This window comes from Dipodomys spectabilis, unplaced genomic scaffold (genome assembly GCF_019054845.1).
Source record: "Dipodomys spectabilis isolate Male_0828 unplaced genomic scaffold, ASM1905484v1 ptg000092l, whole genome shotgun sequence".
In the NCBI taxonomy this organism is placed as follows: domain Eukaryota; kingdom Metazoa; phylum Chordata; class Mammalia; order Rodentia; family Heteromyidae; genus Dipodomys; species Dipodomys spectabilis.
This window is the reverse complement of record NW_024870769.1, coordinates 14,779,647-14,844,919: the sequence shown is the minus strand read 5'-3', so window position 1 is coordinate 14,844,919 and position 65,273 is coordinate 14,779,647. Positions and strand designations below refer to the sequence as shown.

General features: G+C 44.3%; 1 protein-coding gene and 1 non-coding gene across 2 annotated transcripts; one reads left to right on the top strand and one right to left on the bottom strand.

The window, feature by feature from the left end:
* The first annotated feature begins 11,064 nt into the window (after positions 1-11,064).
* Positions 11,065-11,183, top strand: LOC122112233. The gene has a single exon (XR_006148129.1). It is a non-coding gene; the product is annotated as a 5S ribosomal RNA (ribosomal RNA).
* A 10,422-nt stretch (positions 11,184-21,605) lies between these two features.
* LOC122112123 (zinc finger protein 268-like) lies at positions 21,606-54,258 on the bottom strand. Its single transcript, XM_042684967.1, has 6 exons — positions 54,241-54,258; positions 53,796-53,937; positions 49,995-50,054; positions 30,948-31,006; positions 23,840-23,976; positions 21,606-21,682 (listed from the first exon to the last, which is right to left on the bottom strand). The coding sequence occupies exons 1-6, from the start codon at positions 54,256-54,258 to the stop codon at positions 21,667-21,669; spliced, it is 432 nt and encodes a 143-aa protein (XP_042540901.1). The 3' UTR covers positions 21,606-21,666.
* Between the last annotated feature and the right edge of the window lie 11,015 nt (positions 54,259-65,273).

The window sequence follows — 65,273 nt, the reverse complement described above, 5'->3', positions numbered from 1 at the left end:
AGGCACTTGTACACGGGGTGACATTTAAACCGGAACAAGGGGTCGGGTGTGAACTCAGTAAGTGTTTCCTCATAACCACAACATGAACTGGACAGAGAACAATTGGTTGTGGTTGTGGAGTGTATCTAGTTTGGCTCCTGACTTGCCATTTGGCCCAGCCAGCACCCAGGGGACATTTGCAGAGGTCTGGTCTGAGGCTGAGTTCAGAAGAGGGGACTTCCCGCCATTGATGATGTCCTCTCCAGAGATGATGTCACAAAGGGCCAGGCAGGAGTTGGTGCTGGTTACCAGCACCAATAAAGCTGTGCGGCTGAGCCAGCTGAGTTGTATGCAAAGCTTAGGGGCAGCAGGATGTTCTCCTGCTGTTGCCGGCTTTTCCGCAGAACAACCACACAAAACGAGTTTGATATAGTACAAAGGCGCTGGGTCATCCCTTGTCCCAGTCGCCAGAGCAGAACACCACCATGCAACCCACAGGTGAATCAAGGAGGAGGGAGGGTGTGGAGGGGGGAGGGAGAGTCCCCTCACCCACTACCTTCTGGCAGCCTCAGACCCCATATGTGTTGACATTCGAGTGGGGTGTAAATACGTGATTGTGTGTGTGTGTGTGCGTGGCCTCAGGTTATTTTCATTGTATGGCCCTGAGCCTTTTCCCAATGTGCTGCTGTTTCATGTTTGATTTGTGTATCATTTCTTCACCCAGTTTGGGTGGGTTTTAGCCCCAACCCTTCCTGATCCCTGCATGGCTGGATACCTGCAGGGAGGCAAAGTGGAGAAGCTAGTAGACCACTTAGTGCCTTCCCTGCTCTTCGGAGATGCTGTGTTTATCCCAGTGTTTCTGGGGACATACCGCACTTTCACGACTGCCCATCACGTATTGAACCTGCTGTTCAATAGGTAAGTGCCACCTCTGATCCTAGGGATGGGCCCATTGGCTAGGCCTTGACATGTGCTGCACCAGTGAGGATCTGCTCGGATCCTGACTACTGGCATCCTAGGACCAACATCCTCACTGCCTGAGGCTGGAGCGTGGGATGGGTCCTGAACAGGCCTGGCCACATCATGACCTTACACACCAGGGAGCGCAGAGCTGTGGGCAGAGCTGGGAGATGCCCCTTCTCTCATGAAGGCCCCCTTCTCTACATCAAGGGCTCCTATGAATAAGACCTCAAGAAAAGCATTTTCCAAATTGACAGTGATTGATGTTCCATCTGGGCATCTTGACCTACCTGAACCTCACTAGGAAGCCTAAGGGAAACACTGAGAGATCCCATGCCCATTGACGTGTGTGTGGGGGAAGAAGCTAGTGGGCTCTTCATCTTGTGTGGGGATGCATTTCCAGACACTTGGCACCACTCAGTGAAAGAACAGGGAAATCCTTGTCATCCTGAGCTCGATTCTCTGCTCAGAGAGACCATTGGGACTGTAGAGGTCACATATAGACAGTGTGTGTGACATTCTTACGGTGTCTCCTAGATATTGCCGGTTTGATGCTTATGAGGAGGAGAAGGCAGGCGCACAGGAGCACCTGCAGCAGTGAGTGTGCCTGGGGGAGGAAGGAGGGCATGTGTTGAGGGTGGGTGCATTGGAGAGCTGCCTTTGGGGAGGCCTGGACCAAGGGAAATGGCAGTCACTTGGCTTGAGATTCCTGAGGGAGGGCTTGAGTCCAGGTAGAAATGTGTGCATGCAGAGAGCCAGTTTGGCTTGTTCTGTGCCTGAGCAGGGTGGGAGAAGCTTCTGGCACCATGACCAGCCAGTCCCATTTGCCTGCCCTGGGATACCTCAAGGCTACACAGAACAGGGAGGCCCACTCTTCCCCATCATGGACAATCCCCTGAGATTCCAGGGGCCTCAGGGAGTGCTCAAGGGCCAGGATGTGCTGTTTGGGTTCAGTCAGGACAAGACTGTTCACACCTGGCTCAAGACATAGAGGCCACTAGAGGCTGCCCAAGTGAGGAGATTCTGGGTTCTGGAGATAACAAGCAACAGGACAAAGCACTCCAAAGATGACTCGGGAGCATGCCCAGGGACACCATGAGGTGGGTGTGGGTGGGGTGGTTTCATCTGTGATGTAGGTCTTGTCGCATCGCTCGTGTAGACAATGTGTGTAGTGCAGCCAGGTGACCAGGCCCGTTATGGGCTATGGGCATGGGCAGGCCCAGGAGCCCAATTCATACACCTGTGTTTGAGGGGGTCTGAAAGGAGGATAGGCCCAGCCTCTGACTCTGCTGCTTCTCCCTCTGCACCTAGAGCCTTCTCCTTCATACTGGGCTCCTGGATGAGGGAGTACCCAGAAGACTTCACTGGAGCACCGGACACGTCCTGCCTGCAACACCTGGTAACGTATCTACACCTCAATATGCCTGGCTCTGTTGAGGAGCAGCAGGCCCGCCTTCTGCTCAGCCAGCTGGAGCACATGCTTCTCAAGAAGCCAGAGCTGGAGGGTGAGTAGCATGGGCTGGCAAAGGAGAGAACAGGTGTGGGATTCCAAGCTTTGTCCACCTGAAGGCAGCTCCCATGCTACCATGGGGCCATCAACAGGACAGCCAGGGAACCTGGATGCCTTGGCATGAAACCTGTCCTGGCAGGGCTTCCTGGGGTGGAGTCCAGGGACTAGGGCTTCTCAGCAGGCAGGGGTCTCGTGGCCGTAGGAATGACTAAGGGGAAGGCAGTGCTGTAGGGGATCTTTTCTTGCAGCTGTTCCACCAACTGCCAGGCTTTATGAGAAAACCACTGTACACCCACTGGATCCAACACCCTGCGTAGAAGCAGTACTACCATGTCAGTCAGAGCTGGAACTAGCTGTAGCCTCAGAGGCCCCCTCAGCTCCAGGAGCTGCAGTGGAGCTCCAACAAGAACCCCATGCAGACGGATGTTCTGACTCACCTCCGTCAACTGTGACCGAAGAGATCAATCCACCTGCAGGTCAGCCAATGGCCCACAGCCTTGCACCATCTCCAGTACCAAGTCTGGATCTTGACCTGCAATACTCAAGTCTTGTTCTAGTTGTATCAAATGAAGAAAGAGTGGCTGATCCTTCAGTGCCAGGGGCACTTAGCCCAGTGGTAGCAATGGCTCTAGAGTCAGCCATTGATGCACCAATACATGCCAGTGATGAGGGTATGCCAGTGCCCACTCCAGAAGCCCAGCTGCCTGAAGGCCAGTGTGACCCAATTCTGCAACCCGCCCAAGAAGGAGACGCATCTGCAGTTCAACCAGAGCCCTCCAAACCTATTGTAGTGAGCAGCTCAGGGCCAGAGCTAGAGGCTCCAGGAGATGAAAGCCTGGAGTCTGTTCTCGGTCCATCTGGGGAGCAAGTGGAGTCTCTCGGTCCATCTGGGGAGCAAGGGGAGTCTCTCGGTCCATCTGGGGAGCAAGGGGAGTCTCTGGGTCCATCTGGGGAGCAAGGGGAGTCTCTCGGTCCATCTGGGGAGCAAGTGGAGACTCTCAGTCCAGCTGGGGAGCAAGTGGAGTCTCTCGGTCCATCTGGGGACCCAGCTCCCTGGGAGTGCGTGGAGATGGAGGATGTGCAGATTTCCTCCAGGGGGCCAGCCCGGATTTCCATGCTGGAGTTAGACAGTGATGAGGAGACAGCTCAAGTGCTAGATTGGCTGCCCGAAGAGAAGGCGGATCAGTTCTCCATCATGGCCGTCGTAAGTAGCTTGGCAGGGCTGGGCGTGCGGGCTTTCCTTTGCACCTCTACTGCCACACTTGCCTCAGGGCAGAGTCATGCTGACCATTTATTTCTTCTTTTCAGAAACTGTTCAAAAGACTCATCCCTTACCACCTTTTGAGTTACGTGTATGTACAAGCTGACCAGCAGGAGTGTCTGGAGCGCCTGGCACCCACTCTGCTTCCCATACTGGAGCACTGTGAGCAGGTCTCCAGTTGTGTGATCACCACGTGCCTCGGGGACCACAGCATGGAGGCAGCAGAGAGAGCCCAAGTGGTGCAGCACTGGATAGAGGTGGCTCTGGTATGAGCAGGAGGGGCCCAGGGACCCTTCTTCCCTTTCCCACTCCCACCAAGTGGCTGCCTGCTCACTCACAGCCACTGCCTAGCCTTAAAGCCCTCCTCCTACTCTGCCCTCACTTGGGCTGTGTGCATTCCTGCCCTGCTTCCACTGCCATTCCCCTCCCCCAAGCTGTCCCAGTTCAGCCTAGTAACAAAGGTCCAGCCCCAGGCCAAGCAGGAGCCCAGGAGTTTCCTCCACAGCTCTCTTCACCCATTCTTCACTCCTAGGAGTGCCACCTACGAAAAAATATCTGTACCTTCTTTGGAATTGTGTGTGCTCTGCAGAGCAGCCAGCTCCAAGGCCTGAAGAAGACGTGGAGATTGGTTTGCAGGTGGGTGCACCTTTCTCCTGGGCAACCCTTGCTTCCTCAGCTTAGCGTCCATCTTCTGGGAGCCCAATGGCAGTGCCCCATGGCAGAGACCACAGCTCTATGGCCTTGCCTAGGATTTGCCTGCTAAGTTGGGATTCCTCTTCTGCCATACATTGCACAAGGCCCTTGGGGACGTTTTCCTTCAGAGACATCACAGCTACACCAGTCTGTGCAGTGCTCTTCCAAGCAAAACCACTCTGGGAATTGGGGTGGAGCTGGAGGTTTCCCCTCAAGACTTTGCTCCTAACCATGTGACCTAAGGGTCTCAGTGGCTCTCCCTGCACAGCTCTGTTCCCATTAGCATAAAGTCCTGCCTCAAAATGGGAAATCCATTCACACTCCTCCTCTCCCTCCCTCTCCCATCTGTCACCTTGTCTCTGCCCATCGTCCAGGGAGAGAGTAGCTGTCTATCAGGAGCTGAGGAGGATACACTGCCAGGAGCAAGTGTACAAGGTTGTATGAGCCCCGGAATAAGTTTTGACCCCCAGAGGGAGGTGAGGGAAATTGTCTCTCATGGAATTCAAGGAGCATATCCAACATAGCTAGGAGAAGCGTCGGTCGTGGACTTGGGTTTGGGACAGATTGTATGGGGAACAGGAGGTCCCTGGGGACCCCGTGGAGTGAGTGGAGGAGGCCACCTGGGTGTCTGAGGAGGGTGGAGAAAGTGACAGGGTTGGGTTGTCAAGGTTGCTGCTGAGATTTCCTGTCAAGCTTCCTCCTGAGTGTGGCCTGTGTTGAGGCTGCCTCTCTACACCCCGCCAGCCTGGCACCCCCAAGCCATGCCCTGGCTCTATTTCTGGGTGGCCTTCCCGTCCCAGGAGGGAAGCCTAGCCAGTCACGTGAGCTCAGGAGGTCCCTTCAGATCAGGCAGCCACAGAAACATCTTTCAGGGGATGCAAATGGCCACATCCACCATGGAGACAGGCCTTGGCATATGCTCTGGCCTGCCCAGGGATACAGTGCTGATGGTCACAGGGAGCCTGAGATCCTAGGGCCCAAGCCATGGCTGTCACACCACCTGGAAAGAGGGGACTCTGGAGGGTTGAATGGTTAGAGAATGAATATGTTCCTCATCCATGCTAACTGCTGCCAGGGGCGAGAGTCCAGATACAAGACCTTCTGGAAGAAACTCAAGAGAGGCCACAAAAAGCCTCAACAATTGGTGAGTGTGCATGTCTGAGGCCAGGGGCTTTCTAGAAGGAGTAATTGAGGGGGGTCCCCCAACCCAACCGACCTGTTGGCCCACTTCCTTAATGCCCCATCACACCTGGCCTCTGCTCAGATGGCATGTTGCAGCAATGAGTTGCAGCCACTGCACTAAGGCCTGCACCAGAGTAGAGGAGCAGGTGGAGGGGGCCACAGACCTTGCCCGTGTGTCAAGTGCCAGCCCTGGAGGGGCCCAGCCCCAGATAGATTTCCCCATTCAGGGCTGTGTCTTTAGTATGGGGTAGAGGGTAGATTATTGAGTAAGGAGCCTGTCTTGCCCCAAGTTCTGCTAGATAGATGGCTCCATGCGGCGGGGGTAAGTCTGGGGTTCTTGGAAAGAGCTTAACAGGACTCTTCTGATCTTTCTGCACCCAATGCCACAGGACTATCCCGAGGGCACAGTCCCTTACCTGGGCACCGTCCTCACACACCTGGCCTCACTGCACAAAGACCAAGATTCCAAGGATGTGAGAACAGGGCCCCAGCCCTGGGAAAGCAGATTGGGGACAAAGAGCCTCTCCCTGCCCCTTGACCTCCAGCAAGAGCCCACGTCCTCCCCAGCCCCAGAGTGCCAAGCACCACAGCAATCCTACTTGTGATGCCCTATGCCCTCAGACCTCAGTGCTGCTGATGACATGGGGCCATCCTTCAGAGGGTGGTGAGCAAGGGTGGCAGTGTGACAGCAGGTGCTCAAGCTGACATAGCATGTGTGAATTGCATGGCCTTGTCACTGGAAGCCTCAAGTCTCTGCCATGTCCACAGAGTTGAGCAGTGAGCTCCCTGTCTTCAGGACCTAGGCCTCCCTGTCCTAGACTGAGAGCAATCCTAGTCCAGCTGTGCACCCAGCCTGCCCTCTGCTGGAAGGACTTGGTAGGGTGGCAAGTGGCAAGGCAGCCTTCAGGGTGGAACCAGCATTTTCTTAACAGATTGATTCTTTGCTTTGCAGGGTTCTTGGCTCAATATGAAAAGACGAAGAGAGGTGAGAAAATGGCACCTTTCACCGCAGGCAGCCAGCTGTGCGGGTCCCTTAGGTCCTTCCTTCCCTCTGAGGATGGTCACATCTCTTGTCCTCCAGAGTACAGGAGATAGGGCCCTGAGCTGGGGATCTAGGGCAGCTTGCTGGGGATGGGCACTGGACCTCAGTAGAGAAAGGCATGTGTGTTCCGGAGAGATAAGGGTGAAGCCAAGTGACGACCCGAAGTAAGCTGCATGGCCCTACCTTGCACTGGTCCAGGTTCATCACCTCTGTGTCGTTTCTCTCAACCAGGAATTCAAGGTGATGGCACTAATGAAGGAACTACAGGGCTCATGTCAGGAGCTCCAGGTGGTTCCTGACATGAACTTCGTGTCTTGGTTTAACAACATGAACCGCCTAAATGAATTGGAAAGGTGAGCTGGGGTAGGCAGTGGGGGCAACAAACATGGGAATCCCCAGCACCAGTCCATGAGAGCCTGTTGTCTGAGTCAGCCTCCCACCAGACCTGTTGAAGGAAGGGTGTATGAGCTCCTGAGTCCCCAGGGCCCCTGGGAGGGAACCCCCAGGGTGGAGCCTGCTGTCCAACCAGCTACTTCTTGTCTTAGTTCCAAGCTATCCAGGGAGCTGGAGCCTCCCCGCTGGGTAGTTGTCCTCACCAGGAAAAAGAGGAGCCCTCCCCTGAGGAAGCCCTCCGGAAAGTAAGTACATTGGCCCAGGGGCCAGGGACTCCCCAGGGTCTGGGTGGTGGGACAGGCAGCCTGATGAGCTGGGGCTGCCATCCCACCACCTGCCACACAAGCCTTTGTCTGGGTGGTGTGGCCTGACCTCTGCCCACCTCACTTCCTTCATTGGGGTCCCACGGTGGTCCTCAGAGGATTGGGCATAGGGCTACTTGGAATTGAGCAGAAATGAAGTCTGCCTCAAGCCCAGGGGGCAGTGGGTGTGGGACAGCCCTGTGTGCTCAGGGAAGCCCTGGAATTAAGGCAGTCCCTCCATTCAGTTGCCAGGCTTCAACAAGAGAGCTCAGTGACAATGGCAGCTCCCAGTTGGAGACAAATGAGCAGCTCAGCGGTGGGAGTGGCAGACATGTACCCAGCGTGCACTTGGGCTGCTCACCCAAGCCTCCCTCACACAGCAAACGATTATATCGGTCTGCCCCAAATATCTGCATGGCAAAGATGACAGAATATGAGGGAATCTTGCCGTTCCTGAGCCCCCAGCCCTCCAGGAAAGCTGGGCATGGGGCTCTCTCCTAGCCTGTCCTTTCTTCAGCCCAGATGCCTGGACTCCAACCACAGAAAATCCTAATCTCCAGTGCATGATGGGAAATGCATTGCACAATGCACAAAGACTCAAATGTCACAGTTTACCCATTGGGAAGGGTGGGTGGGTCATTTAGATTAAAAACCTATGTGGAAACACTAATAGTCTGTTAAAACCATTTCTTTACAAGAGCAAGGTTTTGGTCGGTGCTTTTCTTTGTCTTTGTTAATGGCAGAGACTTCTGCATATCCTATTCTAAGATGAAATCCTTTCGGGCTTTGAGGTAATTTTTTTCTCTGCAGAATGAGCAAGAGCAGGTCCCGCTAGCGGCTAGGCTTTCAGTCAGTCAGGTGTTCTCATGAACTGTTCCACAAGCCTTGAAATCTGAGTGTTGAAAAGTCTCCTTTGTAACAGCCATCATCTGTGTGGGAAGCTGCTGGCTTACTTCCATGCAGGTAGGGAAGCCTCCCTCAACCTGCTGGGAGGGACTGGAGTCGCCATGCACAATTGCAGGACCCTGGGGGAAAAACAACCTGATGCCACACCAGACCCAGGGCAGTGCTCCAGGGAGGGAGACACTGCTGAACTGCCAGAAGTGCTAAACTCAGTCAAACCAAAATCACAATTCTTACAACAAAAGTTCGTTCCTAAACCCATAAACACACTGATGAAGCAAAACACAGGGAAACATGCAAAGGAGAAGATACAGATCACAGAAAGCACATCAGTCAAATGCCAGAGCCACTCACAGATTCCTAAGGGAATATAAACCCTCTTCCCTCATTATTTCATTGTTCAAATAATTCTTGAATAGTTGCCCCCCTGGGCTTTTATGCCTGTTATAGGAAGATATATTTTCTTTTCTCCATTACACAGTTGAAGAAAGCCATGGCAAGAGCACTTCCCCTTTGTGTTTACTTCACAATACCAGAGTTCCAGTGGACAAAATGTCCATCCGGCCAAGCAGACACACATGACCAGGAAGGAAAGTGGGGACGATGCTTCTAGACTCCTCCCCAGCAGTAGCAAAGGAACCCAGCAAGAGATCAATAGAGGATAATGCACAATAGAGGATAATTGTTGTTTCAATCCTCCACTGTAAATTACCTGCCAGGTGCTTTTGACTAACATCTGCAACTTCAGTGTCTCAACAGCCTGAGATCTTCAACCTTATACAACTGAGATACACGCTGTCATTCCAGATATCCTTGTAGACTTTTGAAACCAAACACAAAACGGTCAAAACTTAAAGCTTCATATCCATGGCCATAGAGTGACAGATTACATTTGCCTAGTTTTATTCTGAAGCATTAGTTTTTCCAATTATTTTCATTCCTAGTCTTCATAACTAAAATGTTATTTCATGGAATATCTTACATCCTAGAATATCATCTTTCATCTACTCTCTTTGGAATTGTGGTATGATTACTTTTACTTGGGGGTTGCTTTTTTAAATTTCCATTGCTGCTTTGTCTATCAGCTATGGAACTGCAAGGCTGGTTCATTGCCTTGAGCTTGTGAGTTGAGTGTTTTGATTTACCACCTCTGTCTGTGCTAGACACACTGCCCTGCCATCTTGCCACAACCTAGTTCTTCCTCTAAAGCCATGGCAAATTCTACAACAGAAAGAAAGAGCCTGGGAGACAATAAGACACAGTGGGGAGTCAAGTCAAGCAGGAACATGTTTATTAACACAGAGCAAGCAGTTTTTATAGCAAAAAGGAGAGGGTGCATGGGAGGGGAGGAAAAGGAACCAATCACTGTCAAGGTCACACCCTATCATGCACCTAAGCTTCCAGGGGCTGGTTATGCACTGAAGTTAAAGCAAATCGGGCTCCGCTCACTCAACTCCCTCTCAGCACCATCTTTGTTGCCCATGTGCTCCACAGATTCCCGCTTTTTTGTTTTAATGGCAGACCCACCTCCCAGTTAGTTATCCTTTTTCCTCCATCTTAAAGGTCATTTTAACAGGATTACATTGGTAAGAATAGCCACACAAGGGGTTCGAGGCAAGTCTGGGATGGGAGAGAGAGAGAGAGAAAGACAGAGAGATCACTAGCAAGCAATTGGTTTAGGGAGAGAATCACCCCTCCCTTCGCGCAAACACAGAGTCACAGTGGTTTCAGGAGGCTGGCAAGGCTGGATTGGATGGACAGAAAAAGGACAAGGCACCAGCCTCACGCTCGTGCTTTCCCACACTGGGGACCTCCCATTCCATGTACCGTCCAAGGGAGTCCTGTCCTCCCTGGTTTTCCTTGCTGGGTTGGGGCCCTGGTGGCATCTAGAGACCTGCTGTGCAGGTCTTGATCAGAGGTTGGGCTGAAGGGTCCAATTAGGTGTTAGGGCGGGGGTTCCGTTGGGCTTTAGCTTTTGGCTGTGAATTGGGGTCAGCATTGGCCTTAGGCTTGGGTTAGGTGAGGTTTAGGGAAGAGGTGGGGGACAGGGGTCAGGTGCGATTTCAGTATGGAAGATGGGGTTAGGGTGAGACTTGGGATAGGTTTGAGCTTAGGTGTAGACCTACTCCATGGGGTTGAGGGTTTGGGTGAGGGTTACTGGTGGGGTGAGGAATGGGCCTGTCCTGAGGACAGTTGTGGACCAAGGTTTCTGGGTTAGGTGGTTCTGCACCGGCACTAGAGAGGTGACTTCCAGGATGCTCTGCAAAGCCCAGGCCTCTGCTGAGTGCATGGCCGGTGAGGGCAAAGCGAGGTGAGGGAGGGAGGCAAGCGCAGTGAGATGCAAAGCATCGGGAAGCAGCCAAATGCACAGCCATGCACCGAGAGATGGAAGCGGTCCCTCAGTAGCCTGGCGGCCGGAGAAGACAGGTGGGGAGCCTTGCAAGTGCACTTGCCTTAAGCGCTTGAATGTGCAAGGCTGACGCAGGCAGGCTGTGGGGTAGGAGGGCAGGGCAGTGAGTCGCTGGGAAATCGGCCCGGTCTCCTTCTGGGCATTAGCGCGTGTGTGGGGAAGGTTGGGTGCAAGGGGGGAGAGAGCACTGGGCAGGGAGAGAGCGCTGGGCAGCGAGAGCAGCAGGCCTGGCTTGCTGGCAGAGGCTGCGTTGGTCCGTGCGTTGATGCGAGCATGCTTCGATGCAATTGTACGAGCAAGCAGGTGCAGCAGGTGTGTGTGAGCCGAAAGCCACAGGCAGAGGCAGAGGCAGAGGCTGACAAGACCATGGAGAGCAGAGGCTGCAGAGGTGGCAAGCAGCATTTGGGGCTGTGCGCAGCAGCAGCAGGGGTCTATGGCCATACCACCCTGAACTTGCCAGATCTCGTCTGATCTCGGAAGCTAAGCAGGATCGGGCTTGGTTAGTACTTGGATGGGAGACCGCCTGGGAATACCGGGTGCTGTAGGCTTTTGCCTCCACCGGGCTTCTTCTTCTTCACAACCGCAGCCCGCACCACTCAGCCTGCCTTCTGCACACTTTCCCCACACATGCTCACACACCCTCCTGGCACGCTGACTCCCTCACAGTCACAATCACCTGCTCCACACACACTCAAACCCTAGCTCCACTGTGCTCACAGCCCTGCCTAGGGAGCCCCTGCCCACCCCACACACTCTGACCACACCGCAGGCCCGTGCCACACCCCGCACTTCCGCACGGTGGCGCACTCACACCCACCCCTCACACCCCCACTGCTCTTGCCTAGCTCACTGGTTTCTAGCTTCTGGCTGCAATCACAACTAGCCTGTGGCCTGCAGCTCCCCGGCCAGACCCGTACCCGCCCCTCTACTGCGTGGCATGACTTCCTGTGGGTTACCTGAGGGGCTTCTTTGTGGCTCTGCCCAACCTTCTCTATGTGGGATGCCTACTCCTTCAATAGATGAATTGCAATCACTGAAATGAGGCTTGGCTCAAGTGTTCTTTCATCAAAGCCAGCCCACCTTAGCCTGCTTCTTCACAACTCCAGCCTGCACCGGTCACCCTCCCTTCTCCACACATGCTTACACACCTTCTGACATGCTGAGTCCCTCAGTGACAATCACCTGCTCCACACACACTCAACCTTTATCTCCATTAGGGTCAAAGACCTGTCAAGTGAGTCCTTTCTGTACACTGATGGTAGGTGGGGCACCTTGCAAATCCACTTTAGTGATTATATTTTTAACTCTCAGGCAACACAGTGTTTTAAGATGGAGGAGGATTTGTCAGAAAAACACAGAGCCCTGGGCACTTCTGCTCAAGGCTAGTTTGTTGAGTTCCCAACTTAAATCATATATATGTATATATACACACAGACACACTTATTTCTTTTATTTGGTTGGATAAGCAGAAGCCATGGGTAGCTTCCTGTTTCTGGGTGACACAGTGCTAGCTTGACCTGTGTATCTATGTTAGATCTGGATAGTGCAGGCATTATCCATCAACCGGTTTTTTTTTTTTTTCCAGGTAAGGGGTAGATTTATTCAGTAGACCTCCTGGGACCAGGCAAGGTTGGCACTCTATGTGGCTGGGAAAGACCTGGGAATGAGAGAGAGCTGGGAAAGAGAGGAAAGAGAGAGGAAAGAGCTAGAAAACAGCAGAGAGAGCACAGAGAGAGGGCATCTGGGCCTGGGCTAGGCCTTATCTAGGGTACCAGTGGAGAAAGGTGTGGCCACATCAAATTCATACGCGACCTCTTCCAGGTGTCCCAGTTGCCTAGGTAAGGCAGGTACTGGGTGGAGACTTTGCTGTGAGGAGGGTGGAGTCTGCTAGCCATCCAGGAGCGGACCTTACATTCCAGCCTTTTAATAATCATGAAATAGGGTGTGGATTCGCTCTGGCTACTTCCTGCTGACAAGGGGCGTTGACAATAGGGCTGGAATTTGGTCTCCTCCCAGAGAAGGCAGTGAGCAGCAGCTGTCCGTTGGTGGCGTGAGTCCTTAGATGAAGTCTGGAGAAGTCTCATGAGCATTGAGGGGCTGGAAAAAAAATACTAGAGAGCAAATAAATGGCAAGAGAAGGACTTGGGGCTGAAAATGTTGGTAGAAATGTCCCTAGCTACTTCTGACATCTGGTGACTAGGTAGAGGAGAAGTCAGGTAACAAAGGCAAGAATATAAATTCTTGTCCAGTTAATAGGTAGACAGATATGGACACTAGATGGGCAGGCTTCTTACTTCTACTAATCTCCCAGCTCTGGTTAATTTTGAAAGGGCAGGCACAAAGTGGCTGATGTGACATCATCTCCTCTTACTCCTCTCCATGTTCCCTTCTTCCCCAGACTGGCTGAGTCTACGTGCTCATTGCTGGGATGGCTTGTCCCTCCCAGCTGGTATTCAAGGAGGTTTGAACTCAAGGCCTAGGCAATGTCCCTGAGCACTTCTGCTCAAGGGTAGCACTGAACCACTTTGAGTTATAGTACCACTTGCAGAGTAGAGTCTTGAGCCATTCTTCCAGCCTGGCTCTTTGCAGGTTAGTTGGGAGATGGAGTCTTAGGGATTTTTCGGCCTGGGCTGGCTTTGAACTGCAATCTTTGCCACAAAAGCCCTTTATTATTTCCAATTAAAGCAACAAGGAGATCAAATAGAACAAGTAGAGCTTACCTAGTCCTTATCAAGAATTGCCAACAAATATTCTGAAATGACAAAACTCATTAGATGTAATGAGAATTATAGCACAGATATGCCCAGTATTTTAGAACCATGTAGGCAAAACTCAAAATCTAAAATTTTGACAACAATGTTTAGACATCTTTGCTAACAAACCACATCACATGGTTGGGCCTCAGTTGCCAGGGCCTGTGAAAAGAGCAACTTGTTAGCAAGGCATCTTAGAATAGCTGGATGGCGTAGTAAGTTTGGTGGAAGGTTAAGGGTCAGATGGGGCCAAACCCTTAACCCACCATGTGGCCAAGATGGAGAATTCAAGATGGCGAATTTCTGAAAGAATGCAAAGAAACCCTGAACAAATAGATCAAGCCTACATTGGCTAGCCTTTGAGAGGGAACCTAGAGGGCGGTCCCCAGGACCCAGCCTGCATCGGACCCTTCAGGGCACAAGCCACAATGTAGAAAAGAGAAAGGGAGAGATAGGGAAAGTTGGACATGAATGGCAGAGAGAGCAAAGAGAGCCCGAAAGTAAACAGACTTCTGATCATTTACCATTGCAGTGGCAAAAACTGTGTACATCTGAGAATGGCATAAAAATGAGGCGCTCTGGCTTTCCAGGGAGCCCAAGAGGCATTTCAAAGGGGTTTCACGGCTCAGGCGTGACTCGTAGCACCCCATTAAATGAGTAGTCAGTCTGGTGAATGAAGGAGAGCTGACCAGGCAGAAGCGGCGTACCAACTTCCCCCAGAGCCCTCTAGAGAGAAATGGCCAACCCCCCAAAACCAAGCGTCCTCGGCTTCAGAGGTGACTGGCCTTTCAGCTAAAGGCCGTCGGAGCTCTCTGGCGTGGCGCCACATCTGAACAGAGACTGAGCAACAGAGAGTCATAGAGAGTAGTTTCACTCACCAGAGTAGAGAAATGGTGTGGATGTGGATATGAAGGCAGCAATGGTATCGATGTGCTGTGTCCACAGCAGACAGACGGGTTCGAAAAAGGCCGTCAGAACTGTGGGTATTCCTCAGAGCAAAAAGGGAAAAACAGAAAAAGAAAAAAGAGGAAAAAAAACCAGAGAGGAATCCCACCTACCCTGACTTTAAGCCCTTTATCCGAGTCACGGCACCATTTATGTTAGGTTTTTAAAAAGAGGTAGCCGAGTAAGAACAGCAGCACGCAGGTGGTATTCAGGTAAGGGGTAGGTTTATTCAGTAGACCTGCTGGGACCAGGCAAGGTTGGCACTCCACGTGGCTGGGAAAAGCCTGGGAATGAGAGAGAGCTGGGAAAGAGGGGAAAGAGAGAGGAAAGAGCTAGAAAAGAGCAGAGAGAGCAGAGAGCGCAGAGAGAGGGCGTCTGGGCCTGGGCTAGGCCTTATCTAGGGTCCAACCGGCTTCTTCTGGGCAGCTAAAAGGCACATGTCCTTGTTTTGCTCATGGACTTGTGACCAAACCTTGCCCCCTTTTGAATAGTAAGTCATTAAAAACAAAATCTAAAGAAACAAAGAAGAACCAAGAAAAAAACAACTGTTAGGGTTGTGGCTCATGAACTGAAACGCCTGTCTAGGAAGAATTAGATGTGAGCTTCTAAAAAAAATTTCTGGGACACCTCATGGTTTGGTTGCTAGCTTGAATGTATTGTTGTTGATGCTTTTTAAATTCTTTGTTTAGTTGGATGGATGGGTAGATGGGTCCACTGAGCTATCCACACAGTCTGTGGTGCGTTCTGTTAGCTTAAGTTTGCCCAACGTTGGCAAGGCCCATAATTTTATTCCCAGACTGGGAAAATAGACAAACACTGGCTGCTTCATTATTCTTTTAATTCCACCTATTGCACCACACACCTTTACATGTCTCTAGAACAGTGAAAAAGATGATAGAACAGGGAAAAGGAGGCCAGGGAAACCAGCATTGCCTGCATGTCCGACACCAATGGTGCTAGACTCAGGAATTGTTAGATTCAGAGCACAGACCACCCTTCTTTGTTTGAAGGCCTCTTCATGTTAGAGTGAGGCTTTTGCTTAGGTTAGGCTTATTGGTGGCCTCAGCAGTATAGACAAGGGTTTTGAGTGGTCTTAGGTAATAAGGCTAGGGTTCTGCTTAGAGTTAGGATCACAAGTTGTGCTAGGCTGGGCATTAGCAATGGAATGAGGCTTGATCAGAGGTTCGACTGAACGCTCCAATCAGGTGTGAGGGTTGAGGTTCAGTTAGGGTTTACATTTTGGCTGTGGTTAGGGTCAGAATTGGGTTAGGTTTAGCATTAGGTAGAGTTAAGATGTCATGTCAGTATGATTGTTTGGGCTAAGGTGAGATTTGGGATCCCCTAGAGTAATTACATTCAGATGAGTTAAGGTATTAATAGTAAATATTTCACAACCTTCATTAAAATCCTAGACAATGTAAGATAATATTAAAAAAATGACACATGGTGCCAATTTTATTTGCAGCTATTATCATAGTATTCTAACTCAAGGTCACAAGTTACACTTTGACCCCTGCTCTGGATAAATGTTGAACTACTGTAGAATTCACCTGTGTTAAAATGCTGTTGACAAGCCTAGATGGAGCGTACTCATTGGTTTTGATTTTTTGGTCATGGGGCCTGAACTCTGGGCCTGGGTGCTGTCCCTCAGCTGTTCAGCTTAAGGCTAGCGGTCTACCTCTTGAGCCTCAGCACCAATTCCGGTTTTTTCTGCTTATGTGGTGCTGAGGAATTGGACCCAGGGCCTCAAGCATGCAAGGGAAGCACTCTACCACTCAGCCATCTTCCCAGCCTCACATACTTGCTCTTGAGAGTCATGTTGAAAGCCGCCTTCACCATGAGTATGTCCTTAGCAAGGTGCTGTGTAGTAAGGGGAGATTCCTTAGTGTACAACAGGTAATTCTGAAGAGGTAGTGTCCATTTACCATCATTAGGAACTTCTAGGGCAAAGCAAAAGCTCCTACTGGAATTTGAGGAGGAAAGTGCACCATTTCATAATCTAATATAGACAGTTCCATCAGATAGTTCACCAAAGTATGCTGCTCAACATCAACTTCTCTAATTCTGATGCTCTATGAAGGAGGTACAAGGTTAAAAGGTGGCTCAGAATAAAGTTCAAAACTCTTATAATCCTCATTTCCATCTGTCTGATTTGGTGACTTCTCTCCTGTGCCAACTCTGATGTCTGCTAAGATCTGACTTGTAAGTGAAAGACTTTCCACATTTGCAACATTCATAAGGTTTCTCTCCTGTGTGAATGCTCTGATGCACACTCAGATTAAACTTCTGCTTGAAAGACCTTCCACAATTGTTACATTCATAAGGTTTCTCTCCAGTCTATATTCTCAGATGAACACTGAGGTTTGACTTGTAGTGGACTTTCCACATTTGTTACATTTCTAATATTTCTTTTCTCTGTGTTCTCTGATGCTTGAGATTTGATATGTCTGAAAGGCTTTCCACATGTGTTCGATTAATATGGCGTGTCCCTTATGCCTCTTGAAGGATGAATTGTGCTATTCATATGGCTTTTCTCCTGAGTGTGTTCTCTTATGGGTACTGAGGTGTGACTTGGTAATGAAAGACCCCAGACTCCTGGGATACTTTCGTCTGCGGGAAGGCGCCCCAGAAACCAAGATTCCAAACCAGCAGATGCAACAAGCAAGAGGAATTTATTCCGCATTTGCGCAAATGGTCTCTCTGCCTTGGCATGGGAGAGAGTACCGAGCAGCGGTTACAGGCATTATTAAAGGCAAAAACCACAGGATTAGCATAAGACACCAGGTGCCCCGGGATTGGTCCATCTACAAGTCACTGTGTACTCCAGCAATCATTTTGCTATGCGGGATACTTCGTAACACTCTTCGTAAAATGGTTGGCTCAGGGCAAATCTAGGGGGAGCGGTCACCCTGGAGGGGAGTTCACATAGTTACAGGCTTGTGATTGGTTGACGTTTGACCTAGTTTGCTGGACTCGCCAGATGGTCCTTATCTTGGGTCCCATTTGGGGAATTTTCAAACAAGAGCTTAGAAAAACATACTCTTTTGTTCTTTATCTTTAACCACAGACCTTGTCCCGGGGCCAGCATCTGGACTCTGAAACTTTTTACTTATTTTTAGGGAGGGGAAGGGTCAGTGCTAGCGCAAGCAAGTTTACAGAAGTAAAATCAGCAGTTAGCAATTGTAAAATGTAACTCTAATTTTTAATCTTTCAGTAAGACTTTCCACATGTGTTACATTCATATGGTTTCTTTATGTGTGCTCTGATGAATGCAGAGACAAGACCTCTGGCTGAAAGACTTTCCACATCTGTTACATTTATATGGTTTCTCTCCTGTATGGGTTTTCTGATGCATACTGCAGTATGACTTCATAAGAAAAGACTTTCCACGTCTGTTACATTTATATGGTTTCTCTCCTATGTGTGTTTTCTGGTGTATACTGAGGGATGACTTGTAGACAAAATACTTTCCACATTTGTTACACTCATAAGGCTTCTCTCCTGTATGCATTGGCTGGTGATAATTGAGGATTGCCTTCGTGGTGAAAGACTTTCCACAGATGTTACATTCATATGGTTTTTCTCCTGTGTGTGTTTTCTGATGTGTATTGAGGTGTGACTTTATGAGAAAAGACTTTCCACATGTGTTACATTTATATGGTTTCTCTCCTGTATGTGTTTTCTGATGCTTACTGAAGTATGACTTCGTGAGAAAAGACTTTCCACATCTGTTACATTTATATGGTGTCTCTCCTGTGTGTGTTGTCTGGTGTATACTGAGGGATGACTTGTAGACAAAATACTTTCCACATTTGTTACACTCATAAGGCTTCTCTCCTGTATGAATTGGCTGGTGATAATTAAGGATTGCCTTTGTGGTGAAAGACTTTCCACAGATGTTACATTCATATGGTTTTTCTCCTGTGTGTGTTTTCTGATGTGTATTGAGGTGTGACTTTATGAGAAAAGACTTTCCACATGTGTCACATTCATATGGTTTCTCTCCTGTGTGTATTTTCTGATGGTCAGTGAGGTTTGACTTGTATAAGAAAGACTTTCCACATGTGTTGCAGTTATAAGATTTCTCTGCTGTGTGTTTATTCTGATGCCTACAGAGATGTGACATCCGTCTAAAAGATTTTCCACATGATTTACATTCATATGGTTTCTCCCCTGTGTGTGTTCTCTGATGCCTAGTGAGGTTGGACTTGATGACAAAAGACTTTCCACATGTGTTACATTCATATGGTTTCTCCCCTGTGTGTGTGCTCTGATGCATGCGGAGATGTGAAATCATTATGAAAGACTTCCCACACGTGTTACATTCATAAGGTTTCTCTCCTGTGTGTGTTTTCTGATGTCTGCGGAGATACCACATCTGGGTGAAAGACTTTCCACATGTGTTACATTCATATGGTTTCCCTCTTGTATGTGTAAGCTGATGCTTGAGGAGATAAGACATCTTGCTGAAAGACTTTTCACATGACTCACATTCATATGGTTTCTCCTCTGTGTGTGTGTTCTGATTCCTTTTTAGGTTTGATTTGATGACAAAAGAATTTCCACATGCATTACGTTCAGATTGTTTCTCTCCTGTATGTGTGCTCTGATGTTTGCAGAGATAAGACATCTGGCTGAAAGACCTTCCACACACGTTACATTTATGTGGTTTCTCCCCTGTATGTTCTCTGATGCACCTCGAGCTATGATTTCCTTTTGAAAGACTTTGCACATGGGTTATATTCATAAGATTTCTCTCCTCTGTGTCTTTTCTGATAAACATTGAGGGATGGGTTTTGCTTGAAAGACTTTCCACATGTGTTACACTTATGTGATTTGTTTCCTGCTTGAGTTCTCTGAGGCTTGCTGAGATCTGATTTCTGGTAATTACATTCATTATATTCATAGGGTATCTCTCCTGAGAGAGTTTCTCGCTGTACACTGAGATCTGGTTTGTAGTAAGAAGATTTGTTTCATTTTTTACACCTAAAAAACGAACTCTTTCCTCCACTATGTTGCTACTTTTGATTATGACTTGTAACAGATGTCTGTCTGGACTTTCCTGGCACATTTCACCGAAGCCATCTACTTGCTGGACATCTAAAATGTTTAACAAATAAGTAGATTAAAATCATGATGGCATCCAAGAATTACTTAGAGAATACTCAAGTAAAGGTAAACACATTTCCGCCCATTCTACTTACTAAAGATAATACTACTAGGAATGGAATTATGAGAATTGAATGCATTCCTCCCTAAGGAGTTACTTAACAAATACTAATATAATCATATTCTTCTCTGGTTCTTGAAGTTTTATTGTGTGTTTAAATATCAGAGGAAATATTTGGTCAAAATACTCAATAACTGCTATTGCTTTTAAACTGAAGACAAATAATCTGCCAATTATTTCTCTTCCTTTCTTTTCTTTCCATTTTTTTTTTATTTTTGGTCTGTTGCAGGGCTTGAACTCTAGGTCTGGGCACTGTCCCTGAGGTCTTCAGCTCTACCACTTGAGCCACAGTATCATTTCCAGTTTTCTGGTGGTTAACTGGAGATAAGAGTCTCATGGACTTTCCTGACTGGGCTGGCTTTGAACTGAGATCTTCAGTCTTCAGCATTCTGAGTAGCTAGGATTACAGGCACGAGCCACCAGCACCCGGCTCAATTTTGTTTTGTTTTAGGGAAGTTTTTATATATTTTGCAAAAATTATGTGCTACTTTCCTTCTGAAACCTTTAGATTTGAAGACAACATGTGTTCCAGGTTCAGAGAACCTAAGGATATATAAAAGGGTAAATTACCTGTCACCTAATCAGGAGTGGTTCCTGAAGGGAGGATTCATGCCTATCTTTGAGAAACTCTCCTCCCAGAAAATTCTACCTGGTACCTATGGGGATTTTCAAGTCTCTTTTTTTTTGTATGTTCTAAAAAATATCTTCCACATTCCTATTTTCATAGCATTGCCCAAACACACTAGACCCCCAAACTTGGTTACATTTTTTAAAAGCTTTGGTTCTGAATCCTAGGTTTCTGCTCCACCGTTGAGAAGTTTCTTTTCTGACTTATCTGAGGCTGCAAATATCCTGTCCTCCTTAGTTCCTGATACCATCTATCTTCAGGGTTAACAGAAAATGGAATTCCTTTAAGTTTTCTATTTTCTTTTTTTGTTTCAGAATGGGTTCCAAAGATAAAAGAGAAATGCTAACCTTAAATACTCTCACACAGATTTTAGGATGCTCCCCATTAGTGTTGGTTCACTTGGACTTGAGTCCAAAGAACTTCTTTTCTGCCACACACAGTATGGGGACCCTGATCCCGATGGGAACTGTGAATATTTGCAGAGTGACTGATCTTAGCAGAAAACTTATTGTTTTATGGTTCTTTATCCTGTGTTTAAGACAGGATTTTTTTTTTTGGGGGGGGGGGTTGTGGTGCTGGTATTGGGGCTTGAACTCTGGGCCTGGGCCTGAGCTCTTCAGCTCAAAGCTAGCACTCTACCACATGAGCCACCGTGCCACTTCTGGTTTCCTGGTGGTTAACTGGAAATAAGAATCTCACAAAATTTCCTGCCCTGGCTTGCTCTGAACCACAGTCCTCAGATCTCAGCCTTTTGAGTTGCTAGGATTACAGGCACCTGATTTATACAAGATCTTTTTCTAATCTTCCTGTCAAAGACAGGAAAAGTGCCTTTGTGTACTCACATTACTGCCTTCTGAAATCTTATTTCTTTTTTTTTTTTTTTTTGGCTGGTCGTGGGACCTGAACTCTGGGCCTGGGCACTGTCCCTCAGCTCTTCAGCTCAAGGCTAGTACCGTACCACTTGAGCCACAGCACCACTTCCAGCTTTTTCTGCTTATGTGGTGCTAAGGAATCGAACCCAGGGTATCATGCAAGCAAGGCAAGCACTCTACCGAGCCACCTTCCCAACCCCCCGATATCTTATTTCTTATTGCTTAGAATATGCCTATTTGATCTGTTCCTGTAATTCCCATAAGCTAGCCTTGGTAAAATCTGATGATATAGAGGCAAAAAAAGGAGAGACATTGTCTATTAAGTCATGTAGGTTAGTTACATTCATTCCTCCTCTTATGATGTTATTACAAAGTTATAGTATGTCTTCATCCATTACCCTAGTACCTGCTGGAAAGAATCAGGAACACAGGAATCCAGGAGATGGGATAGGAACGAGAACATCTCAATATAGTCACATCTTCTGAGCTCTCTCTTTTTAACATCCATGTCCAGCAAATGCTGACTCACCTGTGATATTCTTATCTAGGGCTTCTCCCAGCCATGGTTCTGCTCCTTGCTCCAGCTTAACAATCACTTCAGGTTTAGGAACACAGTGTCCTGTCAATGGGGAATATAGAACTTTGGTCTGGTGTAATGATCTCACACAACCTGGTAGAAGGCTACTTTTGAACCTATTTTCTTATTTCTCATCAATTCTAAAGAAGACCTCAAATATGTGCTTTTGATTTTAAATACCAGTTTTAAATGACTGAATTCCAAATTCGTGTCTATAATAGTGATGTACACTTCATATTAGATTGTATATCAACCTGTATATCATATGGCAAATTTAGAAAAGCATCACATAAAAATTAAGTTATCCTGGGGGAAACAGGGAGAGAAAATGAGGTATTGCATAACACTTTCCAACAGCAATGTCCTCATTTCCTGACAAATGTAACTGTAACTACTCTGTACATCGTGTTTACAATAAAATTTTAAATATTAAAATAGGGGCTGGGAAGGTGGCTCAGTGGTAGAGCGCTTGCTTTGCATGCCTGAGGCCCTGGGTTCGATTCCTCAGCATCACATAAGCAAAAAGAAAAAAGCCAGAAGTGGCACTGTGGCTCAAGTGGTAGAGTGTTAGCCTTGAGCTGAAGAGCTGAAGGACAGCCCCCAGGCCCAGAGTTCAGGCCCCACAACCGGACCCAAAAAATAAAAAACAACAAAAATAAATAAATATTAAAATAAAATAAAGTTTTCTTAAGTAAATAATATCTCTTGGGCTGGGAAGGTGGCTCAGTGGTAGAGTGCTTGCCTTGTAAGCATGAGGCCCTGGGTTCGATTCTTCAGCACCACATAAGCAGAAAAAGCCGGAAGTGGCGCTGTGGCTCAAGTGGTAGAGGACTAACCTTGAGCTGAAGAGCTGAGGGACAGTGTCCAGGCCCAGAGTTCAGGCCCACAACTGACAAAAAAAAAAAAAACATAAAAATAAATAATAATATCTCTTATTCAATATTTTCCTCAGTCTCATCCAGGTAAAACTTCTTTGTGGAAGCTGGGCGCCAGTGGCTCACGCCTGTAATCCTAGCTTCTTAGGAGGATGACATCTGAGGATCGCGGTTCAAAGTCAGCCCCATCAAAACTCCATGAGACTCTTATCTCCAATAAACCACTCAGAAAACTGGAAGTGGTGCTGTGACTCAAGTGGTAGAGCGCTTGCTTTGAGCTGGAGAGCTCAGGCCCAGAGTTCAAGCGCCATGACGGACAAAAGAAAAACAAAAACTTCTTTGTGGATCTCATCTCACAACTAAACATATTTGTTTTGTTTGTGTCTGTTCTGAAAATAGTATTAAGTTCATTAAAAGGAAATATATTTGATTTTTCTTGTTATCTACACGTCACAAAAATAAAAGCACATGCAAATTATTCTACTAACCAACCTTGAAGGAATTTATGAAGTATTAGTAAATGTTTAGGGGGAAAGATTTTATAATTGGATAGAGAAACAGTAACTGAAAATATAGAAAAACTAACCAAGAAGAAAGTCTAAGAGCCAGAACATGACTAGAGTCTCAGTAATACTTAAAGAAACAAAAATGAGGAGGTACATTTATAAAAGAGATACCAATGAAGACTGCAGAGGGCAGATGTCCAATGCATGACAGGATCTGTCTTCAGGTGAAGAAACTGTGGGAACTGTGGAGAACAGCTCAACACAGCCACACTGGCTCTGATCTTCACAACCTCCCTGTCTAAACTGCACTGAATCACCTGGGAAGCCCTGATTAGAGTATCCTTCTTCCATCAATGGCTCTGCTGTTTGCTCTGGCTTCAGAAGTAAGTCAGATTTGGAAAACTAGTGCCCTGTTATTGGGTAATAGTATAGAACTTTCACCAAACTACTTTGAAGAATGAACTTTCTCTTATGGGGACATGATGGTCCTCAAAAAACAGAATATTGGGCTGGGAAGGTGGCTCAGTGGTAGAGCGCTTGCCTTGCATGCTCAAGGCCCTGGGTTCGATTCCTCAGCACCACATAAGCAAAAAGAAAAAAGCCGGAAGTGGCGCTGTGGCTCAAGTGGTAGAGCACTAGTCTTGAGCTGAAGAGCTGAGGGACAGTGCCCAAGCCCAGATTTCAGGCCCCATGACCGGACTCCCCCCCCCCCCCCAAAAAAAAACAAAACAGAATATTACATCTAAATAGCATTAAATCTGATCCATATTCATATATCTATCAAGAACAAAGCACTTGCTCATGAGAATTAATGTGACCTTTGCTCACCCAAGGACACCAGGTTGCTATAGATCTCCAGCATTACATCCTTATACAGGGTCCTCTGACCATCATCCAGGTCCTTCCACTCCTCCCAGCTGAAGTCCACAGACACATCCTCAAATGATACCAACCCCTGTAATGGCATATTTAAGAAGTCATTAGCCATGAGTCAGGAGATAACCAACTCTGAGGACTCTATTTCTCTACATGTATGTTTCTGTCTTACATAAAATGGTTGGAGAGCCAGGAATGTTGCTTATTGGTAGAGGGCTGGCCTAGCATGAATGAAGCCTTGGGTTTAATTCCTAAGTACCACATAAACAGAAAAAGCTGGAAATGGCACTGGGGCTCAAGTAATAGTGTGCTAGCCTTGAACAAAAGCAGCTCAGGGACAATGCCCAGGCCCTGAGTTCAAGCCTCAGGACTGGAAAAAAAATGGCTGGACCTTGCTCTGTTATCTATGCCATACAGGAAAGAAAAGTCAAAGTATGAATAGCTGCCTCTATACAAACTTATTAATTATTAAAATAAGTTTTACCTTATTAATCAGGAAGTGCTTCTGGTGCTAGCAATAGAAACAAGATAAAATTCCTCTTTTAAAGAGCTAATGACCTTCACTACTGGCATCAATTGTAACTAGATGCCTAGAATCTAGATCGTCCAGAGCTCAGTCAAGAAATCACAAGGGGTTATTTCTTTGTTGCTTTGTATGTCCCTCCCCCACAGTATAACCCCTGCTTTCACTGTATCTGATGTGGGTATAATTTGTGGAGGGGAAGGGGAAAAACAAATTGTTTAAATAGGGATACAGGTGGACCCATTGCAACAATGAGATGTACAAGTCGTTATGTCGAAAATGAACTTTACAGCTTTGGTGGGGGGGGGGAAGCGGGGAGGATTGGGTGGAGGGGTAGGGGGAAGATGGGAAGGGATGGGAAGGGGAAACAAAGGAGGAGGCTACAATGCTTGATAAGAAACGTACGCATTATCTTGCCCATGTAATTGTAACCTCTCTGTATTTTCACAATAAAAAAAAATGAACATTAAAAAAAAAAGAGGGCTGGGAAGGTGGCTCAGTGGTAGAGTGCTTGCCTTGCATGCATGAGGCCCTGGGTTCGATTCCTCAGCACAACGTAAGCAGGGGAAAAAATCCGGAAGTGGCGCTGTGGCTCAAGACGTAGAGCACTAGCCTTGAGCCTAAGAGCTGAGGGACAGCGCCCAGGCCCAGAGTTCAGGCCCACGACTGGACCAAAAAAAATAAAGAAAGAAAGAAATCACAAGGGGTACCAACCACATTAGCAGATCTATAAAAACACAGTTCCTAGGTAAGTGTTAAAGAAAGTAACAGTACTCAAGAAACTGATTAGTAATAATCTGGAACACAGAATATTTTACTTAGTTCTCACAATAAAGGTCTCATTATTAGTATAACCCTAAAGATGTTCTGAAGCCTTCTTATACGTCATTCCTAAAAACCATAGAACTGGTAGCATTAACTATTATGACATCCTCCTCCTTCTGCATTACAAAACATTAATCATAATGAAATAAAATGTGTCTTGACCATATTTGCACTTACTGGTACCTCATGGAAGGATGGAAGGACATGGAAAAAGAACTAAGAGAGAGAATATCAGAAAGCACTGTCAGACCTAGCAACCGCCAGCAAGGCAAAGAAAAATAAGAATAAAGATCAGGGAAGGGCTGGGAAGGTGGTCAGTGGTAGAGTGCTGGCCTAACATACATGAAGCCCTGGGTTTGACTCCTTAGTAGCACATACACAGAAAAGGCCAGAAGTGGCACTATGGCTCAAGTGGTAGAGTGAACTAGCCTTAAGCAAAACAAGCTCAGGGATAGTTTCCACACCCTGAGTTTAAGATTAGGAAAAAAAAAACAAAAAAGCCGGTGCCTCCTAGCTATTCAGGAGGCTGAGATTTTGAGGATTGCGGTTCAAGGCCAGCCCAGGCAGGAAAGTCTGTGAAACTCTTATCTCCAATAAACCACCAGAAAACTGGAAGTGGCGTTGTGGCTCCAGTGATAGAGTGCTAGCCTTAAGCTGAAGAGCTGAGGGACAGCACCCAGGCCCAGAGTTCAAGCCCCACAACCAACAAAAACAAAGAAAAAAAGAAAAGAAAAGAAAAAAAAAATCAGGGAAATGATCCAAAATCTGGAAGAAAATAAAAGAGGGTACAACAGTATTTGGTACTAATGTCTTATGCAGAAGGCACAAGGAAAGATAAACTCCCATGCTGAGTCTCACTACAAAAAAAGAATGACTAACCATTTTTCTACTGTCACTATGCTTAACAATACCAGAAATGAATGATGACCCCCCAATACACCAAAAGGAAATATGTGTATAAAGTATTAAAAGAAAATAACTTCCCTTATCCCAACAGTTCCAGAGGAACTATTCTAAAAATATGTATTGAATATATTTTCTGATTAAGCTAATTTATCAGCAACACACCTGCATTACCAGAGTGCTACATGAAAAGGCGCTACATCACAATATGTGCTAACTTAGACGCACTCATAGAATCAGGATCACAGAAATAGTGAAATTGTAGGTAAGCATAAAGGACTACTCCTCTACACACACACACACACACACACACACACACACAGATATGGATACAAACATATTTATTTTATGTAATTTTTTAAATGATGGCTTAATGCAAAAATACAATAGTATATAGATGATTCATATAAATGACAATTCAATATGTGCATCCATACATGTATTGAATACAAAAGTACATGCACTAGGGATAAAGAACCAATATCCAGCTGCTACTGCACTTGCTTTGTACATGTCATGCCCTAAGTTCAAAGCCACAATATAGCCAATTTTTTAAAGGTATTAAGCATAAAGCTTATATATAGAGCTATTCCCTTGTAAAGCACCTATAGATTTTGATGCAGTAAAACAGTACTCTAAGCATATTCAAAACTCAGAGTAACTAATAATAATGCAATGCATTACAGTATATTAGTTTCCTATGGCTGCCATATCAAAACAGAATTGAGGGGGTTAGGAAGGTGGCTCAGTGGTAGAGCACTTGCCTTGCATGCCTGAGGCCCTGGGTTCAATTCCTCAGCACCACATAAGCAAAAAAGAAAAAAACCTGGGAGTGGTGCGGTGGCTCAAGTGGTAGAGCGCTAGCCTTGAGCTGAAGAGCTGAGGGACAGCGCCCAGGCCCAGAGTTCAGGCCCCACAACCGGATCCCCTCCCCCCCCCAAAAAAAAACAGAATTGAGAGAGAAATATTTTTTCTTGTAGTTCTAGAGATGAGAACTCAAGAACAATAGAACAATTGCCTGTAGGTTTGGCTTCTTCTAAAACATCATGCTTCAGGCTGAGGATGAACTTCCAGTAAATGTAAAATCACTCATTTTTCATTCATGAGGAAAAATGTAGTACCACACTCCATTAGTGCTCATCCATGATAACCTTAAAATACAGTGGGCCTTGCATATTTGTGAGTCCCACAAATTCAACCAACTATGGATCCAGAACTTTGAAAACATATAGCTACTGTACTGAATATGTACAGTCCTAAAATTTTGTGATAATACGCTGGAAAATACCAAATAACAACGACTTACATTGCATTTAATTTGTACTAGTTGTCAGAGGTGATTTAAAGTATATAGATGGATGTGTGCTGCTTATATGAAATCACAACACAGTTTTACATAAGAAACATGAACATCTATTTTGCTATTTGTGGATACCCAGAGATGACTATGCTAGAAAGATATGATCACACCCCTAAAAAGATAGAAAGTAACAAATATCAGATAAAGCAAGGAGAAAGTAAGTAGCAAAATGGTAGACATAAATGAAACCATATTAGTATGTAATGTAAATGGAGTAAAGATATATGCCATTGCCTGACATGAGAAAAAAGGGAAACAATTCAATAATATATCACTCATAAAAGCATACCTTTAAGAATACAAAAATAGGGCTGGGAAGATGGCTCAGTGGTAGAGCGCTTGCCTTGCATGCCTGAGGCCCTGGGTTCGATTCCTCAGTACCACATAAACAAAAAGAAAAAAGCCGGAAGTGACACTGTGGATCAAGCGGTAGAGCGCTAGCCTTGAGCTGAAGAGCTGAGGGACAGCGCCCAGGCCCAGGGTTCAGGCCCCACGACCGGACCCCCCCCCCAAAAAAAAAGAATACAAAAATAAACACAAAGATGAAATAAGCAAAAACCCAATTGTTAGGTCCAGCTTAACCAAAGTAACTCCATTTTGTAAAGGCAGCCATCTGGTTTGTAAAGTATGAGCTGACCTTGCCCGCACCTGTTCTTTGTGCAGTAAGGGCAAACCGACTCTGTCTGTAAGGGAACTGTAAGGTCTGCACAGGGACACCTCTCTCCTTTTTGGCTAAGTTTCCGCCCAGTATATGTTACCCAGGTAACTGGCAGACCCGGAAGCAGTCACCTTCCCCTCCTACTAGGTCATATCCTGGGCCACCTCTGGTCACATGCCTTCCATCTGACCCTAGGAGGGTCCCAGACCCTGAGGTTACATCCAGATCCAGTGTGACCACACCTCTACCTGCCCCAGGCCTAGATAAGTCCTGGCTCACAGGGGGGTCACAGCTCTTCCTCCCCTACCCCCCTTTTCCTTTTCAGCTGTGCTTCTCCACCATGCATGGTGGGGGAGGGGGGAGGCAGCAGTTCGGTAAATAAACTTCTTTTCCTGCCTCAATAGCTCATGGTGTTCTCTTGATCGGCTACCTAATGAAACCTACTTAGTTAATATACCTTACAGAACCAAAAGAAAAAAAGAAAAACAATTTCCAAAAACGGCCAGTTAGCAGAAATGAAGCCTTGGGAGGGGGAGGAGGGAAGGGCAGGCCAGGCGGAGGTGTCCAATCAGTAAAAAGCACATATGTAACCCTTCTGTTTTAACCAATAAGAGTAAAATTAGCTACATGTTTACAATTAGTTTGTAGTTTGCTGTTTTGCCCTATAAAAGCTAGCCTGTGAGACTAGGTGGGGGTCACTCTCCACAGACACGGCCCTGACCAGTTAGTTTGATTCTTGATACTTGGCAGGGAATAAAGCTTTGCTTGACTTCACTTTGTATTAGTTTCGTTCCTTTGATCAAGGACCCTTATCACCAATGTCTCTATTTTCAAATAAAAGGAAAGCAATGGTACTCACTGGAAACCATGTTGAAAAAGAACTATAGAACTTGTGGGTATGAAGGGAGGAAAAAAACTGGGGAAAAGTGAGGGAGGGAGTGACATTATCCAAAAGGATATCTCTTTGCCTGATTTATGTAAGTGTAAACTTTTGTTTAATTAAAAAATAATAATAAGGGGCTGGGAAGGTGGCTCAGTGGTAGAGCGCTTGCCTTGCATGCATGAGGCCCTGGGTTCGATTCCTTAGCACCACATAAGCAAAAAGAAAAAAAAAGCCAGAAGTAGTGCTGTGGCTCAAGTGGTAAAGCGCTAACCTTGAGCTGAAGAGCTGAGGGATAGCGCCCAGGCCCCACTACTGGACCCCCCCCAAAAAAGAAAAAATAATAAAAGGAAAGAAAGAGAGTAATGGAGGAAAATAGCGTAGGAGGTCAATTTAAAAGAGAATAAAAACATATTTCTAGAAAGGCCACAGACAAAGTCTTTAAATATAGCACAACAGTCAAGTAAGAAAAACAATAAATGCAGTCATGGGGTTTGACAGTAATTTAAGCAATTGATGAGCTTTGGAAAAAAAAATACAACTCCATGCAGCCTGTTCCACTCCCTATAGAAAAGACCCAACAGCCAAGGGTTATATGTGGACAGTCATTTAAGTATATATGAAAGACCCCAGACTCACTGGGATACTTTCTTCAACAGGAGGGCACCCCAGGAACCAAGACTCCAAACCAGCAGATGCAACAAGCAAGAGGAGTTTATTTGGCGTTTGCGCAAACGGACTGTGTCCTGGGCAGACAGGGAGCCCTGAGCAGCCTTTACAGGCACTTTTAAAGGCAAAAACCATAGGATTAGCATAAGACACCGGGTGCCCCGGGATTGGCTCAATTTAAAAATCATCATATACTCCAGCAATCATTTTGTTGCACGGGAAGTCTTGTAACACTCATCATAAACTGGTTGGATCTCTAGGGGGAGGCTTCCCTGGAGGGGAGTCTACATAGTTACAGGCTCGTGATTGGTTGACATTTGACCTAGTTTGCTGGGCTTGCCAGATGGTCTTTATCTTGAGTCCCTTGCTGAGAGATTCTAAACAGGAATTTAGAAGAACATACTCTTTTGTTCTTTATCTATGTCTGCAGACCTTGTCCCAGGGCCTGTATCTGGACTCTGAAACTTTTTTACTTATTTCCCGGGAGGGTCTGTGCTAGCACAAGCAAGTTTACAGAAGCAGAAATAGCAGTTATTAAATTGTAAAATGGACGCAGCCCTAATTTTTCTAATTCTTCATGTAGATGGCTTACTCAGGCCTTTAACATTCAAAGATACTTGGAATCATACTAATTCAGTTACTCCAAAAATAATCACTACCCAGTTTAGCATCATGAAGATAGTTTAATTTGTGTCTAATAAGGGTAAGATTTCTGACCAAGGGCCAGCAAATCTACATTCCATAAGAAGTTAGCATACTACCTCCTAAGTGTCAGTGGATCATGTAGCGCTTGCTACTTTTTCTCACATCAGTAAAAACAGAGACAAATTTGAGGTAAACTTGTATTCAACTCAGTTTGACTCTTTTTTTTGAGGGGGGTCTGAACTCTGGGCCTGGGTGCTGTCCCTCAGCTCTTCAGCTCAAGGCTAGCACTCTACCAACTTGAGCCACAGTGTCACTTCTGGCTTTTTATTTTTCTGCTTATGTGGTGCTGAGGAACCCAAGGCCTCCTGCGTGCATGGCAAGCGCTCTACCACTGAGCTACTTCCCAGCCCCCTCCCTCAGTTTGACTCTTAAGAACATATAATCTACTAAATCTAAAAGCCATCTTTATCTTATTTATGAATGTTTTCCTGAGGCTAAATATTTTCTACTCTTCCATTTTAATTTTGGAGCACATTGTTAATAAAAAGTTCCTAAAAAGCAAATAAAGACATAAGCAAAAAACTCACCAGGGATCCACTCATTTTTTGTTGCTGTTGGCAATGCAGAGATGATTGTGAAAGCAAAGCTGGAAGAGAAAGCAAATGAAATGGAATCAGGAAACAACCAATATGAATTTTGAAAGATCCCAGACTCCTGGGATACTTTCGTCTATGGGAGGGTGCTCCAGAAACCAAGACTCCAAACCAGTAGATGCAACAAGCAAGAGTTTATTCAGCGTTTGTGCAAATGGTCTCTCTGCCCCTGCAAGGGAGAGATCCCTGAGCAGTGGTTACAGGCATTCTTAAAGGCAAAAACCACAAGATTAGCATATAACACCAGGTGTCCCAGGATTGGCCCATTTAAAAATCACTATACACTCTGAGGGGAAGTTTATAACACTCTTTGTAAAACAGTTGGCTTGGGGCAAGTCTAGGGGGAGCGTCACCCGGGAGGGGAGTTTACATAGTTACAGGCTTGTGATTAACATTTGGCTTAGTTTGCTGGACTTGCCAGGTGGTCCTTATCTTGGGTCCTTATCTTGGGTCCCATTCTTGTGTCCCATTAGGCCACTTGGGGAATTTACTTGTTTGTTCTTTATCTATGACCACAGATCTAGTCCCAGGGCACGCATCTGGGCTCCAAAACTTTTTACTCAATTCCTTGTTTCCAGAAATTGGGGTGGGGGTGGGGGTTAGTGCTAGCGCCAGGAAGTTTACAAAAGAAAAATCAGCAATTTGCAATTGTAAAATGTAACTCTAATTTTTAATCTTTCAAATTTGTCTTAAATTTTCCTGCTCAAGGCAATACATTCACATGGATTGGAAAAGAAAAGAAAAAAAAAACCACCTTCCTGTACAGAAGACCTTTTCCCTAAAAAATTGTTGAATAATCTAAGTCAAAGAGAGACATATAATCTCTTTACTAAAATTAGAAATTACAGAATTGCACTTAGGAATCTATGAACTATTTTCTGGTTAATGTAAAGATATCACATAGGACTCCATTGAGTATTTTACTATATCTCATGTTTTGGAATATTTAAACATCATGCAAAATGTTGGTTACAACTCAGTGTTTTAAACTCAGAATTACAGGGGAAAGTGAATAGAATATATATTTCTTGTGGCTTCCTGTTTCAATAATGGATCCCAGATAGCTCATCTTTCTCTAACAAAGTAGCCTCAAGCATTGATCTGGACTTTGTCATTTAACTTGCTTTGGCCAAAAAGATGTCAATGAATATTGTGTGAACAAAGTTTTGAAAATTCCTTAGTGACTGCCTCCCTTAACACAATATATTGTTAAGAATCTTGGCTATTCTGCTGGATATACACGGCCTAATCAAGAACATAAATTACTTTTAATAGGAATGATATCATCCTAAACCAACTATCCTCAGTAAGAAAATGACATGAGTAAAGCCTCATCTGTTCAACAATCAATACTAACAGAAATGCAATGCTGAGTCCAGCCTAAAATGTAGCTTCTCAAAACTTTAAATGAATGAAATGACTGCATATTTTTGCCAGTATATATTGGTTGGTAAATTATATAGGAAATTCTAGGTCATCTACAGCTTTGTTTTTAATAAAACTATGTAGGAGACAAATTTCTGAAGTACAATGAAGTGAACTTTTCAACCAGTGGATGAATAATGCAAATCACCACAAAAGTCAATTGTCTAGAATTCAGTGAGTTTGCTTTTGCAAGTAAAGACTGCTGCTATGCCCAGATAAGGATCCCCAAAGACCACCAATGAACCGATTCTGATGCAAGCACACGAGAGTCATTTATTGCAAGCTCCAGCCTGGACTCATAACCTTCACCAACACAGCGGGTCAGAGTTGAGAGCCCTGACTTCCAATTCAGCAGGGTTTTTATTGTGGTTTTAGCAAGGGTAGGAGGTTTCCAACTTAGTGGTTACATGATTGGTTAACATTTAGTAAGTAAGTCTTGTAACAATCTTATTGGCTAAAGTGCTCAGGCTAAGCAGTTGAGCAGCAAAATATGTTAACTATGCTATCTTAAAAATCTGGAGTTTTACTTTCCTGCTAGTTACTGATTGACTGTTGCTAGGGAGTTACCAGTAGAGCGGTTTTGGTCCTGCCATTTTTCTAGGAACCTGAACTCGTGTCAGTAAAAGCCTTTTTTACAAAATGGCCTTAATATCCAATATGGTTGCACTTTGGCCAGGCCAGCCTTCTCAAGACCAAGTGAACCATTAAAGGGCAATGTATGAATTCTAGTTTTAACTTTTTCTGCATTACAATAGTTTGTTTTTTACTTTAAAAAACATAAAATAGGGGGCTGGGAAGGTGGCTCAGTGGTAGAGCACTTGCCTTGCATGCCTGAGGCCCTGGGTTCGATTCCTCAGCACCACATAAGCAAAGTGAAAAAAGCCGGAAGTGGCGCTGTGGCTCAAGTGGTAGAGCGCTAGCCTTGAGCTGAAGAGCTGAGGGCCAGCGCCCAGGCCGAGTTCAGGCCCCACAATCAGACCCCCCCCCAAAAAAATAAAAAAATAAAATAAATTTGTTATAGGCTGAATATCTCAATTTATGGGAATGAAATTTTCATATATTTCATGAGGACTTTTTCTTTTTGTTTTCCTTTTGGACATCCCTAGAGCAAAAAAAAAAAAAAATCATATTATGGAATTTCTGCCTACAAATGTTATCTCCAATTAACCACCAGAAAAGTGGAGGTGGTGCTGTGGCTCAAGTGGTAGAGCACTTGCCTTGAGTTCAGGAACTTAGGAACAGTGCCCAGGCCAAGTTCAAGCCTCACCACTGGCAAAAGACAAAAAGAAAAAAAAACAAGAGGGAGGGAATCAGGGTTAGGACAAAAGTATATGCAGTCCACTCTATTTTAAGTAATGTAAAATAAGTTCATTATTGTACTGAAGAATATGTAATATTTCCAGAACATATTAAAAGTGCAATATATCCATATTAGTAATATTTTTCAGTCACAAAAGCCACAGGAAATGCTGAGGATATGAAAAGGAGCAGAATCTTTCAAGTGAAATATTTTCAAGCAATGTTTGTGCGACATTGACTTCATTCACTTCCCTCACCCCTGTCCCCACAAAAATTTCCAAAGTGAAACAATACTACTTTTGGTAGATTGTAACATAATGGCCAACACTAGCTAAACCTTTAGGATACTTAACATCTACAAACCTTACAACCTTGAGCAAGGTACATCACTTAAGTTGTGTTTTGTTATGTTTGTTTTAAAGCATAAGGTGCCTAGCACACATTTCCTGAATTGCCAGAAAAAGCATCAGGTAAAAGAAAGAACTAGTACCACTAGATGCCGCATTTAATAATAGTTTAAGTTTGAGAGAGCTTGCATTCTAGAAATGACAGACAGTGAGGTTAGACTGAGTGAAAGAGAAGGGGATTAGCTTTCTTGTAGAGGCAGATCTTCCAGGTGTGAGAACATATCTCTGTACTATAAACCACAGCTCCTAACCCTCTGATAAGTCAGCTCTGGTTCATTCCTCAGTCTAGCTCACTTCTCTCAACATTGGAGAGTGCTTGGAAGCTTTGGAGAAAGTTGTACCAGGTGAATCTTGTGCTCTGGAAAGTCGAATCAATCATTGCTAGGGAAAGGGAGGCTAACCAGATCTTCCCGTTCTAGTGCTTCTCTGCCTCTGCTCTTTAGGGCTAGTGACAGTTCACAAGGACAGTGTTCTTTCAGGATGCACACTCCTGTTCAGAATCTGCCCTCCTTCGAATCTGCCACGCTTACTTAATTCCAAGGAATACAGGTCCATCAGCCAGTCGTGTACAAACATGTGTGAACTGGAGCCAGGAGTGCTAAGAGGCTACAGCGCCCAGAAGGGGACTAGAAATGTCCCCACAAGAAACAACACAGAACCCCACCAACACAACTGCCATAGCACATGACTCGGCCAGCACACCCTTCACAACCTCACTAGAATTGTGACTCGTCCATCGTTCAGTGGACAAATGATGTCATCACACTGGCTCACAGCAGAATCAGGCGTGGAACAGAAGCGCAGGCCTCCCCAGCTCTCCTAGTCTGGACAACCTTCTAGCCTGCCCGCGAGCCTTCCTGAGCCAGCTAGGTTCCGGCACCTGGAAGGACACTGACTCTGGCAGAACCGACTCTGACAAAGCAATCACGACCCCAGGCACAGTCACCCAGACCGGAGGGACCCGGCAGTGCGTGGAGCCTCCAGGCTACCCGCCCGGCTCCAGCTGCCGCCTGCAGCCCGTTTTCCTGCCTGCCTGCCATCCACTCACATTTCAGGTCCCCAGGTTCGCCAGGCACGGCAGGGCCTCTTGCCACCCCGGCTCCGGCATTCAGAACACTGAACTTCACTCCAGAAACTTCCCAGGAGCTTGGCTCAGCGCCAGAAACCGGAATTCCTGAGCAGAAAACACCGTGAGTGGGCGGGGAGACGCATGCATGGGAGGAGCCTGAAAGAGCCCTGCCAATGGGTCTGTGCCTGGGGAAGACTACATTTCCCACTATGCTTTGCGCTACACTAGTGGAAGCAGACGTTTAGAGTTGTTACCCAGAGTTAGATCTAATGTCTTAGCTTTCTGTGGGCTGGCTGAGGACCTAACTCTACCAGCTGAGCCAGGTGAGAGGAAGTACTTTCTGGAAATCCTGGTTTTCCCCTGCGATGTTGTGAGACCAAATACAAATTCAAATGTGGGCACAGCACAAAATAATCTTAAATAATAATAATTTTAAATAATAATATTCAATCTTAAATAATAATTTATTATTTAAGATTTAATTTAATTTATTTATTTAAGTATCTAGTTGTATTAAGGTAATGGAGGCAATATTTCCATATCTTCTTTTTCCTAACAGTATGTGTTAGCAAAATTAAGATTAATAGACTTTGCCAGAGAACCACACAGATATCCACGTACAGAGAACAAAGAAAGGTTTATTGCCAAGGCTTATTGCCAGGAGAGGGAAGCCAGCAAGACTCATTTTCATGAGGGAGGAATAAGTGAAAGACCCCCAGACCGGGTGGGGTGCCTTTCAATCTAGAGAGACCCTTTCCCAAGGAACGACGAGACCACTTGAGCGGATGCAAACAGCAAGAGGTTTATTCGGGCATGCCTAGGCTCCCCAGTGCACACGACCTCGAGATCCACAAGGTTCGGGTCAGTGGCTGGGGGCCTGTTTGGATACACGGGTACCCGGGGCGACAAAGTCTATGGGGAGACTTGCGCGCCGGGGCACATGAGAGCACCCTCTTTTATGGGCAGCTGGAAGCAGGGTTACAGAAGCGAGATGCATGGTTACAGGGTGTTGATTGGCTAATTTTGAGTCATGTTTAGGGTGGGGATTGGTAGGGTTGAGTCAGGCGAACGGGTTAGGCAAGGTCCACTTAGGGGTTAGCGGTGGGGCTTTCCACAGGCAGTTGAGTTAGCGAGTCTGTACTCGCCCTTTAATTGTTAACTCAGAGACTTTTTGTTCCCTATTCCCGGTTTAACGGTTTAACCACAACATCCTGCCTCGCCCTCTTTGGTGGAGGCTTAGTTTTGCGGAAGGGGGGGTTGGTCAGCAAGTTCTCTGGGGGACCTAGTGGCAGAACATATACTAGGGTCTTTCATAAGAAGAAACACAGGCTATTGTCTGGGATGACCTATATAACCTAGGAGGTTTAGGAAGGGCTACAAACGGCTAGCAGGCCAAGGCTCTGGTGTGGGCCAGGGGCTTCATTCATCATGTCGGACTAGGATTTATGGCTGCCATCCAAGTGGTAGATAAGGGTCCTGCAACTGCCAAGATCTGAAGGTCACTCTAAGGGGCTCTTGTTGCCTTATATGGTGGTAGCTGCCCCAGAGAAGTGCCATGCCAAGGTAAAGGGGGTTGGAAGATGATTATTTACTGCCTTTACTACATGGGCCTGGTGTTGCCTAGGAAGGGAGCATGCTAAGCTGTGGAGAAGGGAAGGAGTGGACTAAGCTATGGGAAGGGACCCATTTCACTAACAGTATGTTCTGAAGTGTGACAGTTGTGTCTCCGTTTGCCTTAAATTTTCTAATGGTAACTGTTACCGGGTCTGGGGGAGGGGATTCCACATACCACCAGAGTCCACTATGCAGAGACAGTCTCATGCAAAAAGATGAATTTATTGGGGAAGTGGATAGCTGACTGGCCAGGGACGCAGCACAGACTAAACTTGGGTTTTTAAGGGCCAAAAACCACGTGGTCAAGCCTGGCCACATGCAGAAAGATTGCATAGTGGCCAGTGGAGTTACAGTCTGCCTCATAGTAACTGTTTGAACTAACCTATCATGTGGTTTAAATTGGTGTGTGAATTTGCCAGTCCCCACACAAAGCAGGCAGATATTCTTACTTGTGGGGGCAGGGATAAGGCTGCTTCTTCCTGGAAGGGCAAAGGTAGTGGCTGGGCTGTTTTCCTGTAGTTAACCTCCCACATTTCCCAAGGCAGGTGGTCAAGCAGATTACACAATCTTATCACAATAAGCAGAGGGCCTTTCCAAACAGTTTTCCCAGCGTCTCATATTTCCCAGAGTCTCAACAGACACAGCATCTTTCCTGATCCTGAGGTGCTTGTGAGAAACCAGTTTTTTTTTTTTTTTGGGGGGGGGGGGGGTCCGGTCATGGGGCCTGAACTCTGGGCCTGGGCCCTGTCCCTCAGCTCTTCATGAAGTTCAAGGCTAGCGCTCTACCACTGAAAGACCCCAGACTCACTGGGATACTTTTGTCTACGGGAGGGCGCCCCAAAAAACAAGATTCCAAACCAGTAGATGCAACAAGCAAGAGGAGTTTATTCAGCGTTTGTGCAAACGGACTCTCTACCCCGGTTCAGGAGAGAGCCCTGAGCAGCGGTTACAGGTATTTTTAAAGACAAAAACCACAGGATTATCTCTGCTCTTTTCTAGCTCTCTGCTCTCTCTCTGCTCTTTTCTAGCTCTCTCTGCACTCTCTCTGTTCTTTTCTAGCTCTTCTCTCTCTTTCCCAGCTCTCTCTTTCCCAGCTCTCCCAGCTCTCTTTCCCAGGCCTTTCCCCACCGCGTGGAGGACCAAGATGGCCTGGTGCCAGCCACAACAATGAATAAACCAACCCCTTACCTGAATACCAACGCAACTTCAAAAGATAGTCCATGATATTAAGAACAATGAAGGTGGCATCATGGACAAAATCAAAAAGCTAAAAGTCAAAGCTCCTCCTAGTGTTCCTCGAAGGGACTATGCCTTAGGAAGTCTCCAAGGACCTGTGCATGGAGATCGGAGCTGTGTATGGAAACTTGAGCCTTCTGGGAACCTTTGGCCAGATTACTGCTCTCCAGTAACTGCAAAGACTTGGGCCATCCATGCCATGTAAGACATCACTACTTGTTCCCCCAAACAATGGAGCCATGTCCTCTTTCCTGTCCTGTGGGCAAGCCTTCTAAGCCAGGAGTGAGTGTTTGATGTTGGTGACATGGACCTTCTCATGGCAGAGGATGGACAGGACTAGCACCCTCTAGAGGCTGACAGAAGAATCACATAGTCCCTCTTCTGGCTTAACTCAGGACAAAGACTGGGACACACAAATAATGGTGTCCTGGCCCTTCAGGATAAAGATCCATCCAGTGAGAGGCTTGTGGCATTCAGCAGGGACCCACCAGCCCTGCCTTCATCTTTGAGTTGGCGACATCGTCACAGGCTTTTCATGGTCCACTGAGCAGAGGCAGCTGGTGCAGGGGAGGGAAAGGAAGAGAGCCAAGACCTGTGGGTATTCACTGTGTTCTGGATGTTTTGCTACGTTCTTTGCCAATATAATCCATTCAATCTTAAAAAAAAAAAAAACCCACAGGATTAGCATATGACACCAGGTGCCCCTGGATTGGTCCATCTACAAGTCAGTGTGTACTCCAGCAATCATTTTGCTACGCAGGAAACTTTGTAACACTCTTCGTAAAATGGTTGGCTCAGGGCAAATCTAGGGGGAGCGGTCACCCTGGAGGGGAGTTCACATAGTTACAGGCTTGTGATTGGTTGACGTTTGACCTAGTTTGCTGGACTCGCCAGATGGTCCTTATCTTGGGTCCCATTTGGGGAATTTTCAAACAAGAACTTAGAAAAACATATTCTTTTGTTCTTTATCTTTAACCACAGACCTTGTCCTGGGCCGGCATCTGGACTCTGAAACTTTTTACTTATTTTTAGGGAGGGGAAGGGTCAGTGCTAGCATAAGCAAGTTTACAGAAGCAAAATCAGCAGTTAGCAATTATAAAATGTAACTCTAATTTTTACTCTTTCACCACTTGAGCCACAAGTGCCACTTCCGGCTTTTTTCTTTTTGCTTATGTGATGCTGAGGAATCAAACCCAGGGCCTTCAGGCATTTAAGGCAAGCACTCTACCACTGGGCCACCTACCCAGCCCCTTGAAACCATTATTTTAATTCTCAGCTCTTAGTGCCTTAAAGATGGAGTCAGTTTTTGCTCTCCTTAAAAACAACCCATTTCACTTAAAACAATTGTTCTCAACCACTAAACTGATTAATGGATTGTAAGGTTTTAGGCAAGGAAAGAACATGCATGAGGAGGTAAGGGTGAAGAAAGATAAGTGTTAGGGTTTTATTGAAAGACCCCAGACTCACTGGGATGCTTCCTTCAACGGGAGGGCACCCCAAGAACCAAGACTTCAAGCCAGCAGCTGCAATAAGCAAGAGGAGTTTATTTGACGTTTGCGGAAACGGGCTCTCTGTCCAGGGCAGACAGGAAGCCCCAAGCAGTTACAGGCACTTTTAAAGACAAAAACCACAGGATTAGCATAAGACCCCAGGCTCCCCAGGATTGGCTCAGCTTAAAAATTATCATATACTCCAGCCTGCACGGGAAGTTTATAACACTCTTTGTAAAACAGTTGGTTCAGGGCAAGTCTAGGGGGAGTGGTCACCCTGGAGGGGAGTTTACATAGTTACAGGCTTGTGATTGATTAACATTTGGCCTAGTTTGCTGGGCTCACCGGATGGTCCTTATCTTGAGCCCCCTAAACCGAGAATTTTTACACAGGAATGCAGAGGAACATACTCTTTGTTCCTTGGGTCCCATTTGGCCACTTGGGGAATTTACTTGTTAGTTCTTTCTTTACGACTACAGAGCTTGTCCCAGGGCAGACATCTAGACTCCGAAACTTTTTATTTCCAGGGAGGGGAAGGGTCAGTGCTAGCACAACCAAGTTTACAGAAGCAAAACCAGCAGTTAGCCATTGTAAAATGTAACTCTAATTTTTAATCTTTCATTATTATTATTATTATTGTGAAAATACTGTATAGAGGAGTTACAATTACATGGGCAAGATAATGAGTTCAATTTTTATCAAGCATTGTTTCCTCCTCCATTGTTTCCCCTTCCCGTCCCTACCCATCTCCCCCTCCTCCCCCCCAGTGTTAGTTGTTTTTTTTTTGGGGGGGGGGTCAGGTCGTGGGGCCTGAACTCTAGGCCTGGGCACTGTCCCTCAGCTCCTCAGCTCAAGGCTAGCGATCTACCACTTGCACCATACCACTTGCACCACAGCACCACTTCCGGCTCATGTGGTGCTGAGGAATCGAACCAAGGGCCTCATGCATGCAAGTCAAGTGTTCTACCACTGAGCCACCTTCCCAGCCCCACAGTGTTAGGTTTTTAAAGAGGAGTTTGATTAAGAAGTACACCACGGGGGCTGGGAAGGTGGCTCAGCTGAAGTCCATAGACACATCCTCAAAGGATACGAACCCCTGAAACAGCACATTTCAAAAAGTCATTAACCCTGAGTCATGAGAAAACCAACTCTGAGGATTTCATTCCTTTACATGTATGTTTCTGTCGTGCATAAAATGGTTCAAGCTTGCTCTGTTACCTATGCAGTATGGAAAAGTAAAGTTCAAGTAGAAATATCTGCCTCTATACTAACTTATAAATTACTAAAGCAAAGTTTCCCTTATCAATCAGGAAATGTTTTTTGTTGCTAGCAAGAGAAGATAAGGTAAAAATTATCTTCCAGGACCCAATGATCTGCACTAAAGACATCAACTACAAATAGATGCCTAGAATCTAAACTATACAGAGCTCCATCAGGCAATCACAAGAGTTGCATACCACATTAGCATATCAAAAAAACAGTGTCCAGGTAAATGTTAAAGAAAGCATTAGCATATCAAAAATGTTAAATGTTAAAGAAAGTAACAGCAATCAAGAAATTGATTACTAATGATTTAGGACATAGAAAATTTTACTTAAGTTTTATGTGCTCATTGTTGTTAGTATATCCCTAAAGATGTTTTGAGGCCTCCCTTATATGTCATTGCTAAATACTAAATAACTGGTTGCATTACCCACCATCTATAATACAGAACATAAATGAGAGGGAATAAAATGTGCCTTGACCATATATGCATTACTAGTTCCTCTTGGAAGGATGGAAGAGATATGGAAAGAAATAAAAAGCAGAATATAAGAAAGCAGTGTGAGACATGACTACCCACAGCAGAGAAGAAAAAAAAAAAAAGTAAAATTGGGGAATTGATCAAAAAATTTTGGAAGAAAATAAAGGAGGATGCAACAGAATTTGGTACTAATATGTTGTGCACAGGGCACAAGGAGAGTTTTATTCCCATGCTGAGTCTCACTACAAAGAAAGAATGTCCAACCCTCTTTCTACTTTTGCTATGTTTAGCAACATTAGAAATAAATGCTGACCCAAAACACACAGAAAGGAAATATATCTGTAAAGGGTTCACAGAACACAACCTTCAATTCACAATCTTCTGCCCAGAGGAGCTATTCTAATAATGTAGGTTGAACATATTTTCAGATAAAGATCAGCAGTATACTTGCACTCCCAGAGTGCTACACGAAATTGTCCTGCTTAGAAAATGACAAAAGGTGCAAACTTAGACATACTGATGGGACCAGGACCAGATCTGTCAGTAAGTATAAAAGAACATCTACACACATACACACACATCCAAACATACACATACACAGGTACATATATATTTGTTTTATGTAATTTTTTAAATGATGGCTTCAAGTAAAAATGACAATAGACCCAGGTGCTGGTGGCTCATGCCTGTAATCCTAGCTACTCAGAAGGCTGAAATCTGAGGATCATGGTTCAAAGTCAGCCCCGGCAAGAAAGTCCACGAAACTTTTTTTTTTTTTGGGTTCGGTTGTGGGTCCTGAACTCTGGGCCTGGGAGCTGTCCCTCAGCTCTTCAGCTCAAGGCTAGTGCTCTACCACTTGAGCCACAGTGCCACTTCCGGCTCTTTTCATTTTGCTTATGTGGTGCTGAGGAATGGAACCCAGGGCCTCATGCATGCGAAGCAAGTGCTCTACCACTGAGCCACCTTCCCAGCCCTCCAGGAAACTCTTATCTCCAATTAAACACCAGAAAACTGGAAGTGGTGCTGTGGCTCAAGTGGTAGAATGCTAGCCTTGAGCTGAAAAATGCAGGGACAGCACCCAAGCCCAGCATTTAAGCCCCATGACTAACAACAACAACAACAACAAAGACAATAGACTATAGGTAACTCACATAAATGAAGATTCAATATTTACATACATGCATGTATTAAAAACAAAAGTACAAGAACTGGGGCTACAGATCAAATATGTAATTGCTATAGTACTTGCCTTGTATGTATCATGCTCTAAGTTCAAATCTATAATATCACCAATATCTTTAAATGTATAAAAGATCAAGCTTATATATGGAACTATTCCCTTAAAAAGTACCTATACACTATGATGCAGTACGACAGTGCTCTTAAGTATATTTACTTTCCTATGGCTGTCATACCAAAACAGACGGTGAGAGAAATACATTTTCTTGAAGTTATAGAAATGAGACCTCAAGAACAAGCTGCCTGCAGTTTTTGCTTCTTCTTCTTCGTTTTTTTTTTTGGGGGGGGGGAGGTGTCTGGTCATGGGGCCTGAACTCTGGGCCTGAGCGCTGTCCCTCAGCTCTTCAGCTCAAGGCCAGTGCTCTACCAATTGAGCCACAACGCCACTTCCGGCTTTTTTATTTTTGCTTATGTGGTGCTGAGGAATTGAACCCAGGGCCTCATGCATGCAAGGCAAGTGCTCTACCACTGAGCTACCTTCCCAGCCCCCAATCTTAAAATTTTAAAATATATAGCTTCTTACTGAACATGTACAGACTTAAAAAAATTGTGATAATATCCTGAAAAATGCCAAATAGCAACTACTTGCATTGCATTTAATTTGTACTAAGTAACAGGGGTAGTTCAGAGGTGATTTGAAGTATACAGATGTATGTGTGCTGGTTGTATAAAATCACAATACAGTTTTATATAAGGAACTTGAGCATCTATTTTGGTATGTGTAAGGATTTCTTTTTAATTTTTTTTGGGTCCCGTCGTGGGGCCTGAACTCTGAGCCTCGGTGCTATCCCTCAGCTCTTCAGCTCAAGGCTAGCGCTCTACCACTTGAGCCACAGTGCCACTTCCAGCTTTTTTCTTTTTGCTTATGTGGTGCTGAGGAATTGAACCCAGGGCCTCAGGCATGCAAGGCAAGCGCTCTACCACTAAGCCACCTTCCCAGCCTCTGTGTAAGGGTTTTTGGAACCATTCCTATGGATACGCAGAGAGGACTATGCTAGAAATATTCAGTTAACACTCTCTAAAAAGATAAGAAGTAAGGAAAAAATACCAGATTGAGACGGAGAAAATAAGTAGCAAAATGGTAGATATAAATGTAATTGTATTAGTATTTTAATGTAAGTGGAGTAAAGACAGAGGCATTATCTGGCATGACCAAAAAAAAAAATCTAAAAAAAAAAAAATCAAAGACTCAATAATATATTACTCACAAAGGCATAACCTAAAGGATATGAAAATAAATAAACAAATACAAAGGTGACATAAGCAAAAATCAATAGTGAGAAGCTCAAATAAAGATAGTAGGAAAGGAAACAAATGTCCACACAAACTGTATGACCACAGATAGAGACATAATAATAACATACAAATCATACATCAGAATAATACAAGTTATATGCTTAAAAACAAACTCTCCCAAAACATGCAACAAAGCCATGGAATTAAAAAGGGATTGTTAGCTGGGTGCTGGTAGCTCACGCCTGTAATCCTAGCTACTCAGGAGGCTGATATCTGAGGATCACGGTTCGAAGCCAGCCCTGGCAGGAAAGACCATGAGACTCCTATCTCCAATAAACCACTAGAAAACCAGAAGTGGCGCTGTAGCTCAAGTGGTAGAGCGCTAGCCTTGAGCTGAAGAGCTGCGGGACAGCGCCCAGGCCCAGAGTTCAAGCTCCATGACTGACAAAAAAATAAAATAAAATAAAATAAAAAGGGATTGTTTTAACATTGAATACAATTGGATAATTAATATTTCTCAATTACCAATAGAACAACTAAACAAAAAACAACAGCAGGAACACACACATAGATAACATTGTTTTGATGTCACTGTTGTTCATCAAGCATTGTGTGTTACATTTACTAAGACACACTGAAAGTGAAAATAAATCCCTAGGCAAAATGTAGTGAGTATATTCCCTGAGAAGTACAAATCAACAAGGAGAACCATAACTTGCAAATACATCATAATTACATACATATTCCTAATAATCTATGATTCAAAAACCTTGCAGAGAAATTAGGATGGGTCCAGAGCACAATGAATTGTAATAATGGCATTTATTTTTCATTCATGGTGGCAACAAACTCAATTTTTCCACCTTTGAGGTGAAAATAAATTCCTCCTTGGAGATGGACTAGACTTGCCAATTTACTTACTAAAGAAAACCTATCAGAAGAAAACAGTTAAAATTATTAGAGATGAAAGATAGCAGTTTCTTTGAAACATGGACTATTGTAGGTTAGGTTGGATATAAATTTCTACATAAACCACTAACAATAATCCTGTTTTATTGTAGTATTAAATTAATGATGAACTGGCTGGGACGTGGTAGGGTGCTTGCTTCGCATGCATGAGGTCCTGGGTTTGATTCCTCAGCACCACATAAGCAGAAAAAAGTCAGAAGTGGCGCTGTGGCTCAAGTGGTAGCCTTGAGCTGAAGAGCTGAGGGACAGTGCCCAGGCCTAGAGTTCAGCCCCTAAGATCAACAAAAAAAACAAAAAACAAAAAACAAAAAAACAGTATGAAGAAGAAAGAGTTTCATTAAATTTGACAATTATTTCTTGGATATAACACCAAAAGTGCATGGTACAAAAACCAGACAAGGGGGCTGGGAAGGTGGCTCAGTAGTAGAGCACTTGCCTTGCATGCATGAGGCCCTGGGTTCGATTCCTCAGAAACCACATAAGCAAAAAGAAAAAAAAAACAGACAAGGTCAAATATATACAATTAAAATATGGTACATGAAAGGCCCAATGACAAATGCATTTATGAAATTTGAAAAAATATTTGCTTATATCTCTTAATAGATTAATAAACAGAATTCATTTAAAAGATTATAAAATAAAATTCTGTAACTCAAAAACAAATAAAGGGGAAGTGGCACTGTGGCTCAAGTGGTAGAGCGCTCGCCTTGAGCTGAAGAGCTGAGGGACAGCACCCAGGCCCAGAGTTCAAGCCCCATGACCGACAAAAAAAAAAAAACAAATAAAGGGCTGGGAATGTGGCTTAATGGTGAACCCTGGGTTCAATTCCTCAGTACCACATAAACAGAAAAGAAGTGGTGCTGTGTTTCAGGTGGTAGAATGCTAGGCTTGAGCAAAAGAAAGCTCAGATATAGTGCTCACGCCCTGAATTCAAGCCCCAGGACTGGTGGGGAATAAAAAAAAAAAAAAAGAAAATGGATTTTAATATGGGGAAGAGACCTTCCCAAAGTAATATAGATAAATGGTTAATTAAAAGGTGTTCAATATTAGTAGTAACAAAAGAAACTTTCAAATAAAAAATCACAATGAAATGCCTAGTTTACGTCAGTACTATGCATACATTAAAAATAAAAACTCCAAAACTATGACAGAGATGTGGAAAAGTATGAAATTTGGTGGATTTCTGGCAGGAGTGAAAAATGGTCAAAGACGCTAACAAGAACTAAATATAGAAGTACACAGAAATATGGTTTAGCAGTTCTAGCTTTGTATCCAACCAAAGAGAAAGCAGGGGTTTGAACAGGTATTGGGAGAATAATTTCATAGCAATTACAATAACCAAAGACAGAAACAAACCACTCATCCACCAATAGATAGATTTTTAAAAAGAAATGAAATTCTAATACATGCTATAGCATTGATGAATCATGAACACAATTAGCTAAAAAAAACACACAAGTCACAAAAGGACAGCCATGTTAAGTTGCGTGCCAGTGCTTCAAACCTGTATTCCTGGCTGAGATTTGAGGATTGTGATTTGGAGGCGGTCTGGGTAGCAGAGTCTCTGAGACTCTTACCTCCAATTAACTACTAAAAAAGATATATGTAGAGTTGTTGTTGAAGTGGTAGCATGCTAGCCTTGAGGAAAGTTCAAGGAAAGTCCCTAAGATCAAATGCCAAGACTGGCACACATGACCCCTCACTCTTCTCCCCTATCCCCACTTTCCCTCTCTCACTCACCCCTGCCCTCCCACCCTCTCTCACACACACAAAGAACAGCCATGGTAGAATTTCCTGTACTGAGGTTCCCAGGGTCAACAAATGCATAGAGACAAAAAAGTAGAATGATGATCGCAAGAGACTGGGGTAGAATGGGAACTGCATATTTCATGAATATATACAGCTTCATACAAGGAAGAAGAAAAATATTATAGAAAAACATTATGGAAGAGGAGGTTGCACAACAATATAATATATGCAATATCAATAAACTGTACATTTAAGAATAGTGGGATTGGAGGCATGGCTCACATGGTAAAACCCAGCCAAAAATCAGGGTCAGATCCTGAGGTCAAGTCCAAGATTCAGATAATGATGATGATGATGATGATGATGATAATGTTGCCAGACATGGAAATAAATGCCTAAAATCCATGAATATGGGAGTTTGAAGCAAGATTACAAACCAGCCTATGCTTGTTATCAAGTTAAGAAAAGCTTTGCCAGGAGCTGGTGGCTCATGCCTGTAATCCTAGCTACTCAGAAGGCTAAGATCTGAGGATCATGGTTCATAGCTAGCCTGGGCAAGAAAGTCCGTGAGACTCTTATCTGCAATAAACCACCAGAAAACCAGAAGTGGCACTGTGGCTCAAGTGGTAGAGCACTTGCCTTGAGCTGAAGAGCTCAGACCCAGAGTTCAAGCCCCACGACCAACAAAAACACAAAAAAAAAAAGAAAACAAAACAACAAAACAAAAGAACTTGTACTACACAGCAAACCTGTCTTCAAATTAACATAAGCCGGGCACCAGTGGCTCTTGCCTGTAATCCTAGCTACTAAGGGGGCTGAGATCCGAGGATCACAGGTCAAAGTCAGCCCAGGCAGGAAAGTCCATGAGACTCTTATCTCCAATAAACCACCAGAAAACCAGAAGTGGTGCTATGGCTCAAGTGGCAGAGTGTTAGCCTTGAGCTGAAGAGTTGAGGGACAGTGCTTAGGCCTAGAGTTCAAGACCCATGACTGATTAAAAACAAAAAAACAACACTGAAAGAGTAATGTGACAAATTTTAGGTTATAGGAATTATATCAGAAATATATGTGATGTATGTATCTATTTTCCTTATTGACTTTAAGTAATTAATGGAAATTACAAAGGAAAAAGAAAAAAAGCAATTTAGAAGAGTTTGAAAGAAGGGCATCAGTGGCTCACATCTGCAATGATGGCAAGTCAGGAGGCTGAGAGCTGAGAGCGGCAGTTTGAATTCAGCCCAGACAGAAACGTCCATGAGACTCTCATCTCCAATTAAACAGCGGAAAGCTGAAAGTGGAGCCATGGCTCAAGTGGGAGAGTATTAAGGGCAGTGTCCAGCTGTGAGCTTAAGCCCCAGGACTGGCAGCAAAAAAGAGAGAGAAGGGCTGGGAAGGTGGCTCAGTGGTAGAGCGCTTGCCTTGCATGCCTGAGGCCCTGGGCTCGATTCCTCAGCACTATTTTAAGCAAAAAGAAAAAAGCCGGAAGTGGCGCTGTGGCTCAAGTAGTAGAGTGCTAGCCTTGAGCTGAAGAGCTGAGGAACAGCACCCAGGCCCAGAGTTCAGGCCCCACAACTGGACCCCCCCCCCCAAAAAAAAGAGAGAGAGAAATAGAATTTGAAAAACATGTTGTCAAAGTTAGTGGAAATGCAATGACATAATACAAACTTTGAACAGTTATGAACAAATACACAGGATAGAGATAAAAGTTGTTAAGACTCTATGCATTTTGATTTTATCCTTGTATAACTTTTCATTGACTGCATTACAAATGTGTTCCACTAACTCCTAAATGCTTTCACCCAGCAGAGTTCTAAGGAGATGTTGCCATAAATATTGGCTCAAAGCAGAGTTCCTGAGAGCCCAAACCTTATTACTGAGTAAATGTCCTCCAGATTTGTGAACAGTGACACCTCTAATGTAATAAACCAAGTCAATAGTTTACCAGAACTATCAACTTCTGTTCTTTTTTTTTTTTGTCGGTCGTGGGGCTTGAACGCTAAGCCTGGGCGCTGTCGCTCAGCTCTTCAGCTCAAGGCGAGCGCTCTACCACTTGAGCTACAGCGCCACTTCCGGTTTTCTGGTGGTTTATTGGAGATAGGAGTCTCACGGTCTTTCCTGCCCGGGCTGGCTTTGAACCGCGATCCTCAGATCTCAGCCTCCTGAGTAGCTAGGATTACAGGCGTGAGCCACCAGCGCCTGGCTTCAGCTTCTGTTCTTATACATCCAATGGATGAAAATATTCAATAATGTGAGAAGAGCAAGCAAAAAAAAAGCAGCATCACATTAAATGAGGTTAGACCTAATAGAATGAAATTAGGAAAAATCTATTTGATTGCAGATGGTAACTTTAGTGATTTTCTTATATAAGATATAAGAGAAAGTCAGTTCAGAAAGTGTCCTAAGAGAAGGAAAACTGGAGTGAGAAGAAGTCGGCCCATGATAGAGCATATGGAGAGGAAAGAAGGAAAGAAAGAAAGGGGATGGATGCAGTGAGGAAGGCAGGGAAGTATGGAACAGAGATAAGAAGGAAGGAAGGTATTTTGAGAAAAAGTGATCTTTTTGATCCAAGTGGGTTGCTTAAAAGTTCTTGACTTGTGCCGGGCACCGGTGGCTCACGCCTGTAAGCCTAGCTACTAAGGAGGCTGAGATATGAGGATCACAGTTCAAAGCCAGCCCAGGCAGGAAAGTCCATGAGGCTCTTATCTCCAATAAACCAACAGAAAACCAGAAGTAGTGCTATGGCTCAAGTGGTACAGTGCTAGCCTTGAGCTGAAAAGCTGAGGGGCAGAGCCTAGGCCCAGAGTTCAGGCCCCATGACCTGCAACACACACACACACACACACACACACACACACACACACACACACACACACACACACAGAAAGGCCATAGACAACATCATCAAATATAGCATAAGTTCAAGTTAAAAAAACAACACTAAAAAGACTGTAATTTAAGTCACTAATGAGCTTTTGGAAAAACATGCAACTCTATGCAATCAGTTGCATTCCTTACAGAAAATACACACCAACCAAGGGTTATGTGTGGACAGTCATTTGAGTATATAGCTTACTCAGGACTCTAACATTCAGAGATGTTTGGGATCACATTAATTCAATAATTCCAGAAAAATGTCACTAACACAGTTTAACATCATTAAGATAGTTTATTGTATAATGAATGAGGATGATTTTTCAGACCAATGGCCAACAAATATTTGCATTCCATAAGATGTTAGCATGCTGAGTTCCTAGGTGTCACTGGATTATGTATAACTACTCTTTCTCACATCAGAAACATGGAAAACAAATTTGAGATAAATTTGCACTCAACTTAAACTGACTCAAGATTTCATAATCTGTTAAATCTACAAGCCATCTTTATTTTATTTATGAACATTTTTCCTGAGACTAAATCTTTTCTATTTTTCCATTTTAATTCTTGGACCCCACTAAGTTTATTAAAAGTTCCTAAAAAGCAAAGAAATAAATGAAAGCAACTCACCAGAGATCCATTCATTTTTCTGTTGCTGTTGACAATGTAGAGAAGATTTTGAGAGTATAGCTGGGAGAGAAGGCAAATAAAATGGAGTCAGGAAAGAGCCAATGTGGCTTTGTCCCAGATTCTTGCTCAAGACACTACACACGGGAAGGGGAAAAAAAAAAAAAAAAGACCTTCCTGTGGGAGAAGACCCTTTCATGGCTGAAGTAGACACAATATATTCTCCATTAAACATGTATCCACAGAACATTAATTGGTAGATATCATAAATGTAATTTATTTCTAGATGAGGGAACAATTAATGTTCCCTCAAAAATAAATAATATAAATCAAAGAAAGATACAATATCTTTATTGATATTAATAATTACAGAAATGCACTTAGGAAAGTATGAGTTATTTTCCTGTTAATGTAAGGATATCACATAAGACTCTATTGAATATTTCACTCTGTTTTGGAATACTTAAGTATCAGGGAAAGCATGTTTGTTACAACTTAGCATTTTTCACTCAGAATTTAGGGAAAAAATATATAGAATATATATTTCTTGTGGCTTCCTCTTCCAATAATGGCTCCCAGATAGCATATCTTTCTCTACCCAAAGTAGCCTGAAGCATTTGGTCTGGATTTGCCATTTAACTTGCTTTAGGCAAACGTATATCAATGAATATGGGAACAAAAGTTTGAAAAATTCCTTACTGCCTCCTCCCTGAACACAATTATACTGTGAAGAACCTTGCTATTCTGCTGGATATACAGGAGCCAGCACACACAGCGAAACATCCCGCCATTTCACTTGTTTAAAGTTTTGTGGAGCTATATTTTTGGCTGGACTCATTATTCCATTTCTGTTAGGATTGTTTCTTTAGAAGATTAGGCCTTAATCATCTGGTTTCCTTACTCAGGATGGTTGGTTTTGGATGCTATCACTAGTAATTTCTGCTGGCTCTTGGACTTTCCTGCCTGGGCTGGCTTTGAACTGTGATCCTCATATCTCAGCCTCCTTAGTAGCTAGGCTTACAGGCGTGAGCCACCGGTGCCCGGCACAAGTCAAGAACTTTTAAGCAACCCACTTGGATCAAAAAGATCACTTTTTCTCAAAATACCTTCCTTCCTTCTTATCTCTGTTCCATACTTCCCTGCCTTCCTCACTGCATCCATTCCCTTTCTTTCTTTCCTTCTTTCCTCTCCATATGCTCTATCATGGGCCGTATGTGCTGGGTGGTTTACTACATAGGAAATGCTGATATCATCCACACCTCTGTGTTTTTTAAACAAAATCATGTAGGAGACAAAGTTTTGGGATAATATGAAGTGAACTTTCCAGCCACAAGGAGGAAAAATCCAAATCATCATGAAAGTCTATTATGGGGAATTCACTGAGGTTGCTGCTAGTAGTAAACACTAAGTGAATCATTAAAAAGGAACATGTGGGAAGTGGTGCTGTGGCTCAAGCGGTAGAGCGCTTGCCTTGAGCTGAAGAGCACAAGGACAGCGCCCAAGCCCAGAGTTCAAGCCCCACAACCGATAAAAAACGAAATAAAATAAAAAGCAACATATGCATTTTAGTCTTAACATTTTCTCCATCACAATAAAGATTTTTTTTAACTTCACAAAACATAAAATAGATGGGCACTGTTGGCTCACACCTGTAATCCTAACTACTCAGGAAGCTGAGATCTGAGGATCGCAGTTAGAAGTCAACCTGGGCAAAAAGTCCCCGTGAGACTCTTATCTCTAATTAACCACTCAAAAGCTGGAAGTGGTACTGTGGTAGAGGGCTAGCCTTGAACACAAAGAGGCTCAGAGACAGCACTCAGGCTGTGAGTTCAACCTCCACAACCAACAAAAATAAGTAGAATAAAATAAATTTGTTATAGGCTAAATATCTCAATTAGAGGACTGGAATTTTCATAGATTTCATAGGGGAGTGTGTTTTTATTTTGTTTTCAATTCTGGACAGCCATACAGCAAAAACTTTAGTTTCATGTTACAGAATTCCCATTTAAAAATGTAATCGTTAGCCAGGCGCTGGGCTCATGCCTGTAATCCTAGCTACTCAGGAGGCTGAGATTTGAGGATTGAGGTTCAAAGCCAGCCCAGGCAGGAAAGACCATGAGACTCTTATCTCCAATGAACCACAAGAAAACCGAAGTGGCACTGGCTCAAGTGGTAGAGTACTAGCCTAAAGCTGAAGAGCTCAGGGACAGCGCCGAGGCCCAGAGTTCAAGCCCCATGAATGACAAAAAAAAAGACAAGAAAAGAAAAAAAGAAAGGAAATAAAATCAACATATTTCAAGTAAAGTATTTTGAAGCAATGTTTGTGATACATTGACTTCAATCACCTCCCTCTCTTCAAAAAAAAATCCCTAGGGGCTGGGAAGGTGGCTCAGTGGTAGAGTGCTTGTCTTGCATGCCTGAGGCCCTGGGTTTGATTCCTCAGCACCACATAAGCAAAAAGAAAAAAGCTGTGGAGAAAAAGAAAGCGCTGTGGCTCAAGTGGTAGAGCGCTAGCCTTGAGCTGAAGAGCTGAGGGACAGCGCCCAGGCCCAGAGTTCAGGCCCCATGACTGACCCCCCCCCCCAAAAAAAATCCCTAAACTGAAAAAATACTACTTTTGAGAGATTTTAACAAAATGGGTAACACTAGCTAAATCTTCGGGTTACTTAACATCTACAAACCATACAATCTTGAGCTAGCTATATCAACTTAAGTTTTATTTTATCATTTTTGTTATAAAGCATGAAGGTCCCTAGCAAGCATTTCCTGAATTGTCAGACAAATCATCAGGTAAAACCAAATACCAATACATCTCTAAAAGGCATATTTAATAACAAGATACGTTTGAGAGAGCTTGCATTCTAGAAATGATACTGGAGTTGACTGAATCAATAGACTGGAATTAGGGTACTTGTAGAGACAGATTCTTTCAGGTGTGACAAGGTGTCTCTCCACTACAAACCACAAACCACTGCCTCCTACCCCTCTGAGAATTCAGCTCTGGCTCATCCTCAGTCTAGCTCACTTCTCCTCTCGCCAAGTTGGAGAGTTGAGAGCTTTGCAGAAGAGTCCCACGTGAATCTTGTGCTATGGAAAGCAGCGGCAATAATTACTAAGTTAATGAGATCCTTCCTTCTTGTGCTTCTCTGCCTCTGCCCTTTAGGATAGCAAGTGTTCGTTCTTTCAGGATGCACACTCCTATTCAGAATCTGCCCTCCTTCAAATTTACCATGCTTACTTAATTCCAAAGAATACAAGTCCATCAGCCAGTTCTCCAATATCCTATAAACAACTTTCTCTAGAAACTAGGTCGTGTACAAACATGTGTAAACTGGAGCCAGGAGTGCTAAGCGGGTTACGTGGTGTAGGAGGGAATTAGAAACGTTCCTAGAAGAAACAACACAGAACCACGGTAATTCCACAGCCATATCACATGACTCGTCCAACACACATTTCACAACTGCACTACAGTTGTGACTGCGTCCATCTTTCAGCAGGGCAAGAGCAATGAGGATGTCACCTCGGTTCACAGCAGAATCAGGCGTGGAACAGAAGCGCAGGCCTCCCCAGCTCTCCTAGTCTGGACAACCTTCTAGCCTGCCCGCGAGCCTTCCCGAGCCAGCTAGGTTCCGGCACCTGGAAGGACACTGACTCTGGCAGAACCGACTCTGACAAAGCAATCACGACCCCAGGCACAGTCACCCAGACCGGAGGGACCCAGCAGTGCGTGGAGCCTCCAGGCCACCCGCCCGGCTCCAGCTGCCGCCTGCAGCCCGTTTTCCTGCCAGCCTGCCATCCACTCACATTTCAGGTCCCCAGGTTCGCCAGGCACGGCGGGGCCTCTTGCCACCCGGGCTCCGGCACTCACAACACTGAACTTTACTTCGGAAACTTCCCAGGAGCGCGGCACAACGCCAGGAACCGGAATTTCTGAGCGGAAGATGCCCTAAATGGGCGCGGAAGCGCAAGCACGGGAGGAGCCTGAAAGAGCCCCGCCCAATGGTTCTGTGCCCGAGAGGAGACTACATTTCCCACTATGCATTGCGTCATACGGGAGGAAGTGGACATGTAGGTTTCTTACTCAACCTGTGACTGGAGGTCCGTGGCATGCCGCAGGTGTGTGGGGACCTAACTATCCCACCTGGGCCAGGTGAGTGGAAGTACTTCCTGGAAATCCTGGTTTTCCTCTGAGACCAACTACAAAATTCAGCACTAAATAAGCTTGCATATAAATTTCTAGTTTTCATACGGTGATCATGGCAATCATCCGCACATTTTTTTTTTTTTTTTTTTGGGTCCGGTCGTGGGGCCTGAACTCTGGGCCTGGGCGCTGTCCCTCAGCTCTTCAGCTCAAGGCTAGCGCTCTACCACTTGAGCCACAACGCCACTTCCGGCTTTTTTCTTTTTGCTTATGTGGTGCTGAGGAATCGAACCCAGGGCCTCGAGCGTGCAAGGCAATCGCTCTACCACTGAGCCACCTTCCCAGCCCCCGCACATTTCTTTTTCTAACTATACCTTTTGATGCACCTTATAGTGTGTATACATGTATATACATGTATCTATATATTATAGATATAGACATATATATATATACTATCTATACTATCTATATGTATAGTATATATATCTCTATATATACTATATAATATGGATATAGATACTAGCATCGTAATATATATATATGCTAGTACCATATACTAGCACAATGTGTATGTATATGCATATGTATACACTTATATACATATGTATATATACACTATATATATACTATAGTATATATATATATACTATGTGTTTCTATATCCTATACATAGTACATGTATGCATATATACATATGTATGTTGTGTACTATGTATAGACTTGTAGATATATCCAATACATATACAATACATATACTATACTATGTATAGATATGTAGATACATGTATAGATAGATATATATCTATAGCTATATCTATACATATATAGAATACATAGATATATAAAATACATATACACATAGAATACATATACATATAGTATATACATATGTATACCATAAGCTCATGTGCTTCTGTCTCATGCACTCACCCATGGGAGAGATCTGGAGCCCAGGCATTCTTAGGAACTGAAGAGTAGAAAGGAAATAAATTAGTGCCTTTACCCACAAGGACTAGGAGCACATGTTTTCTGTCATATGAACATCTTGGGCAACAACTAACACTTCCCATGTAAACACACATGGGGGCATGTGCACATATACTTGACCAAGTTTACTAAAGCATAATATACCAAAAGTAAAACCATTTCCACAAAGAATTCAACTAAATAAATACAAATGCTGAAATGTTTGAATGTGGAATTAGTGGGATGGGGGAAGATGAATGGAAAAGCAAAGGTAGGCAAATGTAGTTCTTATTCCCAAGTACATATGTTAAAACAAAAGTGGGAAGCTTCTCATGGCTGTTGGGGAAGGAGAATGAAGAAAGGGGTGACAGATCAAGATGCCCTATACACATAGTTATAAGTTGTAACAGACTTGGACAAGCACTTGAAGATAAAAAATTAAATTTAAAATGACAAAATAGTTGCAACAATGAGAAGTACAAAATGTCATGTCAAAACCAGCTTTACAATGTCGGAGTGGGGGGGGGAGGGAGGGTTTGATTGGGTGGGGGGGAGGGGGGTGGGTGGGAAGGGAGGTGAAGGGTAAACAAAGGAGGAGGCTGCAATGCTTGGTAAGAAATGTATGCATTATCCTGCCCATGTAATTGTAACCCCTCTGTACAGTATGTTCTCAAATAAAATAAAATTAAATTAAAAAAAAATAAAAAAAAATGACAAAATAATGGCATTTGCAGGGAAATGGATGGAGCTAGAAGGAATCATGTTGAGCGAGGTAAGCCAAGAGCAAAGAGACATAGGGTACATGGTCTCCCTGATAAGTGGATGCTAAATCCAAAATGTTAGGTGATACGACAAAACTAACAGGACTTAAGAAACAAAGAACTCCCACTCATCTGGTTGAACCACTACTAAATATCCCCATGCTGCTGATCAATGTATGGTGTATATGTGTACACCGTTATATGTTATAGACTGTGATAGACAATTTGCTCCAGGAAAGTTAGAATGAACTTGTGACTCTAAATGAGCATCATTATTCCACAATACTGTGAAATTCCGGAAATTATGTAATCACTTAATCACAATTAAAAAAAAAACCTTGGGGAAGGTAGGGATTTAAGGGAAGGTAGGCGGAAAACAATGGAGGGGGTAACAATGCTCAATAGGAAGTGTACTCATTACCTTGCTCATGTAACTATAATCCTCTGTATAGTATCTTTACAATAAAAAATTAAAAAAATTAAATTTAAAAGTTGAAATTGAAAAAAAAAAAACAAGAGGGCTGGGAAGGTGGCTCAGTGGTAGAGCGCTTGCCTTGCATGCCTGAGGCCCTGGGTTCGATTCCTCAGCACCACATAAGCAAAAAGAAAGTGGAAGTGGTGCTGTGGCTTCAAAGACCCCAGACTCACTGCGATGCTTTCTTCAACGGGAGGACACCCCAAGAACCAAGACTCCAAACCAGCAGATGCAACAAGCAAGAGGAATTTATTAGGCTTTTGCGCAAATGGGCTCCCTGTCCAAGGCAAACTGGAAGCCCCAGCAGCAGTTACAGGCACTTTTAAAGACAAAAACCACAGGATTAGCATAAGACCCCAGGCTCCCCAGGATTGGCTCAGTTTAAAAATTATCATATACTCCAGCCTGCTTGGGAAGTTTTGTAACACTTCTTGAAAACTAGTTGGTTCTCTAAGGGGGGAGGCTTCTCTGGAGGGGAGTCCACATGATTGACATTTGACCTAGTTTGCTGGGCTCACCAGATGGTCCTTGTCTTGAGCCCCCTGCCCTGAGTTTTTACACGGGAATTCAGGAGAACATACTCTTTTGTTCTTTATCTATGTTTGCAGACCTTGTCCCTGGGCCAGCCTGCATCTGGACTTTGTAACTTTTTAACTTATTTCTGGGAGGGGAAGAGTCAGTGTTAGTGCAAGCAGGTTTACAGAAGCAGAATTAGCAGTTAGCATATTGTAAAATGGACATAGCCCATATTGTAAAATGGACATAGCCCCAATTTCAATCTTTCAGGCTCAAGTAGTAGAGTGCTAGCCTTGAGCTGAAGAGCTGAGGGACAGTGCCCAGGCCCAGAGTTCAGGCCCCATGACTGAACACCCCCCCCCCAAAAAAAAAGAAAAAAAAGACAAGAAATTAGTACATATAAGAAGAAATTGAGGGCTGGGAAGGTGGCTCAGTGGTAGAGCGCTTGCCTTGCATGCCTGAGGCCCTGGGTTCAATTCCTCAGCACCACATAAGCAAAAAGAAAAAAGCCAGAAGTGGTGCTGTGGCTCAAGTGGTAAAGCGCTAGCCTTGAGCTGAAGAGCTGAGGGACAGCACCCAAGCCCAGAGTCAGGCCCCACGACCAGACCCAAAAAAAAAAAAGAAGAAATTGAGAACTTTGTGCCAGTGTCTCTTGTCTGTAATCCTAGCTAGTCAGAAAGCAGGAACCTGGCTCAAAGCCAATCAACCAACAGAGAAAAGTCTCTGGGCTACCAGCTACAAGAAAGGACTGCTATGCACTAGAGCAAAATAAAGTTGTCTTCAGGATATCTCCGAAATTGGCTAAATTCTAGCCATCTGCAAATGAAAATACCTTAAGGCAGGGCTTTTCCTCCCTTTTAGAATGGAAATATCTAATCACATTTTTTTTTAATTTTTTTAATTTAATTTTATTTGTGAACATACTGTACAGAGGAGTTACAGTTACATGGGCAGGATAATGCGTACATTTCTTACCAAGCATTGCAGCCTCCTCCTTTGCTTAACCTTCACATCCCTTCCCAGCCTCCCCCCTCCCCCCCTAATCCCAATCCTTCTCCTTCCCCCCCTTCCCCCCCTTCCCCCCCCTCCCCGCACCAACGTTGTAAAGCTCGTTTTGGACATGACAACTTGTACTTCTCATTGTTGCAACAGGTCCACCTGTATCCTTAAACAACTGGTTTTTCCCCATCTCCTCTACAAGTTATACTGACATCAATCTAATCACATTTTTATCTCATGGGGGGTGTAACCTGTGTTTGACTTTACAGGAACTCACAAGAGCTTTCCTCCAGTGTATGAAGAAATTTTGAGCTGCTGTGGGGAACTAGAGAAGTTGGACAAAAGTCCAAAGGGCAAAGAGTGGAATCATATAGTTATGAAGAATTTGGGGTTCCAATTTAACAAAACTTGTGATGGATGTATTGAATATCAATAGGATTGGATTGAGAAGCAGCTAGGAGATTAGGAAAGCACTCCTGTTAAGTTAGTAAGGGTTGTTCCAAGAAGAATTAACAGAGTTTGAGAAGATAGGCACTAAATGAGAACACTACCATCAGATTTTGGGATCCTGATAGAAAGAAACAGGCAAAAAGCAGAATGCCAGGAATGTAGATTTGTTCTCATTCTCATCCCCTCCCTCTACCTCTACTTCTAAGGCATCATTAAGTGAGAAGCTTCGCTTTGCTAAAAACCTCCCCAAATATGAGCAAACTAAATCTTTCCTAAGTTGTTTATATCAGACCTGTCCTCAGACATCCAACCCTGGCAAACCAGATGGTGGGTAGCTTGGTCTTCAGAACAGACCAACCATGGCATTTGCAATTCCGTGAATGGCCTCTCTAATCTCTAGGCTTTTCAGCACTGGGCAGAGAGCCCCCTCCACCTACAAGGCACCAGGATGACTGTGAGAAGTTACTAAGACTCAGCCTCCTCACAACAAAACATTCCTTGTAGCCTAGAATCTAGAGAGTGTGACGGGCACTAAGTAATGTAAGGCCATAGGAATCAGTAGGGTCATATAGAACACCCAGAATGATATATCCCCTGGATGAGCTGGAGGAGAGAAAAATAGACAATTCAATTCAAGAAGAGGCTGGAGTCCCCTTGCAGCTAGCAACTCAGAAGCTGGAAGAGCAGATGCATCAAGGGCAGAGATAATTCTCTAGAAGGTGAGACCATAACATTATAGGTGCACAAGGCAGTAAGGTCATCTTCTGCCATCTGCAGGTCAGGCCTTAAAGATCACACTCACAGGGAAATAATGAGTTTGCTTGGTGTGTCCTATGGCTGCATCAGGCAGCACCCACTTCCCTGCTCCACCAGTGACCAGCCATTGTACCCTTGGCCATCCACATCACTCTCAGCCTCACTTATCTTTGTTAATTATTCTGCCCCCTCATGGCTGCTGTTGAATGTCCCTACTGATTTTTTTTTAATAACATTCCTAAACTCTGCATCCAGACTGTTTGGTTTCTGTCCATTTCAATGTCCATTTGGAAGCTTCAATAGTTGAAATATCCTCCAATGGAGGTGGATGCTGGTCTCTCAGAATGTCATGAACAAGATACAAAAATCAAATAGTCAATGAGTGTGTCTTGAAATGATGCAACAGGATGCAATAAAGACAACTCAGCTACATATTTCAAAATAGAAAATTCTTGTTCAAGGCTGGGAAGGTAGCTCAGTGGTAGAGCGCTTGCCTTGCATGCATGATGTCCTGCGTTCAATTCCTCAGCACCACATAAGTAAAAAGAAAAAAGCCAGAAGTGGCGCTGTGGCTCAAGTGGTAGAGCGCTAGCCTTGAGCTGAAGAACTGAGGGACAGTGCCCATGCCCAGAGTTCAGGCCCCACGACTGGACCAAAAAAAAAAAATTTCTTCTTCACTACTTGATTCCAGCAAGAGCAGAAAGAAACAGTATAACTATGAGATCACAATAGTTTTTAACTATGCAACTTTGATCCTTACCATGATGAATTGTAACAGGATCTCATATACTGTTTTTGTTTTTTTGGGGGGTCTGGTCATGGGACCTTGAACTCTGGGCCTGGGTGCTGTCCCTCAGCTCTTCAGCTCAAGGCTAGCGCTCTACCTCTTGAGCCACAGCACCACTTACAGCTTTTTCCTTTTTGCTTATGTGGTGTTGAGGAATCGAACCCAGGGCCTCATGCATGCAAGGCAAGCACTCTACCACTGAGCCACCTTCCCAACCCCTCATATACTGTTTGTGTGTGTGTGTGTGTGTGTGCCAATACTGAAACTTAAACTAAGGGCCTGGATACTCTCACTTTTCTTGCTGTGCAAGGCTGGTCTTCTACCACTTGATCCAACGCTTCAACTTCTACCTTTTTCTCCTTAATGGAGATGAGAGTCTCACAGAATTCTTTGCCTGGCAATCTCCAAACCTCAATCCCTAGATCTCAATCACTTAAATATCTACAATTACAAGGGTGAGCCATTAGCTCCCTGCTATCACATACTTTTCAAAGGATTTCAAGATAATGAGTCAAGACACAAATTTTTTCCGCCCATACACAATTTCAGGAAATTGATTTCTGTATTCATTTAACAAATATTCACTGAAAACGTCCTATGGGAGCCTCAAAGGCAGAATAGGAGACCACCCTACATACACATCAGAAGTGGTAGAACAGGACAGTGCCATCTTGGCCACGTGGTAGGGATGGTAGGGAGTTGAGTTTAACTGGCACCATCTTGTCTTCATGATAGAGGCAAGACAGTTTCACAAACCAGATAATGGGCATGCCTGAATTCCTAGAGGCAGAGGCAGAAGCAAGGACTTGGGACATAGGTTACTAGACCTGCCAGTCTTGGGTCATGAACTCTGAGATTCCTGTGACCTTGCCCCTTGATATGGACTCTATTTAGGCCCAGACAAGCTCAGGCACCATTATGCCATGCCTTGAGTTTCCTGTCTTCATGTCTCCTGGCTCTGCTCGGTCATCATGGCATCCCACTTCAGCTCTCCATTAGAGTTGATCTGGTTTGTTGGTATTATTTTTCTGATCTTTTCTTTCCTTTCCTGCTCTCATGGCTAAGTTTTCTAACAGTGTAAAGTGTATTCATGAGACTGCAGGTCTTTGTGACAAGAGTCTACCTGCTATTGCCAACTTTCCAGTAGACTACCAATTACACCTTTCAAAACATGGCTTCTCTGTTTTCTTGCCATACAACAGTAAGTCTGGAGGATGAGGAAAACAGAAAAGTCTGGTCTTAATTCTAGGAAGGAAGTCTGGGACTGTGGGCCACTGGTAGAGCATGTGCTTAGCATGCTCAAAGCCCTGTGTTGACAAGTTCATACCTGCAATCCTATTGCTGCAGGCTCACACCTATAGGTGCACACCTGTAATTTCAGTTACCTAGAAGGCTCTGAAGACTTCAAGACTAAGTCAGTCCAGACCAGGTTGCTGTGGCTCATGCCTGTAATCCTACCTCCTTAGGAGACTGAGATCTAGGGATTGCAGTTTGAAGACAGCCAGGGCTGTCTGTGAGTCTCTTACCTTCACTACATTACAAAATGTCAGATATGTAATGTGGCTCAAGTGGTAGATCAATAGCCTTGTGAAAAAAACTAATGGACAGCACCCAGTCCCTGAATTCAACCACAACACTGTCACAAAAAAAAAAAAAAGAAAAAACAAAGAAAGAAAAGAAACAGAAAGGAAGTTATTTCAAAAGTAGCCTGTTAGAGCTATGTAATTCCAAGGAAATGAAAAGGAGAGCAGGCAAAAAAAATTGGAATTCTCACTAAATTGTGGGTTGGACAGAAGCAATCATTGAGTAACTTTGGCTAAAGAAAATGACTCAGGAAATGGTGCTGTGGCTCAAGTGGTAAAGCGCTCACCTTGAGCTGAAGAGCTCTGGGACAGCGCCCAGGCCCAGAGTTCAAGCCCCACAACCAAAAAAAAAAAAAACCCAACCAACCAAACAACAATAATAACAACAACAAAAACCACACATGCAAAACAAAAAAAGAAAATGACTCACTCTGCCCTGGGGTGAAACCTCCACCCTCGGAACAAGATGCCCCAGTAGACTTATATTGATAGTAATTCTGCTCTTTGGTGGTATACTCTGCATCCTAAGATGCATTTCATTAAGAAGTTCTTGACTGAATTCTCCCCCACATCCCACTTCGTTCATCTACTCATCTCCCCTCAACCCCATCCCCTGTTTGGCAAGTACCCATTTCCTGTTATTGATTTGTTGGGCTTTGACTTAGTCCTAAAAATGATACTAATTGAGCTTTTCATAGAGCCTATTATACTTCAGTTAATTCTTTTATAATCACTTACATATTGCCCAATATGTATATTTATAGTTTTTTTTTCCAGGGCTGAGGACCGAACCCAGGGCCTTGCGCACACCAGGCGGGTGCCCTTCCGCTGGGCTAAACCCCCAGCCCCTACTTATAGATTTATAGATACGTTCTATCTACTACGAATGAGAAAAACCATGCATATCCTATTTTGAAAAAAATACAGAGGTTTTTATAGCATTCTGCTCATACCATTTGAAGAGCATCAATGCATGTTACCATTTACAAGAACTGTCTGGAACTGCACAGGAAAAAAGAAGAAAATGAGTAAAGGTTCCATGGAACACAAGTGCAATTCAAGCAAGCATATCCTACAACCCAGAAGAAAGCCCTGCAGGTTTATATAAGTGGTATTTCATATTCACTGTTATTTTGTAGTGACATGGATAGATTGGTTGATTGATTGTTCCATGCATGCATCCATCTATTCATCTATCCACCCATCCATCTATTCATCCATCTATCCATCCACCCACCCATCCATCTATTCATCCATCCAAAAATAAAAAGATCAACTAATAGAACAATGAAGCAACTAAGCCAGCAACCAAGCCATGAGGTGTACCGGGGTTTAACACAGGGTCTTACTTCAGGCTTGCTAGGCAGGCCTTTCAGTCCTTGAGCCGCAATCCTAGCATTTTGTTTTGTTTGTTGGTTGGTTTCTAAAATGACTGACTTTTCAAGAGTTGGGAGGGTCTGGTCACAAGTCCATGAGAAAGACAAGGACAGGTGCCTTTCAGCTGCCTGGAAGAACCGGGTTGGTGGCTACCTCCTGCACTATCAAGGTCTGACCTGGGCACAGGGGCCAAGCTAGCACTGTGTTACCATGCAACAGGAAGCCAAGCCATGGCTTTTTCTGCTTTTCCTGGCTGGAAAACACTGCTGGTCTATTGCCACCTTGATGAGTTTCTTCTACTGGACTGCAGCACACAAAATATAAACAGAACACAGTAGCCACTCCAGCCCATGTTATATTTCAAGACCCTCTGTGGATGGAAAACCTTATATGTACTGTTTCTTTTCCCTATATAATATATAAACTAGGCACAACAATAGATGAACAACAATAACTTACAACAGATTTAATTATAGCAATATACTGTACTAAAATCATGTGAAGCTAGGCACAGTGGCTCAAATCTGTATGCAATTCTTGCTTCTTGGGAGATGGAGAGTGATGCATCACAGTTCAAGTCCAGACCAGCCCTGCTGACCTCCCCACTTCCAATTTGGAGGACTAGTGGCTGAGCACCTAGTCATTACAGATAGCCCAAATAGGATGATCACAGTCCAGGCTGGCTCAAAAGTAAAGTGAGACTCCGTCTCAAAAATTACCAATGACTAAGGTATTGACTCAGCTTTACCATTTTCTATAGTTCTACATGCATCGGTATTCCATTCATCTCTATCATGCTACATGAGCTTATCCAGCTGCTGTATCATGCCAGGAGTACAATGTCACCATCATATGAATCGGCACTTATGGGGGATAGGTAAGGACTTGGCGAGGGACGGGAGCTCCTTGTAGAAGCATCTTCATGGTGTGGGATTGGGTAGAAAGGTTCCCACCTTGGCTTGGTTGAAGAAAACCTTATTAATAGAGTGGAAAGGAAGCTTGTTCTGTCACTTTTGTCTACCCTGTCCTCCAGCTGAGCCCCAGACATTGGTAGCAGAAAGGAGACATGCCTTCCACATACAGTAGTGTGTCCTCTGAGGCTCCACACTTGGTACCTTCTTACTTGTCTGGTTCCCCTTTTATTCTTTCTCCTCTCCTCTGTTCCCTGTTGCTCCTCCTTGTTCTCCTATGCATTGGGAGCACCTGATGAGAAAACCACAATGTTACCTAAGAGGGAAGGACAGGCAGATACAAAACTAAGGAAACAGTCCTTAAATGAGCCCTGAAAGAAGTTCCTAAGGAGAAGGAGACTCTGGTGGTTTGTGTCTATAATCCTAACTACTCAGGAGACTGAGATTTGAGGATCACAGTTTGAAGCCAGCCCAGGAAAGAAAGTCCATGAGACTTTTTTCTCCATGTAAGTCAAAAGCTAAAGGTGGAGCTGTGGTCCAAGTGGTAGAGTGCCAGCCTTGAGTGATAAAGTTAAGTGACATCACTCAGGCCCTGAGTTCCAGCCTCAGTACTAACATGTACATGTGCATGAGGCCCTGGGTTCGATTCCTCAGCACCACATAAGCAGAAAAAAGCTGGAAGTGGCACTGTGTCTCAAGTGGTAGAGCCAGCCTTGAGCTAAAGAGCTGAGGAACAGCACCCAGGCCCAGAGTTAAGGCCCCATGACTGACAATAAATAAATGACAATACATACATAAATAAATAAATAAATAAAAACTGGAGCTGGGTAGTGGTGGGTCATACCTGTAATCTTAGCTACTTAAGAGGCTGAGATATGAGAATCTCAGTTAGATGCCAGGCAGGCAGGAAAGGTTCTGAGACTTATCTCCAATTAATCTCCTAAAAACCAGAAGTGGAGCTTGGCCCGAAGTGGTAGAGACCTAGCCTTGAGCAAAAAATCCTCAGGGACAGCACCCAAACCCTGAGTCAAATCCCATGACTGACAGAGGAAAAGGAAAAGAAAAATGACACATAAAGAAAATGAAGAACAGAATGAGAAAGAGAAAGAATGAGAAAGAAAAATGATAAAGATTGTTGAAATGCACCTCTGATACTAGTCATGAAAAACATACTGGGTAACTTATAAAACAAGCTATTTGTTTGGTCTCATGATTATGGCTCAAGGTTGTGAGGAGACTTTTAATGACAGATCATCCTGATGACAGATGACAGATGACAGATGACAGATCCTGATGACAGATCATCCTGGCAGAGGCCTAATATTGTAGAAGGACCCTCACATGGTGATAGACTCAGAGTATTAGACATATGCTGACTTACTCTAATCTAATTTTATCTAAGCCCACCATACCTAATATGATGTACAGGTGGTATGGATTGTTGTCTTGTTATATAGATTGCTATACTCTGTTGTTTAGGGAATAATATATATATATATATATGTATATATATATATATATTATTTATTTATTTATTTATTTTGTGGGTCGTGGAGCTTG

What these genes read in the sequence shown, in the direction of transcription:
- LOC122112123 (XM_042684967.1), bottom strand. An exon ending in GAAAAATGAATGGATCTCTG is followed by an intron (nt 31,007 to 49,994) that starts GTGAGTTGCTTT and finishes TTTCTCTTCCAG; the next exon opens with CTTTGCTTTCACAATCATCT. An exon ending in AAAAAATGAGTGGATCCCTG is followed by an intron (nt 23,977 to 30,947) that starts GTGAGTTTTTTG and finishes ATGCCATTACAG; the next exon opens with GGGTTGGTATCATTTGAGGA.